Source organism: Quercus lobata, chromosome 11, assembly GCF_001633185.2.
Source record: "Quercus lobata isolate SW786 chromosome 11, ValleyOak3.0 Primary Assembly, whole genome shotgun sequence".
NCBI lineage: Eukaryota > Viridiplantae > Streptophyta > Magnoliopsida > Fagales > Fagaceae > Quercus > Quercus lobata.
Genome location: NC_044914.1, coordinates 46,303,778 through 46,374,688, shown reverse-complemented (window position 1 = coordinate 46,374,688; position 70,911 = coordinate 46,303,778). Strand labels below are relative to the sequence as shown.

Genomic DNA, 70,911 nt, shown 5'->3' with positions numbered 1-70,911 from the left:
AAAAGAAGAGTTCCAAAATTGATTTGTTGGGAATCAGAAATTCAAGTTAAAATTTATATGAACCATGTTAGTATAGGAGACAATATCTTGTACATTTGGTATATATATCATCTCTCTCAATATGTGAATCTGACAATTGTGTGAAACTCACATGTTATGAGAGAGACGATGCATATATCAGATGTATGAAATAATTAATAGTTAATGTAAACCTCTCATTCTCGGGGTTAATATATCACTTTTGTGCTTTTTTAAAGAGTGTGGTTTAATAGTTGAACTTGAGTCACATAAGAGCATTAGTGGAGCTCATGAGAATGGTCTTCTGATATGTGTAAGAGCATTAGTGGAGCTTATGAGAACAGTCTTCAAATATGTGTTAACTTACCTTTTTCCATTTTGTCAAAGATTAGTTGTAATTATGGGAGTTCAGATTGCTCCGAAAGAATCCAAATTCTATTTAAGTACAAGATCAACCAGTCAATATATAATAGTTCCTTATGTGATATCCTATCTTAAGAGTAAAGCTAGCAGCCACACTATTGATACTTGAATAAGATTAACCCTCACTATTCGTTCTTCGAGGAGGTTAATGGAGCCAAAATCTCAGAATACCGAGCTAGTAGCATTATACTATGATGAGCTAAACAGCTACACTAAGCTAGTCGTTTAAAATTTATGCATAGTGGAGTTGACTCTAGTGAGGGTTTCAACCGGATTTTAGGGATTAAAACACTACAAAGTTCAAGCATTTTAGCAAACGATGATGCATATTTTAGCACACACTACCTAATCTCATCATCAATAAGTTTATTAAGTGGCTAAAAGTACATGTAATCATTAACAAAAATAGTCTCCACGCTATAAAGCATTACACATTCCAGAGAAATTAGCATTCCTCCATCCATCCATCATCATCATCATTGTCCTCTGCTGCCTCTTCTTCTTCTACTTCATCATTATCATCTATATCTTTCGCGCGAGCAGCTTAGTAAACGTAACCCTTGACAAACATTCCCTTCTTGGCCTCTTCTGACTCTCCCTCACCAGTGTATTTTCCGAGCTGAGCAAGAGAGTTGGCCTTGGCACGGATAAGCAGTGCCTCCTGAGCTGCCTTGACGTTTTCAGGCCTGCCTCCCCATGTCTTAAGGCAGGTGTTCTGGAGGGCTCTGGCATATGAGAACGACACATGCCATGGGTTTGAAGATTGGTTCATGGCATTCAAGTTCAAGGTTGCTTCAACCTCGGATTGGCCACCAGACAAAAACTGCTCATTATGAACAAATTACACAATTAGTACATGAATCATCCTTGATTTAATATAAAGAATTATGGAACTTTATTATTTGTTATGACACTTGCCATGATTCCAGGGACAGCTGGGGGGATTCTTCTCTGGAGGAGCTTGAGGGTGTAATCGGCAATCTGCTGAGGGGTGTTCCTTTCCTTGCATTCAGCTCCAGGAGTTACCATGCTAGGCTTGAGAAGAATACCCTCAAACAAGACATTGTTCTCAGCAAGGTAGAAGAAAACCTCAGCCCACACCTTCTGTGCAACTTCAAAAGTCCTCTCAATGCCATGTTCACCATCAAGCAAGATTTCTGGCTCCACAATTGGGACCAACCCATTGTCCTGCAAGATCAACAGAATTGATCATTAGCATATTAAAATCACTTCCATTGCTTTTGAGTTTCATAAGACTTGATTTTTGCTCAATTTCAACCAGAAGCACTTCTCAAATGCTAACTGAATATATACAAATCTTTAGAATTAGTTTTCTTACTTGAGAAATGGCAGCGTAGCGGGCAAGACCCCAGGCTGCTTCCTTCACTGCCAATTCAGTTGGGCCATTGGGAATGCTGACAACGGTACGCCTAATTGATCAAATTGATATATGTTAGATTTCATTGTCATATAGGTATGAGCTAGTATCTGTCAAAAATGGGGGTTTAGATTGACACCATTTGGCGAAACGAGCTCCCTGCTGGTAGTAAGCAGCTGTGCGAGAAGCAAGGCCATCAAGACCTTGGCACCATGACTCATTGTTGGAACCAACTAAGGGCACCAAACCCTGTTGTTCTCATTGTTTAAACCGTACATTAATTAGTATTGTTATCCTTGGAAACAAAATATCTTAATACATGCATTTATATGAACTTATTCATGTTGACATATAAGAAGTCAAGTGCATCTTAGGTCATCAAAAATGCTCCAATTATCTTTTTTCATCACAACACACACACACAAATCCATGTAGAAATGCATCTAGTTATTAGTCAATGAACATAATTTTCATGATAGCTAAGATAGATTGAAGACCAAAAGGCAAAAGTTATATATAAACTGGAATGGAATACTTGAAAAACATTGTCAACAACCAAAAGTATCTAAAAATGCTAGGAGCAATTTATGGGTGGCGTACCTTGTCGACTTTGATACCGGGTACAATTTTTTGCTCAACAAGAACATCCACTATCTTTTTACCATCGGTGGTGGATTGGTAGAGGGTTTCCTCAAAGAGGATAGCACCAGAGATGTAATTGCCCAGGCCAGGAGCTGTGACAAGGAGGGTACGGTATGCTTGGCGGTTAGCCTCAGTGTTCTCTAACCCAATAGAAGCTAGACGTTTCCCACATGTAGCATTGGACTCATCCATGGCCAAAATTCCACGCCCTGGTGATGCAACAATTTTCTATACCCCAAAAAACACACATTATCAGTGGCTTACCATGTATGCTGTGTAGTAAGAGAATCAAAGAGGACTGTTTGAGCCTTTAGTAAGTTTATCTTCATACTTTCTACACAATAAAGTAGACTATATATGTTACTTTATGCGTTTGGACATGTTTGAAAGTAGTTGTATGTTACTAGTTCTTAATGAGTTTGTTTATTTAATTTGCTAAACACATACAAGTAGTAATAATACCTTATGTCTATTCGAAACTTAAGCTGAAACGTTGAATTTAATCGTTTAACCATTATTCTAACTCATAATAATATTAAAAGTTTTAAATTCTCATTATGGTTATGAAAATATTGTACACATACCGCGGTCTTGACAAGTTCATCAGCATAAGATCCAGCTCGGATAGTGAGGGGTGATGGGGCGTTGGGGAGGCACCGGACAACGGAGACTGAGGGTTGGCGAAGGGTTTGGCCCTTCACCCACTCAGACTTGTCGAGGACAGGAGATGACTTGAGAAGAGATGCTGAGGCCATTGTTTGCTTTGCTTGTTGTGAAGATAGCTAAGCCTTTAACAAGCACTATAATCTTATCTCCTCTAGCGAGCTTTCTTTGAGCCTCTTTACCACACATGCAATTCACTCATTGTATTTATAATTGCTTAAGTGTACTGTCACAAGATGTCCCATTTGAGGCTGTTGTGTGTCAACCTATGATGTTTTGCCGTGTGGATGATAACTTGCTGACTTGTCAAGCTGCATACGTGGTTGAGATAAATGGTTTTTTTCCCACCTCGTAAAAACATGAAATACTGACTGAAAAAAACAATGATATTTTTTTTCTTGCGTTAGAGTTACAAGACAAATACATCACATCACATTCACCATAAAACAAAACGGTATACAAATTAGCGTCAGCCAGATTCCTCTCGAAATTAAGTCTAAGGCTGTGATTTCTTCTATTGCTTTGTCTTTGTATTTTAGCTTTGTACTGACTATTGACTAATGGCCATGATTTAGTTTATGTGATTTGAAAGATTGTGATTTTCCTGCAACGGTGCATAGCATGCCAGGTTAGCTGCTTCAGATTCTCACCTCAGACTCAGTCACTCGGTCCTTCTCTCTCTCTGTAATGCATAGACCATGATTTTCCATGCCATGTAGACCACGGTTTATGCACATCATTGTGTAGGTCCATTACAAATTTACAATGGCCTACACCAATTTGCATATTGGTGGCGGAAGTAAAATGCCAATGATATGTGGTTAAGGTCCCTCCATATTGTTTTGCAACTATGAGAACCGCAATTCTGATTTTTTGTTTCCATGAAGAATTCATTAAGTCCAATAATACTAAAATTTGCACCATTGCTGAAATGACATGTTTTGATTGGTACATATTGAGTGATGTTAATGATAATTTCCTGTAAAAGTGATATTGCTGCAATTACAACTTTTACTAACTAAATTGTAAAAATAATTATGAAAAGAATTGTCCCTAAACATAATATGGGCTTTAAAATTGCAAAGAACTGCTAAATTTGTATATGAAAGACCCTCTTCCGAAAGTTAGAATCAATAGATATTCAAATCGTTTATTTTAAAATACTATAACCCTTCTTTTCTTTTCTTTTTTTGATGGGAAACCCTTCTAATTGGTTGAGTATGATACTTCTCAAAAATCGAAATGCTTGATCAAGGAGGAACAATAAAGAAGCTACCACAGGTCGGTAAATTATAGGGAATAACTGCTTTTTACAACGAAAAAAAAAAAAAAAGAAATAAATAACTTTAACTATATAAGGTGCTACTTGAAGAATCATCACAAAGTATAAAGAATGAAATGACCTTCAAATATTCACGAGCTCGAGGCAAAGAAAAGAATGAGAGAAGTTTGCAAGATATTCGACCATCCATAACTTCAAACCAACCATCATTTCACCAAGTTGGTACTGCAACAATAGAGACATCAGCAGAATCTCCTAAACTATTTCAGTTTGTTGAAGTACCTTAAAGGTTGGTCACATTCAGGGTTTGCCTCTAACTGTCAGCAGCACAGAGGAGGAAGAAAACAAAGACCATCTACACAAACATTTAACTAGAATTTCCATATAAAGATAGGTCTGAAATGCCAGCTATTAGGTTATCAACCGACTGTTCTTCCAGATCTTTCCATGCCCCTGAATCATTAAGAGTTGATGGTATCGATTCAAAGGAATTATCTGTTAGGGCCTTGTTCAATTGTTTAACAAGTTCACCATCCTCGGCTGGAATGTCCAAATCCCAGACCCTGAAGATATCCTCAGTTGAGGGTTCCACATCATAAGCTGAAGAACCCAAATCAAGCATGGATTCAGTTCTTCCACTCTCTTTGAGGCCTTCAGTGTAAGTTGGCAGAAATGGATTTCTCTCAAAAGTTGACGACTGCAAAGTGTTATTTTTCAACTTGATTGGAAGATTATCACCTTTTGTTTTTTCTTCTTCATTAGAAAGAACCATATCATCCACATTTGAAGGCTCCAACTCATTAGTTAAGGAGCCCAAATCAAGCTTTGATGCACTACTTCCACTCTCTTTTAGGCCTTCAGAGTGTGTTAGCAAAAATGAATTTCCCCCATATGTAAATGACTGCAAAGTGTTATTCCCCAACTTGATTGGAAGATCATCACCTTTTGTTTTTTCTTCTTCATTAGCAAGAAACATATCATCCACATTTGAAGGCTCCAACTCATAAGTTGGGGAGCCCAAATCAAGCTTTGACCCACTACTTCCACTCTCTTCCAGGCCTTCAGTGTGTGTTAGCAAAAATGAATTTCCCCCATATGTTAATGATGGCAAAGTGTTATTCTTCAAATTGATTGGAAGATCATCACCTTTTGTTTTGGTTTCTTTATTAATGAGAACAAGATCATCATCAGTTCTTCCTTGGAACTGCACAGTGTCTGCCTCCTCACTGGAAGGAAGTATTTCAACATCAGTTTCTTCAGGAGAACCATTGCTTACAGCAGCAGAGGAGTTAATTAATTCAGGTTGGGAAATGAAGATTTCTAATAAGGCGTCTTTCAAAGAATTCATATTAGTCTCTGAGCTTTCAGGGTCTTTGATCAGGCAGGAGTCAACCCAAGCAATATCTTCTGGGGAAAGCCCTTCTCCTCTCTCGTTAGACTCTATAGAATTCAGAATGGAAGAAAGAATAGAGCTTTCCATTGCACCTTCTTCTACATCCATGGCTGCAAATGTTTGAGAACAATGTCAATATGAAAATAAATAGAGCTTTGCATCATACCATCTTCAAGATACCAGGGATTCAACCCCAGAGGTATACCCACCAAAAGGGTGGTGTTGATAGGCTAAAGAGCCATTAAAGGCAAAAAATGTTAGAAGAAAACTGTTAGACAAAAATAAAATGCATGTGTAAAACAACGCCAACATTTCACTTGGGACTAACAGATGGAAGACATAAAACCAGTAAATGACCCCTCCTAGGTAAAATTGCCCAACTAATAGTTATTTCAGAACTAGTCATGTTATGGATTGGCTTTCCATGCATGCCGCTTTTTCCTGTCAGCTACCACTGAAAAAAAAAGAAACCTTGAAAATGCTCATCTATGCGTTCCATTTCAAATGCAAAATGTTCCTTAACCATATAAACTTTGACCAAGAAAATTATCAACGCAAAAGGATATAACCTAATTGCCACCAATGGCAACCAGAACATAGGTGCCAATCATTTCTATCACATGTCGGGATATCGGTTCACATGATACCAAAATCACCTTCAAGGTGTTAATCAACACCTCTATCGAGACTATTTTTAGAAAGTCCAAACTTTATTTTATTTTTAAAAAAAATACAAAAGAAATGTAATATGGTATAATCAAGGAAGGCAGGAACTTGATGTTGACAATGAAAAGAATGACCAGCAACAATCAGCAGAGGAATCATACAATGACCACACATATGAAAAGATGGTTTATACACACTTGGGGTGGCTAGGATATGTAGTTAGTACAAACTTCAAAAAAATACAAAAGAAAAGCAATATAATCAGGCAAGGAAGGAACTTGATGTCGACAATGATAACCAAGACCAGCAAAAATCAGCAGAAGAATTATATAATGATCACATACACAACAAGAAGGTAATACAATCATGGTCACTAGGCCAAATACAAGGCTTTTTCGTGTAACTAAATGAAAATTCCCATAAAGGAAACGGCATAAATGTGATAGAATAAGAGAATTAGGTAATGGTACTTTTCCAATCAAGAGCTAATTTCCCCGACCAAAAAAAAAAAAAAAAAAAAAACTTTATTGGTAATTACACACATACCCAGTAAGCTCTTAGCTCATGTTCCTAACAATTCAAAGAAATTTGCAACATCAACCATCAATTCATGGGGTTAAGACTTAAGAAGATGTCAGAATTAGGCCAGTCAAGATCCCTTTTTTTTTTTCATCAAGTTTAGTACTTTACACTTATAGAGTAAAAATTCTATAATCTCTCTTCAATTCAAGATAAATTCACTTTTCCCTTAAACCGTGACAACATTTTCAGTGGAAACAAACAGAGACCAAAGGCTGCGAATTGGTAACTTCCAAATTGTGTTGAGCCAAAGTTTTCAGTCAAAAGGATAACCAAAAATTGAGTCTTGGTAGCATAAAAAGAGGTTCTAGGGTTTGATGAAATAGAAAATAGCAAGCTTGAAGCTAAACCCTAAACCCTAAAATCTGTAAAAGAAGATTAATTTAATATCGGAGAGAGAGAGAGAAGGGATTGAAATTAGGGCAGGAGAATTGAGAAGCGTACCTTAGATATGGAATCGGAAAAGGATCGAATTGGGGAAAATTGAGATTCAAGCTGAGAAGGAATTGGAAAAGAAAATGAGAGGAATTGGAATTGTGGAAAGTTGAGGTTCAAGCTTTTAGGTTTGTAAGTCTAAGCTGAGAGAGGGAATTGGAAAAGATATCAAAAAAAAAAAAAAAAAAAAAAAAAAAAAAAAAAGGGGAAAAGGATTTCCGGGAATTGGAAAAGTAAAAAAAAGAGAGCAAAAAGGATTTCCGTTGCCGGGACTTGAACCCGGGTCTCTCGGGTGAGAGCCGAGTATCCTAACCAACTAGACTACAACGGATTTTTGCTTTCATTAGGGCTGGAAAACTATTTTCTACTTGACAAAGAAGAGTTATTCCCCACTTTCATATGCTAAAATGATCATAATAATAATTAAGATTTTCCCTTCTTATTTCAAATTAAATGGAGAAAAACTATTGTCAAGTAGAGATTTAGTATTTCATCAATTTAAAAGTGAATATATTGTCACATCATTTAAAAATATCATGTCATTTCATTCATCATGGTTTAGATTTCATTTGATTTTATTGGGATGATTCAGATTTTATTATTTCATGAATTTAAAGGCAAGTTTATTATCACATCATTTCAAAGCAATTATCATTTCTTATTTTGTGAAATATAGTATGATTTTTAAATGATGTGGTATCACGTACAGTATATTATTAGATTCATGAATAGGTAATTCTGTACCATGAAATGAGTAGACCAGCTAACGAAGATGATCATTCTCTAAATGAAAGAGCAAATTGCTATGGTAAGAACTGAGTTTAAATCCTTGACCAAAGGATGAACAGGCTCAGGCCCAAAAAGCCCAAAACAATAAATTTGTAGAAAGTGGGTTGGAAAACTGGGCTAGAATGAGTTGGATGGCAAACAAAGTGGATTCAAGTGACAAGAACAGAAAGATGAATGGATTTCAACTAAAGAAAGTCGTCCTTGGAGAGGTCCAATGAGATCAGTTCTTGTATCTTTATCTTAAGTATGACTACAAATTTATTTCCTAATTGCTACAATGTTTTTCTTTTGTTTTTTCCTTCTCCCATTCCATGGAGGGTCTCTTACATTATATAGTCCCCTTTGAACGATCTTGGTCCTCTACTTGTTGATCATCTAAGCCCCTACTTGAGTGCTTGTCCCATCGGACACCCCTTTAGGCCTTCTGTAAGTGGGGGTAGCCAAGGCAGTACTGTTCAGGGGTCTTCTCCACATTAATGCAGCTAGGAAGTTAGCTACAAAGCATTTAATGCGGTGGCAGCAGCCTTTCCCTAGACATTTCTGGGCTTCCACCCCTCTTGTACGTTTATAATGCACGTCCCTATTAGTGGAATTTCCTCAAAGGTCATCTTGAACGATAGGATGTACATTTGACCTGTGCTTGACTTATCCAAGGAGACAAACTTCCTCGGACCACCTTTCCCAACCTTTCCACTTGCACATTACTTATGGGACTCTGAACTTAACGCCCTCACTATTGCTTATTCGTCCTTGAACCCATCAACGTCCTCGGCCAAAGCCTAAGGCCTAATATACAATCCTAAACCCTTATCCCTACAACTATTAACTTTTTACCCCTTGGTTTTGTTTTACATATGAGATAGTTTTTATTATCTTTAATTACTCCTATATTTTGTAAGTATGTTATCCTTTTCTGTGACTTGTGAGTTTTGATACACGACACATTTTTTACAAGCCCGATTCAATCAAACCCGACTTTATTGTGGGTTCAATTCATGTATTATATCTTATTTATTCTTTTAAGTATGACCCAAGCCCATGCAACATATTGGGAAAACTAAGGAAATGTGGTTTAGAGGATATAAGTCAGTTTCTTTTAGACCTTTTGCATGAGCCCCGTATGCGTGCTATCAAGTGAGCAAACGACACCGGTAGCACCACTAGCTCACGGAGGAGGTCTTATACTTGAAATTTTCACACCAAAAAACTTTTATGCTCTGGCTAACTATGGCCCAACTTTTCTACTCTACACTTTTTTTTTTTTTTTTGCCTAAAACACATAGCTAACCCTAAGTGGCTAGCCTTGTCTACTACAGCAACCAAATACAGCCTCCAAGGACCTATCATGTCGCCATGTCTAGGAAACATCAACCCATGAATTTAGGCCACTTCATTTCTCAAATTATGCAAAAAGCAAGTCAACCCTCTTAAGCAATTAAAGCAAATCTGACCATAACCTCTTTGATCAATACCTTGGATTCAAAGCCTCTTCCATTAACAAAAAACCAGTCACTTAGAGCACCCCAAACTCAATACAAAAGGCCTCAATTAGATTCAAAAGGAACTAACCATGTTTTACCCACATAACTGAAACTTTGGAGCAAAAGCCCATTCAGCCAGCCAATGTTCTCACAATTCCGAAGCTTAGGGGTGGAAATATGGGTACATAGAAACCTTCCCTCTCTCCCACACAACCTCTCTCAATTTCCTCTTCTTGCTGACTATGGATTGAAGTTTCAGACTTGTTATGTTCTTATGCAATTTTTAGCATTTTTGTTATTGGCATTTTGATTTCTCTCTTGTTAAAGCACCATTAGCCTTTGTTCATTATACATTTAGAATTTTGGGCTTGATTTTCCACAAATAATCACTTCTAAAGAACCCAAGGGGAGATTTAAGCCATTCTTGCATTTTTTGCTTTTGTCGCAAAAACGTCCCCAACAATGAGCATCTTCAAAAATCATCAGGCCTTACAAGAAAATGTCATGCAAAGCGTCCAAGTGAAAAAAAAAAAAAAAATATATATATATATATATATATATCTTTTATAACAATTGAACCAAACCATTAATGTAATACTATAATGAGTGAATAACATTTGTAAAGTTGGTGGAACCTTGACCAAAAAAAAAAAAAAAAAAAAATTTGAATCATATAACACTAATTCTTTGAGTTGTTACGTAGATGATTTGGTATATCTATTACAATAGATTTTTCTTATTAATTTTTTTTTTCCCAAATTTCCAAGCCATGTTAGTGACCTTAACAATTGTTGTTGATATGTAACACTGTGCTTCATTAAATTTATGTACCATATCTTTTGATGCGTGTTTAAGTTATGTCATTTTGAGTATAAATGATCATGTCAATTTGGATATGTTGATGATAATTTTCATTACGTCTTGCTAACAAGTACCCTAAGAATGTGTACAAATTAAAAAAATATTAATTATTTAACTACAATAACAACTATGTACACTCTTTTTTATGATGCTAAATACATCAAAACCCAGATTGACAACAAGGTGCCAAATATTGAATGTTCAATATTTATTTATGATGCATGAATTGCATGTTTAAATAATAATTAATAAATAAAACTTAATATCTTATATATTTTATATCTATATTCGCTACCTCACTTTGAAGGATTCACAACATCATTATTTTATTTATTTGGTTTTTAAATCAATTTTTTTACCACTACAAACTTGTTTTGCTTATATTTTCGTTTTGTATTTCGGTCCATTTTGGTCCAATTCGGTCCCAATTTGGTCCATTATGAACACTTTGGTCCTAGTTGGTCCACTTCAGTGCACATTGATTCTATTCAGTCCGATTAGGTCCATTTTAGTCCTATTTGGTCCACTTCGGATCTATTCGGTCTTATTCAGTCCACTTTGGTTCTATTCGGTCAATTCCATCCACTTTTGTCTTATTCGGTCCATTCGGTCTTATTCAGTCCACTTTGGCTCTATTCGGTCCACATAGGTCCATTCTGTCAACTTTGGTTCTATTCGGTCCATTGGGTTTTATTTCGGTCCACTTTGGTCCTATGAGGACCATTCGGTGAACTTTTGGTCTTATTCAGTCCATTACGGTCCTATTTGGTCCACTTTAGTCAACTTTCGTATTATTCAGTCCGATTTAGTCCATCTTTGTTCTATTCGGTCCAATTTGGTCCAATTAGTCCACATTGGTCCTATTCGGTCCACTTTGGTTATATTTGGTCCAATTTGGTTCTATTCAATCAATTCTATCCACTTTTGTCTTATTCGATCCAGTTTGGTCCAACTCGGTCCACTATGTCTACTTCCGTCATTTTCGGTCTTATTCCATCCTATTCGGTCCACAGAGGTCCATTCGGTCTTATTTAAGTCCAATTTGGTTCTATGAGGTCCATTCGGTACACTTTGGTCTTATTCAGTCCATTCGGTCTTATTCAGTCCACTATGGTCCTATTTGGTCTACTTCAGTTAACTTTGGCCCTATTCGGTCCATTTGATTTATTTGTTCCCCTTTGGTCCCCTTCGGTCCTATTCTGCCCAATTCAGTCTTACTTTGTCTATTTTGGTCCATTTCATTATATTCGGTCCAACTTGGTTCACTTCGGTCACTAAACAATTTTTTTACCTTGGTTCAGCCCAATCTCATATAAAGTGGACGGAAGTTCAAGCCCAACATATCACCTCTTTGAACAGGCTTGAATTCATTTTCACTGGCCCAAATCCTAACCCAACCATCTCAAACAATGCATTTCAGCTGCAAATTCTAACTTGCAGCCACCAAGTTCAAAACGAAACCCCAGCCACAAGTGAAAATGAAGCCATGTGAGGTGAGTTTTGTTCACTACCACCCATTTCCAAAATGGGCTAATCTGTGTAGTCCTATATTTGTTTTTCTTGGGGGCTAGGTGGCCCCACACAGGCCCAGAGTAGTTAATGTTGTTGTATCTGTCCCACGATTCTTGTTTCTTGACAGTATTAATTTTCCTAAAAAGAAAGAGGGAAACATGATCAACAATGACCCATCACCTACAAAGATCTAAAGTCCACACTGACAAAATGGTACAAAACAATGGTGACAAAGGTAGGCTACAAAGCCTACAATTAGGCTACAATTTTAGCTGGTATTAACAACACCATCTGTCATTGATGGAGCTGTGATCTTAGATTGTGAAGACCACCCAAAAGTGAACACTAATTATGAACATGGCATGAATATGAAGATGAAGATGATCCATGGTGGCAGACTAGAGCTCACGAGACCAATCAATAAGGTAGGTGGCAAACAGAGCTGCTATCTGCCCCTAGATGCACTTAAATTTTGGTTGGTAACAAGCATGATTAAAGCCCAACCAACAGAGGAAATGTTGGTCCATCAGACTATCAGAGTCCTCACTCCTCAATTAATCATTTTTAATTTTTGCTTCTTTTGTGAAAGACCTCAACTGATAATCTAGTGTAGCCATTACTGTACCATAAATTATCATTCTTATAGCTCCTCTCAAAAAGAGAAAAAAAAAAAAAAAAATTCATGCTTAGCCTTTTTTTCCTTCTGGTTGTAATTGTAAAAAACTTGGTTTTATGGCTTAATCTCAATAATTGAAAATTGTGGATGAACTTACATGTGAGCAAATAACATAATAACATATAGCTTTATATATGCTTAATTAGTTTTGACTTATTCTTCAACTCAACGTAATCTCACAATATTTTCACAATAAAATAATGTATCAATTTATCATAAGTCAAAATAAAATTAATTTTAAAAGAAAATATTATACTAAGACCCAACCATAACTCAAAAACTCAATTGTAATTTAATATGTTGTGAAAATATTATGAAATTTTGTTGTTCCTTTAGACTTTTTTTTTTTTTTTTTTCTGTTTCTTTTATTTATATATATATATATATATATATTCAAATTATACCTATTCTTAGAATATTTGTATCTTTGAGGTAGGTGATAGAATAAATACATTGATAAAGAGATAATTTACAAAGCGTGTTTAAGAAAAAGAAATATCATCAGCCAAATTTGAATGGATGACGTATAATTTTTCACCTATGTTTTTTTTTGTTGTTGTTTTTAATGTAAGTATGTAACATATTGAAATATTAATTTCATCATTTCTTTTTTTTTTTTTTTTTTTTAAGTGATCATTTGTCCCCACTTATTACGGAAGGCTGTTTGAATAAGGGTTGGGCAATTGGGCCAAGTCCCCCAAATTTTATAAAATTGCTTAAAAATAAGGGATTCATTTCTTGTATTGGCCTGTGATTAAGGCTGTGTTTGGTTGCCGTAAAACGTTTTCCGGAAAATACATATTTTCCGGAAATGCTAATTTCCGGAAAATGAAAATATTTTTGTGTGTTTGGTTGTATTTCAAAAAATTTTCCGGAAAATATTTTCTAGTGTTTGGAAAAGAAGGAGGAAAACACAAACCCAGAAAACACACAAGCCACAACCCAGAAAAATCGCGGTCTCGCCGTCGCGAGATCGCGATCAACGTCGCGGTCTCGCCGTCGCGATCTCGCGGTCGACGCTTCGCGAGATCGCGCCGTCGATCGCGATCTCGATCCGGCGCGATCTCGCGAAGGCGAGATCGCGATCGCGCCGTCGATCGAGATCTCGATCCGACGCGATCTCGCGAAGGCGAGATCGCGATCGACGCTTCGCGAGATCGCGATCGACGGCGCGATCTCGCGAAGCGTCGATCGCCGTCGTCGGACTGGTCCGCGCGCGTGGACTGGAGCTCGGACTGGAGCTCGGACTGGTCTTCTCCTCTCGCGCGCGCGCTCTCTCTCTTTTTCCGGAAATCCATTGAAGTGAAAATGAAGGCAGATTTTCATTTCCGTGGTCAAGGCTTCAAATTTCGGTCAACAGGAAATCCATTTCCGGAAAATAATATTTTCCGTCACAGCCAAACGCTCCATTTTCCGGAAATTGATTTCCGAAATTCGTTTGAAGTCGATTCAAACGCACCCTAAGAAGCTCCCACCAACCTTAACTAAACAAGAACCATTTAAACATACATACATATAAATATATATATATATATATATATATATATATATATATATATATATCTGTATATATTAAGAGGATTCAAAAAGTTAGTTATTGTTTTTTTCTCTGTCAAAAATACCCCTAAATTAATAAACCAACAACTTAAAAATGGGGTTAAAATAGTAAATTGACAAAAGAAAGTTAATTTTTGCATTTTTAACTATCAAAAATACCCCAACCTAAAACTTAAAAATGGAGTTAAAATAGTAAATTAACAAAAATAATAAATTCCTACTTCTATGTCGAAATGTCTTCGTGCTTCTAATAAACTCTTACTTTTACGTTAATTTACATTGTCTTCGTGCAAATTATTAATCTTTATCCAAAAAATAAAAGAGCACGCGCGTGCTCAGAGGCTAGTATATATTATTAAAGTTGAAACATAGCCGAAATTCAAATTGAAACCAAATTAATTATAAATGTTCATCTAATTTTGTGTCATGCAAGTGTCCAATTTTATTTTATTTTAATACAAAGTGCCCTATTCATAATATTAAACAAGAAAGCTAAGACAATCACCCTACTCACTTAAATAAGATCACCTCATCATCGCTATTAATAAATATTTACATGCATAAGCATGACTTACAACCTAGTTATATCGTAAGACAAAAGATTTAGACTCCTTACAACTTAGTTATATCATATTAGTTTGAACCAATTATATTTTCTTTGTTTATTTTAATATACTTAGAAACAAATCAAATCTCTTCTTAAAAAAGAAAAAAGAAAAAAAAAAGCATCAAATCTCAATAAAAATAAAATAAAAAAGAAATTGAGAAGTATTGTCATTGTGCACTGAATTTTTCCTTTGATTTTAATGAAGGCAGTAGAAGAAATTTTTTGGATAATCTCATACAAACAGACATGGACAAAGCTCGTGTAATCACGAGGTTCAATAAATCAAATCATGTGCATGTAGCGGCCCAAAGCCTCGTGATCTAAAGAACAAACCGCTACAATTAATTAAAGAGAATTATCCTCCTATCCACATAATTGAATAGAATTATCCTACTGTATCACTCATCAATATCAGATTGCTAAACACTTAACAGGAAAACACAAACGAAAAAAAATAAAATAAAATCACGGGCAGCATAATTATTTTCTTTTAGGTTGCACATGTCACTAGCTGTTGCAAGATGACTAGGAATCCTGACTAAATATTAATAATAATAAAATTAGTAATAATCATAGTGATAAACTAATAATGTTTGGTTACCCTACCTTCATGCACTATGCGTGAAACTCATAAACATACCGTCAAAAGACAAAATATAGAGATTTGAATGGTTTTTCTCCGAACTAATTTGGTGGAGAGAAATCTTATCCTTTATTTATTTGCTGAAAATGAGTAAAATTATAAGTGTATATAGATAAAGTGAAAATTTAATTAAAAAGATAATTATAAGCAAATAAACTTCAAGAAAAAACTAAATCAAATGCATACTAAGGGTTAATGCATCTAAGTTTTCGATGCCATCTTGGCATAGGCATAGGTGGTTTAAATATTATAATGTCTTTAAAAAATGAAAAATTATGTCTTTAGAAAATTGAAATCTCACTTCTACCATAGAAAATTGCATATGAAGAAACAAAATGTAGACAATGTCATTGATCTCGAGAAGCCATTAAGCTTCTCACATTATCCTTATATAAAAGGTCACAACAAGCTTTTGTGACAAGAAAATCACACAACTCAAGAATCAAACAAATTATCAAGCCTCTTCCCTCTTCTTTGCCCAAGATGAGAGGCATCTTTTCCCCATTCTCAATTGCTGAGAGTTCCGAATTTATATACAAAAAATGACAGGTATTTTTCTTAACTAGGGTTGGGATTAGCAGCCAAGTATGCTAATGCCCCGACTAATGGTGCATTAATGTAAGTCGTGGGCTCCGACTTCTTAAAATCAACTCGATCATCCTCATAGATATCATCTTCTCCTGGTCCTCCCACAACAGCCCCAACCAAGACATTTGGATTAGGATTTGTTGAGTTGAAGTATATTGAACCATCCTTGCAAGCAATGAATTGGGGATAGTCCTTAATGGATGGTAAAGATGAGCCACGATGGTGAATACGCTGTGGATAGTAGTCACTAAATCCAACCATATATGATAAACCCTTAGGGTTATCACCTAGAATATAATCAACTTGCCTCTTAGCCTGTTGGCGTAGTGTGGTTGGAGTAACATATATGTTTCCACAATTAATAGCTTGTGATGTTCGAGCTAGGTAATTGGCATAGACTAATGAAATGAAAGCAATTGATGTTGAATGTTGCATGTTGCTACCTCCAGGCCTGTATAGGAGTCCACCAGGAGTGTAATCTATGTGCGAAGATGATGATTCGGGTATGAGAGTGCACATGAAGCTATCAGCAGAGGCTTTGTATGATTGGAGAGAGTACATATTTCCTTCTATGACTTCCTATAAAGAGTGAGAATTGTTTTTGTTAGAATTAAAGTGTGTTCAAAGATTTTGTGCTGAACATCTAATAAAATGTCTAGGAAATTTTATTAATCTGACCTTAGAGACTAAAACGTTAAGGCCAGCATGCTTGTTGTCCCACCCAAATTCATTGATATTCTCATCGGCACCAAGGGTTTTGCCATTGCTTTCTATGTAATTGAGGTAAGTATCATCCTGTGTAGCCTTCCTTAGCCATGCTGCTCCCCATAGCAACTCATCCTATCCAACCCCAGCAAAATTAAATTGCATCAGATTGAAGTATGATCATATATAACTATAAAAACCGATTAGTTGGAAAAAGAGTAATCTTACGGATACAACAATTTCATAGCAATTGAGTTGAAAAGTTATTACAAGTTCTAATTTGGACCTACTACTAACATTATTTTTTTTTTTACCTACCAATAACAATACTTGACTTGTAAATTTTTTTGTTACTCGAGTCTTATTGGTAGGAAAACCCACTAAACCCGGCCATGGCAGTTCACATGGGATAACAAGCAACATGACACGACATCCACAAAATAGGAATCTTTCAGAATTCATTCAATGGTGATCTGCTGCAAAATGCAAATAATTAAGACTCTCTTGTCATGCATGAATTGCCATTTTAGTTAACCCAAAAAAGGGATAGGTCTTATCTTGTTTGCTTGTTCTGGCATGGTTTGGACTCAACCCTCACACACATGTTTAATGTGATAAAGGCATAAAGCTGCTTGCAACTTCAGCATGTGCAACACTCGTCCTTTTTATAATTTAGAACTAGAATTGCTAATCAAATTGATAAAGAAATCCCTAGGCATAGATTTGCTCTTCACAATTAGGATCACTTAGTAAAGTCATTACTAACTAATATAGTGATTTTTTAATAATAAAAAAAAAAAAATTGAAATACTTGGCATTCGTTACATGATAATTATTCTTTATCAATAGGTCAATAGGTTAAGATACTAATAAACTAATGCGTTTCATTTTTGTGTAAGCCGAATTCAATTCTGAGTCCCTTATTCAACTATAAAATAATTGAGTAAAATGAATCAGCCACAATCAATTGAGTCATATTTAATTACTCACTTGATAACCATCAAAATCGCAATAAAATGGGCAGACACCATCTCTAATATTTGAATTATCACTGTAAGCTCCTCTATAATTATCTGCAAATTGAAAAGCTTTGATGGCATTTCGTAACAAGGTGTCAGAGTATCCGGGGTCCGATGATCGGAATGCTATTGATGAAGCTGCTAGAGCTGCTGCTGTCTCTCCAGCAACATCAGAAGCTGGATTTGGTGCATCAACGGCATAAACTGTCCTGGCTGTGTCCATATCTTCTGGTCTTTCCCAACAACTATGGTCTATGTTTGGATCCCCAACCTACACATTAAAAAGTTCCATCTCTCAATCCAAATTACAAAATTTTAATTCTCATTGACACAATTAAGATTGTTGTCACATTAATTAGTACCTAATAGTGTCATACTATACATCCATGATCATAGTTAGCGCGTGGAAACTATATATAATTGTGAGGACAATTTGTGTCTTATCTATAAGAAGCATAAAGCTTTGTGAGGACAATTTGTAGACCATCCAATTCACAAACTTTAAGGAGAAAAAGGGTTACATGATTAAAGGACCCAAAGGTAGATAACCGGTCCACACTTTGTTTAAATTTTGATCAATACTAGGCAACTTTAAGGGCTCAAGTTTTAACGAAGAATATCAGTCAAAGTTTTTAAAAGCAAGTAAAAAAGTTTAATATATGGAGGGCATTTGATCTTTCACTAATCTTTTTTTTCCATAAATTTCACTGCCTTAATCAAATAGATGATTTTCCCCCCCTGAATGAGAGACTTTATTACAAGCTAGAAACATAGCAAAAGAAACATTGCAGCAAAGGCCAGCTCATATTGTCCTTCAATTCGAACACCTTGCAGGGATAATTGAAATGACAATGACCCTTTTCTACATAACCAATAATTATCTTTTATTATGCACCCATATTGTGTCCTTCCTCTTTTACAATGTGTAACACCATTGTGGGATCCACAAGCTTTGCATAAGACACCTCATATATTACAAGACAATACCTACTAGGCCAAATTGTGAGCTAGAAAACTAAAACGCCTAGTAACATGAACAAAATCCCAACACAAGAATCTATCTACTTATCATGTTGGATGAATAGACCAAAAAGAATAGTGAATGATTGAATTCACATGATGGATCAGTTCATGCTTATCATCCATTTTACTAGTGTTCATATAGATGGATCACTTATTCATCAAAAAAAAAAAATATATATATATATATATATATAGATGGATCACTTCACTCAAATGTACTATCTAATGGTAGTACCATAATTCATTTGATTCAATTTCACTAATAACAAAGCTACCGAATCCAACTTAATTTTTTTAACAATTTTTTGAGCCCCAAGATTTCTTGGGATAACATGTGAGGACCAAAAGGTCAATAATCAATACACGACAACCTACTGACCCAAGTGGACTACAGGAGTCCACAGAAGAACCACATTCTTCCACCCATTTACAGATTAGTTCAACTAAAGTAATAAAATGTTGTCTCCCCCAACTGCAATTCCCCAAACTACCACCACTCTCTCACTCTCTCACTCATAATGCATAGTACAAACACTTACCTGCACAAAAATCCGGTTCGGCAGCTGAGACACAGACTTGAGCAAATAATCAGTGGCCCAACGAATTGCCACCATAGAATTCCTCAGCTCACTGTTTGGCATGGAATCACCGAACTCGATCACACTCCAAGCCAACAATGTTGTTGTGAAAGCCATAGGGAAACCAAACTTTACGTTGTCACCAGCATCATAGTACCCACCAGATAAGTCATAGTTGTACATCCAACCATCACTTAGGCCCGAGTTGGCACGCCAAGTGATTCTTTGGTCTTGTGGCAAATAACCAGAGCGTTGGCCCTCAAAGAACAAGATTGCCTTTGATAATGCGTCTTGGTAGTCATGTGAGCTTGTTGCAAAGCTTGGGAATTTGGTGAGGAGAAGAGCAAGGACGAGATGGGCAAGTGAAAGGTTCATTTTTTGTGGGTTTGAACTTTGATGGGGTGGTTTTTTTTGGGAGTGTCAAATGACTCAAACGTGTGTATGAGCGTGGGTTTTGGGTTGGTTTTATATGCTACGTGCTACGTTATGGGTGTCACGGGGAAGAGAGATTGGGAGGAGAAAGGGGGGGCTGCGTGTAAGAGCCGACACTGACAGGAGTGTTCGTGTCAGTGAGCTCACATGCAACCGCAAATGTGACTTTTGTGAGCGCACAAATACACTTGAAGATGAGTGACAAGCGTTTTTTTTTAAGTGGGGTGGTCTAATAGCAGTTTTGCTGATTAGAAAAGTGAAATTAATCAGTTTGTCTGTTTAAACTTTAAAGTGTTTTTTATCATTCTACCTGCTGCTCTGGGTAGTTAAGAACAGTCTCAATCACTCACCCTCGGCTGTGTTTGGCATCACAAAATTGAAGTTAATATAAAGTTCCCCCCACCCTCTTTTTTGGTTAAAAGTAAAACATTTCTCCTTTTTTTTTTTTCTTTTTTTTTTGGGAGGCTCGTATATATAGACAGTATAGTCTTCATCTCATGTCCTATATTACATTGCCACTATAGTACTCAATATTCAAATCCATGACCTTTTGGCAGTTGTAAGGACGCTATTTGGATCTCAAGCCCAAACAATAAGAGGAGTTAGGCTCAAAGAGCCCAATACAATGAATTTGTAGAAAGTGAGTTGGAAAACTAGGTTCTAATAAGTTTGATAACAGTTAGAATGGATTTAGAAGACAATAAAGTAAAAGTAGGCAGGATTTATCTAAGGAAATTCGTCCTCAGCACAGTCCGAGGAGATCAGTTCGTGTATATATTACTTGAAGTTGGTTACAAATACAGTTTTGATTGTTATAGTATTTCTTCTTTTTCTTCTCAGATTTTTTCTCTTAGGGTCTCTCTTCTATTTAAACTATCTCCCCTTTTCATTCCTACCATCCACGTGCAGATTAGATCGTTGGTTTTGGTCCTTGCCCTATCAGCACCTTCTTGAAGTTTTTGGGTAATAGTTGGAAGGCTAAAAACTACTGTTCAGGTATCACTTCCTCATTAATGCGACCAAAGAGTTAGTTGTAGAGCATTCAATGCTGTGGTAGCAATTTTTCCTTAGATATTTCATAGTTTTCCTCTGTACTGTTCCTTCCTGATACTTATCCTTATCCATGGAATGGTCTGGAATGTTACTCTTGATGGCAGACCACATCTTCTGACCTCAGCTTTGCTTAGCCGATGTGACATTCCTCCTCAAGCCCCATCTTGGGCGATCATGATCGGACATTACCTTTTTACCTACTAACATGAATCCTTATGACAGTGTTCATTCGTCCTCGGACTACTTAATATCCTCGGATTGGGCCCTTGACCCAATTCATATGTAAATACGTACTCCTGGGCCTTTCATTCCTACAATAGCCCATCAAAATTCTTCTTTCTAGATCCTCGGGAAGAAAGGAGGATTTCGATGTGACCATAATCGTTCTGTGATTGTCATATCTTACCTTCTGATCACGTAGATGCCTTTCTAATTGCCCAAGACACGCTCCTGACGCTTCGGCATCCGAGACATACCTTCATTAAATTTTTCGGCTCCATGTTCCCTACGTTCTACTGCGCGATGCGGATCCAACGGTTGAGGATTTCGTTGAAACCCGGGCAGGAATTTTCCTGCTCGTAAGTTTTTCTTTGATATAAATACTGCCCTAATTTTATCAATCCTCTCACTTTAGCATTCGTACACTGAACCTGCAAAATTCACTTAATCTACTCGAGTCCTTACAAACACCAAGAGCTAGTCCGAGGAGAGCTTTCTTCTTTCTGTAAGTCTTTATAAACCCTCTCTCTTTTTCATTTATTATATTTTTATTTTTTATTACTTCTTTCTCTTCCTTTGTTAAATGCTTCTCTCCTTGGCAGGCTATTCAAGCCACATACTGGGCCGAGGACCCATGGGCCCTAAGGTAGTCCTTCATGATTGTGCCCATAGGGATCCTCATCCCTCCTTCTATAAAGGCAATCATTGAGATTACCACCTCCCCCTCTTGCTTATCCTCATGCCACTGCCGTTCCTCACAGTATCTAATCCTAACTCCTAACGAGATCCTATACCGAGCTTTGAAGCTCTCTAAACCCTCCTCAAAGTCTACCAAATGGGCGAATCTACCCATTTCTAAGAGGGATTTGAGGGTACTGAGAAGATTGAGGGAAATAAGAGAAGCCGAGAAGGAAAAGATACCAAGAAAAGAAAAGTAGATGGAAAAAGTAATCGAGAGGGTTTATAAAGACTTACAGAAAGAAGAAAGCTCTCCTCGGATGGTGTGCTGTCGCAGGCAACCAAAAATAAAACCTATACTCCTAAAAATATATGTAGTAGTGCGAGTAAGGATCGTTCCCACAGAGAGTATCTAGCATAGTTTTATGCTACGTGAACAAGGAGGGGGGGTTTGAGTATAATGAAAATAATTTTAAGAAAAACAATTAAGGAACAATTCAAATTAAAATATCAAAATCAATCAAGAGAACAAACCTTGGTCCAAGTCAACATCCATCATCGGAATTTTACAACTGATCATTGATGCAAGTATATATCAATTCACACTTTGAATATTCACCGTTTGAACTATTTTCCTATCTCTCCTTAGTCGTAGTTAATTAGAAAACAAGCGATCTAATAAACCCTAACTACTAAACAACCCAAGACAAGCGCTAAAAGTTTAATCTAGTAGCAGCCTTAAGAATTAAAGAGATCGATGAAATTAAACAATACAAACACAAGCGGTTGCATTTAATTTAGTCGAGCATTCTTCCTAAGATCTAATAATTTCTGATGCAGCAAATCATTAAATCTTGATTGCTTCACAAGTTAGAGAGATCAAACAATTACGGATTTGATATCTAACCTAGCAATAGATTGCAACGAATAATAAACTAGTAGGCCTCCTAGTAATTAAATGAGACAATCATGAAAATAAGCACAGAAGAACATCCGATATTCAAAGCATAAATCGAACAATAAAAACAAATTAGATCTCACAGTTTTATTGATTCCTCTCACAGTTTTATTGATTCCGAGGCTTCAGTTTTCTTCGACCAAGTATAAAAGTTTCGCCACGCAAGGCCATGATGAAAACTTAAAGGAAAAAATCAGAGAAGAGGGGAGAGAGAGGCGTGAGTGTGTCTAATTCTGATTTCTCCTCCCCCTTTTACACGTTAATTCCTCATTTCCCAAGCCTACAAAATCTCCTAAAAATATTCTCAATAATAATATCCAAATCTAACTAATTAAGGAAAAATATTAAAAATAAAACAAAGTCCTAATACAACTAGGAAAGTGGTGTTTTTCAACTGGAAATTTCGTGCACCAAATCTGGAGGCTTCCAAAAATAAACCACATCAGATACGCGTATTAGAATTTCAGGCAAAAGAACATTCTAGAACGTCAGCAGAACAGGTGCAGCAACTTCAAGCCCAATTTCGACCTTGATGCAGCCCGTATCTCTCAAAACTCAAAACATGAAAGTTGTAGAGCTTTGTCTTGGCGTTCCATAGCATCTTGAATCATCTCAATCGAAGCTTGGATGAGAGAGTTATTCCCAAATTACGAAGCGATGTCAAAGCTGTCCAGAATCGCCCAATTAGCTACGTTTTGCACTTAACGCCTCCATTTGCATCCTAAATCAAAATATAAGAATAATAAGTACATTTAGGCACCAAATAAATATAAAAGACTAAATATTAAGGGAGAAAAATATGACAATTTGCATTCTCATCATCGAACTAGCTCTTGGTGTTTGTAAGGACACGAGTAGATTAAGTGAATTTTGCAGGTTTAGTGTACGAATGCTAAAGTGAGAGGATTGATAAATTAGGGCAGTATTTATATCAAAGAAAAACTTATCAGCGGAAAAATTCTTGCTCGGGTTCCAACGAAATCCTTAGCCGTTGGATCCACATCGTGCTGTAAAACATGGGGAACATAGAGCCATAAAAATTTAATGAAGGAGTGTCTCGGATGCTAAAGCATCAGGAGCGTGCCTTGGGCAGTTAGAAAGGCATCTGCACAATCACAAGATAAGATATGACAAGCACGGAATGATTATGGTGACATCGAAATCCTCCTTTCTTTCCGAGGAGCTAGAAAGAAGAATTTCGAGGGACTATTATGGGGATGAAAGGCCTAGGAGTACGTATTTACATATGTATTGGGCCAGGGGCCCAATCCAAAGATATTAAGTAGTCCGAGGATGAATGAACATTGTCATAAGAATTCGTGTTAGTAGGTAAAAAGGTAAGGTCCAATCATGATCGCCCAGGATGGGGTTTGAAGAGGAATGTCACATCGGCTGAGCAAAGCCGAGGTCAGAAGATGTGGTCTGCCATCAAGAGCAACATTCCGGACCATTCCATGGATAAGGATAAGTATTAGGAAGGAACAGTATAGAAGAAAGCTATGAAATATCTAAGGAAAAGCTGCTACCACCGCATTGAATGCTCTGCAACTAACTCTGTGGTTCCATTAATGAGGAAGTGATACTTGGACAATAGTTTTCAGCCTTCTAGCTATTTCCCAAAAATTTCAAGAAGGCGTTGATGGGACAGAGACCAAAACCAATGATCTGATCTACACGTGGATGATAGGGATGAAAGGGGGAGATAGTATAAAATAGAAGAGAGACCCTAAGAGAAAAGACTCGAGAAGAAAAAGAAGAAACACTGTAGCAATTAAAACTATATTTGTAACCAACTTCAAGTAATATATACACGAACTGATCTCCTCGGACTGTGCCAATGACGAATTTCCTTAGACAAATCCAGCCTATTTTTACTTTATTGTCTTCTAGATCCATTCTAACTGTTATCCAACTCATTAGAATCTAATTTTCCAACTCACTCTCTACAAATTCATTGTATTGAGCTCTTTGGGCCTAACTCCTTTTATTGGTCGGGCTTGGGATCCAAATAGCATCCTTACAGCAATTATTAGTGATAAGTCTTTTTAGGGCTTTCTACTGTTGCATCACACTCGCTAGTAGTGGATAACATTATTGATAAACATCGATACAAAATAGTATGGGATAATTAACAACCCATGCATAAGCTTCAAGTTAGTTTACAACCAAAAAAGGGAAAAAAAATGTTAAATGAGAAGGGAAAGTAATTGGATCCCATTAGTTGAGTAAATTAAGTACAACTTGAATATCAATCCAATTATCAAATTTTGTAACTGTAGAGTCAAATTCACTTGATTACAAATACTCACAACTCAATTGCCAAACTATGCACTATTCCTATGCTCCTAACAAAATTGAATTTTCACTTGGGGATCGCATCTTCGAATTTTGGGTTTGAATGTTTGGAGTAAAGAGAATTGTATTTTTAGTACAAATTAAGTAAAGTTTATAAAATACATAAAGATCACAATCATAAAAGAGAAATAAGTAATTTTCATCAAAGAAAATATAGATTTTTTATTGTAACATAATCACATGTTAAGTGAATTCTCGTACAATGTCTTATAATTTCAATTTTTTATATTTTAGTTTTTTTTTCCTGAATTAATTTAAAGTATGCTTTTATTTGGCCTATAAATTTTAGCAACATTATAAATCATACCTCACTACATCAATAAGAACCCAATTGAAGATCCAAATCCATTTTTCCTAAAATATTGCATTTGAACTACCCTTTCTTTCAAGGGCGGAGGGAGGGAGGGGGCACTTGACTTTCCCTAAATCCCTTTTCCTTCTTTTATTTTGGTAAAAATATAAAATTTTATATATAGATTAAAATAATGGCTCTAAAGTTTCAAAATTTGGAATTTACCTTCTGAAATTTGGGGGGTTTGGATTTTACATTGTGAACGTTTAAAATTTTGAATTTTCCTAAATTTGGAATTATTTAGATTTTACACCCTCAAATTTTGAAACTTTAGGGTTTAAAATCAAACACTCCCAAACTTTAAGGGTGTAAAATCCAAATATCCCTAAAATTTAAGGGATAGAATCCAAATTCTAAAACTTCAAGATGTAAAATTCAAACATTCTTAAATTTTAAGGGTGTAATTTGTAATTTTCCCAAGAAATTTATGGTTCTGCGACTGCTTTCTTCAATTTGTAGTTTCAAATTTTGCATCCATTGAGCTTGAAAGTTGATATCATTCTACAATATAAATATAGTTATATCATTCTATTAATTTTCCATTTTAGTTTCTCAATTCCTAGCGCAAACAAATATGGCCTTGTGGACATCTTTGCATGTTGCTCACGTTTCTAGGAGAGAGTGGGAAAAGTTTTTGTGAATAGTGATTCTGCACTATTGCAGGATTATGATAGGCTGTATTGGAATTTGGATTCCAAATAGTATTTAGAAGGCAGAGGACAAAAGATACAAAAATATTCTTATCTCCCTGCCGAAGGAAGATAATAAAGGCGGTGGCTACTGCCCATGCTCAAAGGTTTGTATTTTCCGAGAAAATTCATTTCTTATTTGCATTCAAAGTATAGAGCCAATATTTTAGTGAAGTTGAAAAGGCTCATATTTTGGTATTAGGTTCTTTACCTTTCCTTTCTCAAAAAAAAAAAAATAAATAAATAAATAAATAAAGAAGAAAGAGGTTCATTACCTTTTGGCTTTTGGTGTAGATAAGGAACTAAATACAAACACACCGAAAGTATTGACCTCTAAGGCTCTCTGACACATTTTTACTTCACTCTGACAAAGCAAGAGCAGGAAAAACTCATAGATGGAAATGATTGTGGATAAATAGTGAGAACCTATGAAGAAATTCTTGATGATGGCATGCCAAAATGTTTCCTCTTATATATGCTGCATTTACACAATGAATTTGGAGAGATGAAATTTCACTTTTCTTTTTTAATTTTTATTTATTTATTAACTATTTTTATGTATTGCACAAATTTCTGACTAGTATTGATTTTTTTATTACTGATTTTCTTTGTTTAGATTAACAATAAAGGTCATTTAAAAAATTCGCCAAGTGGGATTTTCAAATTTTCATCAAGTATTCACAAATCTTAAGTTGAAAATGAGTCATTTACAAATTCTATAAACAACTTTCATCGAGTAATGAGTATCCACACATCTTAAGTTGAAAATGTGTCATTTACAAATTCTATAAACATTACCATTGTCGTATCACCGATTATTACCATATTTTATGGTGTCCTTGCTACTACTTTGCCATTGACCATCCTTACCTAATACCAATACCACCCTAACACCATCAATACCATCACCACGACACCACCATAATCACCATACACAAAAATATTGCCATTGTTGTTGTTGTTGTCGTTATCATCATTGTCATCGTAATACCATTTGCAATTGCTACCACAATTATCATTGTTACTATCACTGTAGCCAATATTACCATTGTTGCCGCCACTACCATCGCACCGCAATTCCACCACCATTTATCATGAATTCATGATACTATATATATATAATCACTGTCACCACCATTATTTTAAGTACTATGGTACATTGGTACTCTGATTTTTTTTCCTATTTTCAGATATAATTATAATCAAAACAATAAAACTTTATAAATTTGTTGGGTTGAAAGCCCTATCAATTTAGATCTCATTATATATTTTGGAAATCTCGGAATTTTATACCATTTATTAAAATAATCTTTTAATTTTATTTCCATAAGTCGTATATTTACAACCGAACGTGGAATATCGCATATGTTCTTTATGGAATGAGTGGAGCAGAAGCAAGAATATTTTGGTGCCTCATTAGTCATTACTCATTAGATAACTGCGACCTTTACTACACTTTATATAGATAAATAATTCTATTAGGTTAATCCTAATCAAGGTTAAAGCGACAAAGCTAAACAACTAGAACTTTGGGGCTTTATATATATAAAGGTCATACAAGTGCCAAAAATAAAATAAAGAAACTTGCTAGAAATAAATGGATTTGATAGGAAGGAATAAACCTATGCAACTTGGTAAGTATTTTAATTTTGGCACCTTTAATTGTGGCGTGCTCTTCAAATAAAACATCTTGGAAGTTGATAAATTGCGAGTACTCGTGCATCAAATTGTTCGGTATCGAGCACAAGTTTGCATTTTTTTAATCATAGATGATCAAAATTTGAGGCAACATAAATAGCAATAAAACAATGCTCAGTATTATTATATGTTAATTCACTTCTATAAAATTATCTGCCACATTACTTGTCTATGTTTTTATTTCTCATGTTTCTCATAGAGATAAGATAACTAGATAAGATTTTTACCAAAAAAAAAAGAAGAAGATAACTACATAAGCAGAGGTTTTTTTTTTTGATAACGAGTCACTTACTGTTATCTTATCTGCAACTTTACAGCCCCAGTTGCCAATAATCAAATTTATTTTTGATAATGACCAGTCATAGGATTTATTGTATATCTATGCAATGATAATTATATTATGTTTCTTAGTTAATGTTATATCCATGTTTACCAAAAAAAAAAGATAATAATATTATTAATATATTAGGGTGTTCACTATTTGATGATTGTTTTTATCATTATTATGGTAAGATATCAATAAGTTTTTGGTGTATGTGAGTTCAAATCTCAAATCTTCCATAATAATTGCTACAATTTCAACTTAGAACGTTTACTCTGTAAAGATTGTTTTTATCATCATTACAGACTACAGTAAGATATCAATAAGTTTTTAGTATATGCGGGATTCAAACTCTAAGAGCATTAGCATTAGAGAATGCTAATGCCAAATGTAAGGGATATTTGACATTTCAAGTCCCAAAATGTATTACATCAGGAAATGCTATTGCTAAGTATTGCAAATTTTTTTGCAATAGTGCTATAGTGCAATTCTATGTTTAGAATTGCACTGTAGCACAATTCTAAAAAAAAAAAAACTAATATTTTATTGTGATGGTGATTGGGAGAAAGAAATAATAAATGATGGTGATTGGGGGAATTATTATTTTATTGTGTAAATATATTATTTTAATGATTAGAATAGGAAAATAAAAGTTTGAGATGCTGGAAGTATTGTAAAATGGGATGGTATAATTAATAAAGTAACTTTTTGGGATGGTAAAATAAAATAGAGTAACATTTCTTGATACTAATGCTTTAAATCTTTCATAATAATTGCTTTTATCGTTAAGATAAGACACTAATTAATTTTAGGTGTAAACAGAATTCAAATTTTAATTTCTTTTTAGATAAAATACTTTATTAGTTGAACTAACCAATAATGTCGGTTGTAAGCCCAACTGTTTGTAAGGCTGATGTTGGTTCCCTTATCTTTAAATGCATTGGCGGATACGTGGATAGGTAGCTTAACTTTGAGTCCTGAATAATTTTAATGGAAACTTTACGAAACTTTGCCAAAGTGCAGAGTTCGTTAGGGCATGGGTCATGGGTGACTTTGCTTATACAAGTAGAAGAATCAGCTCTCCCAATTTTTTTAGATGGGCTTTTCCTTGTTTATTCAAAACAAAAATGATGGGCTTTTTCGTGTAGTGTTTGATCAAGTTGGACCATACTGGGTTGCCTATTTTAGCAGAAACTGTACAACCCAAACCCCACTCCACTCTCTCTCACGCACACTCCATAATCTAAAACCTAACCCAAACAAAAATGTAGGGCCAGACTATTTTCGCTGATTTTTAAACCATAGATTAGGCATGGCTTGGGTCAGGGATAAAGCGGGAAGAGTAGTGCAAGCCCAGGCAATGACATTATATGAATCATTAGAAGAAATCTAGAACTTCAAAATACACTTCGTTCAATCATAAGTGATAAGACTTTCATTTTGCTTTATTATTAATATCAAGTTATATAAATTGACGATTTTAGTTACAATATAAACATAAAATTTAAATTCTTTTCTTATCAAATAGAAAAATAATTTATATTCCAAAAGTTTGGACTCTTTTATCTTTGTTTGATGTTTGTAATGGCTATCCATCCATGTAGGATGGGGGTGACCCATTAATCCCTATGGAGAGGGTGTTGGACTTCTCAATAATACTAACATAGGCCTGCCATATCCCAATTATTCTATTTTATTGAATTCTTACACAAATTCAACAACTTTAATGTTCCACTTAGTCACAAGCTTACGTTATCAGGCTCAGCGTCCAAACTCCTTTACTAAATATAACATAGTTATATGATCTTATGTTGAGTAGGTATGGCTTTTAAAGGTTGACTAATATTCAAAAGTTGCTATTAAAGAAGGAAAGTCCCCTTTTAATAACATAGATGAGTGCATGATTGAGGACCGTGGGGGTGTGGGATTGGATTTTTGGATAGTCACTATGGTTGATTCCTAACTTCCTTAAAACCTCTATAGTTGTCTAAACACCAGTGATTGAAATCTACTAGCGGATTGAGTGAGAATACTCCAATGGCAAACTCATGAGATAATACTTACAATAGAGAAATTAGTAGAGTAAGTTTATGTTGTGTAGTTTTTATACTTTTGCAAATGGAATTATTCACTATTTATAAGAGTTATTTTAGGGAGCATTGTGGGGGGAATCCCCTTCTTTCTCACAATTGTAGACAATGTTTTTAGAGATACTCAATAAGCTTCATGTCCCTTAATAACCCAAAAAGTAGGGCTAAACTTTTGCTAAACAACATTTAATAAGATTTGAGAGTAGTTGGAGAGTAATAAAATATGATGATAAATGGGTGATTAAAGCTATCTTGTTTAGTAAGGAACACTCTGGTGGGTTATGCGATCCTCTTCCAAAACCCTTGCCATAGATAGTAGTCATAGTACACATGTCAATAGTTGTAGTGGACTTTTCAGAGTAAATACTTTTAGGTCGGCTAACCAATTCTAAAAAAGGTCTTGACTTGGGCTTAGTTTGTGGACCTGGCAGCCCATCTAAGCTTAGACATGGGTTCGTGGACCTTAGACTTAATTCCCACACAAGATATCATACTTCTGATCCAATTACCAACTCCACTACAAGTCTACAATGCATGCAGAATCTGTTCATAGAGTCTTCCCTGAATATAAGGATCAGTTTAGAATGCATGATGGGAGGTTCTAAAAAATAAAAATAAAAAGTCTCATTTCTTTACGCTCCGTTTATTTAGAAAACCTTATTTGAAGATAGTTTTTCGTATTTTCAGTATTTGGTAGTATAAAAAAAATTGAGTCAAAGAAATTTTTTTCTTAACTCTCCTTATTTAGCTTGACACGAGATAAAGCTATTTTCCACTAAAATTTTTTGAAGAACAACTCTATTTCACTCGAAACTAAATAAGGAAATAACCTTATCTTACCTAAAACTAAATAAGGGAAGTCAAAAGATAGTTTTCCAACTTATTTTAAGCTTGCTACCAAATAAAGGGAAAATGAAAAAACTTAAATACAGTACTTATATGTTATTCTTTAAATTTATCTCTTAAAATTCAGCCATATGACTGTACTTAATAAAAAAATATACTTTCATTCATGAGAAAAAAGACTACATGATTGAATTTTAAGTGAAGAACCTAATTAACAAGATCTAAGGTACTATACCTAAGTTTTGTCCAAAAGAAAAATGATATAATTTTCTAGAAAATACTTTTTGAAAAATAATATAGTTTCCTAAAAATGATAATGTCGAAATAAACAAAGCCAAAATCCAAAATCTAAACTAGATCCGTTGAAAAAGGCCCATTAAGGGGATCCTGGCCCAATAAGGAAAATTATTGGACCTTTTAGGGGGTCGAGGCGGGCCTTAGCTAAAAAAACCCTTTTTCTTTTTTATAATTAGAGAGAGTCCGTAATTTTACACAAACGCTGTCTCTCTGTGTCTGTATCTCCCAATAGTCCCAAATCGCAGTCTCCGTTTTTCTGTTACCACTTTGGATCGTACATCAGAATTTTATCCATACTTCTCCTTCTCCAGCTCAAACAAACCACCAGGTTCGTTTCTTAATTCTACGCTCTCTTCAGATTCGAAGCTTTTAGGGTTACGGTTCATATTCCCCCATTTCTATTTGTATCTATGCATGCTTGTTTGGATTTTGATGAATTGGTTTCTGATTTTGATAATTAGGGTTTTGTTCATTGTTTTGATTTGGAATCTAGGGTTTTGTGATTTAATTTTATTGCAACATGGAGATTTGTTAGGTTTATTAATTGTTGTGACTTGTGTGAGCTAAGAGGACGAGTCTAGAAGTTTCAGAGTTTGGTTTGTTTGGAAAAATTGCAGAAAAGAAGTAAAAGGAATGGTTATGATTTATGAATAGTGGGTATGTTAAATGAGGGACTTGCTATTAAAGAAAACGGATTTTGGGAGAGACTTTTTTTGGGTCTACTTTTTGATATTTGATGGTATAATATGAATAATGTTGGTTTTTGCGCGAAACTATAACTATATTTGTCTATAGTTTTTAATTGGTGAGCTGCACACGCGCCCACTGTGTCTTGAATCCACGACTTTTATTCTCCATCCAATTATTATGGAAGGAGGAAGTACTGTTTGAGCTAGAGCTTATTGCCTGTTATATTTATATACATTTACACAATAGAAATTTTTGCATGATTCAAGGGGGCCTCTAAAGGCCCAAGTCCCAACGCTAATATGTTTGTCTGATTCTTGATAAATTCTTGAAATGTCCTCAAAGTTCTATATATTCATTGCTTGTAGTTGTATCTGTTTTTCGATAATGAATCATAGCAGTAAAAGATGGGGCGTTTTTGAAGTGGCGTTAGATTTGAATAATGCAATGTATACCCAGCTCACTATGGAAACATCTCATCCTATCTTTGTATATCCTTCATTGGAAACAGTCCTTTATAAATTCCCTGAATTATCAACTGATGTTTTCCTATCCCTTGTATTACTCTCCATACTAATGATAACTATGGCTGAAAAAGTTTCTCCCTTTGCTTCAAATGAAGAACTTGTCCCACTGTCTTCCCCTCTTCTCTTTCCGATTTCTCTCGTCTCTAAAGAACTTCAACTGGTTTAGATGATCTCATAAGAAGTTCGAGACTGAACCTCTATGTGTATTTAGATAGGCTTGGTGTTAAATTGGGAAGTTGACTGTTTGCAAGGGCTGCGTGAATGTTTATTGAAGGATGTGGTTGAGGAACTTGGTGTTGAGTGTAGTGATATTTTGTTGCTATGAGATGGTTGCTTGTTGAAATTTAATATTATTTGCTGTTGGGGTCTGGTGTTTTCTATTTTGAAGGGGAAAGTAAGGGGTTGGGTTTGGTTTGGACTCATGGATGTGATGTTGGGTGTGGTTGTAATGTGGACAGGGAGGAGGCAGCAGCTGTGTGGTGTTGTGGTGGTGGTAGGTGTTAAGGATATTTTTGAACATGAGCTCTGACAGCAGGAGCAGAAGCAGGAGCAGGAGCAGGAGCCCAATGGACCGTAAAATCCGTTCTGATCGCTTTTCCTATCGTGATGCACCTTACAGGAGAGATTCACGTCGGGGTTTCAGGTTTTCTGACTTTTGACCATTTATATATTATTTCTTTTGTCTACATAATATGAGGGCTAGGGAAGTAAAAGTACGCTCTTATGCTTCACTAGAGATTGTCTCCAAACGTAGTTATCATCCTAGCTGGGTTGAGTAAGACTTGAATTTGTCCTTGAGAACCTCTAAAGTCCATATTTTGTTATTTTGCTTCTGGATGATTATGTACTGCTTTGTTTCAAACTGTTGTTTTGAGATATTGCAATTTCCAAAGAGCAGTGCTAAGCCATTATTTCTGATGTTTAGTTGGATCAATCTCTATCTGGAGGGAGAAAACTATTCTCTTACTAAATATCAGTTTATCTTATCTGTGATGTTATTCCTTTTAAAGTTCCTTTGCTCTTCAGCTAGATTAAAAATAGGTGACAGAGAGAAATTTGATTATGGATGTAGATTTTACCATGCCATTATTTTCTTCTCAATGTTCAATGTTTTTGGTTTTGTTTCCAGCCGAGACAATCTATGTAAGAATTGCAAACGTCCAGGTCATTATGCTAGAGAATGCCCTAATGTGGCAATTTGCCACAATTGCGGCCTGCCAGGGTAAGTAAAATTAATTTGCACTGCTTTGTAATTGAAACATATATGTTCAGTGGAGTTAAAGCTTCTCTACTTTCTCAAAAACATTACTTACTTTATAGTCCCACTTAATTGTTCAAACATTTCAAGGAGTATTTATCATTGGGAAAATAGAGATTAGTCAGTTTATGCTTTTTTTCCTACTCTTTAAATCCTGATATATGTAAATTTGAGCACCTCTTTTTGTCACTTCATCAAACACTGCCACCTCCTCCTATACTTTAATTGCTTTACCACAGCTATGGTTACAGCTTACATATCTACCGAAACCCACCATCTTCATTTACCGCAAGCGCCACCAGCAAACATTATTTCTGCCCCACACTGTATTTGAGGTACTACCTCCACTTCCAAAAGCACCAACTCCATTACCATTATCAGCACACCATCTGCTTCCTCTTCACCTCCTCTGCCTTTTACCTTAAAGCAGTTGTATCAATCAACCCATAACACCATTATGGTGTTTCTTTATCATGGCACCATTACATTACTACTTCCATAACACCCATCACAAATTTGCCTTTTCCACTTCACTGCAACCTCTGCCTCTGCCTCTGCCTTATTGCATATCTGCCATCTTCAGCTTAATAAGCTATGCCTCTGCTTTTATTGCTAAACACTATCATCAATGGCAATCAACTCTACCGCCTCCATTGTGTGCCTTATTTTTATGTCTACTGCACCAATATTGTCTCCTGAGAGAGGGCTGGTCTTTGGCAATAACACTGGCTGCAGTGTATCAGAAAAGATTTTTATCTATTTATTTTTTAAGCTTTTGTTAGCTTTCTAATTTGCAGCAGCAATGGGATACCCAGTTTCCATAGGTTAAAACATATTGTAAGTATAGATCACTAGCTGTTAAAAATTATGTGATGGCCAAAATATGGGAACAAAACCTTGAATCTAATGAGCTCTAGTTCAAATGGTAGTTCTCGTAGTTCTCCCCCTTGTAAGCACTAAGTGTAGGGAGAGTTCATGGTAAACCCCCCACCCCAAAAAAAAGAAAAGAAGGAAGATGAGAACAAAAACCTTCAAGCCTTGGATCTTCAAGGAGAGGAGGTCCTTATGGGTGATGTGTATAGGGTATATCATACTTGTGTCATTTAACAACAGTAATCTGCCTTATACAACGGCATTGATATCCCCCCTAGTTTTATCTTTTAATGGGACATTTTATTCAATACTGACATATTCTTTTCTGTTCAGGCACATTGCTTCAGAATGCACAACAAAGTCGCTATGTTGGAACTGTCGAGAACCTGGCCACATGGCCAGCAACTGTCCAAATGAGGGCATCTGCCACACCTGTGGTAAGGCTGGTCATCGTGCTAGAGAGTGCACTGCTCCCCCACTACCTCCTGGGGACTTGAGGTTGTGCAACAACTGCTACAAGCAGGGTCATATTGCAGCTGACTGTACAAACGAAAAGGCATGCAACAATTGTAGGAAGACGGGCCACCTGGCACGTGATTGTCCAAATGATCCCATCTGCAACATGTGCAATGTAGCTGGGCATGTAGCTAGGCAGTGCCCAAAATCCAACATTATTGGAGAGCGGGGTGGTGGTGGTGGTGGTGGTGGTGGTGCTCGTGGTGGTGGTTACCGCGATGTTGTATGCAGGAACTGCCAGCAGCTGGGTCATATGAGCAGGGATTGCATGGGCCCTTTGATGATCTGTCACAACTGTGGTGGACGGGGACATCTGGCATATGAGTGTCCTTCTGGCAGGTTTATGGATCGCTATCCCAGGAGGTACTAATGAATGGCAGCTCATGTGCTTAGCAATCTATTTTCTTTGTTATGTTTTTACCTTAAAGCAGCGGTACCTTAGTTTTTGGATCAATTGAAAGTTGAAACTTGATGAATTTAGATGAGTGGATTTGAAACTTTATTTGGTGGGGATGTGCTGATATTGATGTGGAGCATTTATTTTTCTGTTAGGATTTGTGTGATTGTGCTTGAGTACGGAATAGATTTAGCTATTAATAAAAGCTGTATTCCAATTGTGTTACTATAAAACCGTCGAAGAATGCCTCTTAGTGCATTAGGTGGTTTATTTGCTATAATTTAGAAGCTTGCAAAATCATCATTGCAAACTTGAGATTCTCGGTGGTGAAATATTGGACTTCCCTTGAATAGGTTTTGATCACTGTATCTGTTGGAACTCTAGAATGTGAATCTTTCGCTAGGAGACAATGCAGGAAAATGTGCTCAACTTATGGAGTTGGAAAACAGCTTTTCCTCTAACCAGCCTGTCATTAACCTTCAAGTCTCTGGTTTCTGCATGATGGGTTTCAACTTTCAAGCATTCATGTAAGAGTGCTGAGGTCAAGCCTGACTGTTGCAGAAGCTCAAAGTGGAGCAAATCTCAAACGCAATACCATTTGTTGGTACACAGTGGTCATGGGTTGTGTCGGTTATTGGGCTTTGTTTTCAGGCTGGGCTTCTTGGGAGTTTCAATTATCAAAATGCCATGTTGTAGGTCACAACGTTGATTGGACTCTGTTGGGCCATTCATGGCTTCTGGGTTTTTTCATATCTCAATGTCGCTAATAATAGACTAATAGTAACCCTTAAAATTTTATATTCCGAAGAGCTGGGTGCAGAGCATACAAAATATGCCATTGCTAGTGTTACAAATGGTAGGGGCTAGAAATTCATTAAGGAATGCTATTTCCGCTTTCATCTAGCTTCTTCATGTTGTTTGTCAAGAGCTTATCACCAATCCTTTGCTCCTCAGTTCTCATAATGTAGTACATAAATTGTGCGTATCCAAAGTCTAAACATTGTTAATCTCAAATCAATAAATAAATTAGTCTAAACGTTGATCACAGCGTGGTTATTCTTTTGTGGCTTTTTCCTCTCAAGAAGATTGTAGAATGACTAAAACTGGTTAATCCGGCTATGATAATCGTAAACCAACGAAAAAAAAAATTCATTTGATGATTGAAGGTGCGAGGAGATTGAGGGTTGCATATATGGTCAGTGAAGCAGGACAGTAAATGAACCAAGAGTTTTTGAATAATTCGGACAAAGTTTGAAAAAAAAAATGATTATGCTCATTTATTTAGCCAAATGAGTCAAGTTTTGGCTCAAATATTAAATAAATCAAGTTCAAACATAATAATGTGTTTATGAATAAACTCATGAGTAATAAGGCTTGGTTTAAATAAATCCAATGTTATATGTCTGTTTATATGTGTGCATATATGCAAATATAGTTATATAGACTTGATATTGGATTGTGAATTTGAAAATAAATTCTTAAGATATCAAATTAGTATTTATAGTTTATTGATAATATAAATAGTTCATTTTATAGTAAAAAATATATAAAATTGTAAACAATGCAATATTGATAAATCAAATTTTTATAAGTTTACAAACAAATAATATAATATCAACTACAATTTATTTATCCAATATTAGCCTAGACTTGTGAAGGTATTAAAAACTTCATTTATAGTATCACTATACATGAGAAAATAATATGTTAATCAAGTAACTTGTAAACAAGTTCGAGCTTACTTAACCAAAAAAAAAAAAAAACCAAGGTTGAACATGTAATCAAGTTTTTTGATGAGTTCAAGCTAGACTCGTGTTCAAAATAAAACAAAATGAATAATTCTAAACTTTAATACTCAGTTTGGCTCGTTTATATCCCTACAACAGAGCATCTCATGGGTGAGGCGGGAGAGGGGGGGAAACCCAAGCAAATATTGTGGTTTAATTTATACTTTTGGGGATTTTTTTTGCTACTTATATTTCTTGTGGGTTGTTAACTCAATTGGTAACATATCTTATCATCAAATGAGAAACTTAGGTTCCAATTTTGCCTATACTAAAAACAAATCGATATCTTAAACTTATGTTACAAAAGAATCATTATGAAACAAATGCTATAAGTTCAAACCCTATTTTATTTACCAAAAAAATATTTCTAGTTGCCTATTTGAATTGAACTCTGCAACTTTGTAATATACTAGGAAATATATTCGTATAACCCATATTCTTTAATACTTATCTCATACATTCAGAATATGTAGTATGTCACTCATAACATGTGTGTTTCACTTCTATACAATGTATACTTGCTACGAAAAACATACAACTATATACGTTGAATGCAGTTTAAAATTTAATAATTAAAATGATAAATTATATATTTTCTTCGTTGTTGTACCATAAGTTCCTAGTCGTAACAGTTATTTGTTATTATAAAATATACTTTATAAATAAGGTAATATTTCCTGTCAATGGTAATATTAAGTAGGTATGGTACATACCAAATTTTTTTTAAAAAGTGTGTTGGGTCTAGTAATTTCATGTATTGGACCTATAGGATGCTAACACATAACCAATACTTATTACGTGTCCATATCCTATTGGTCCAGCGGACAAGAACTCTGAAACCAAGCTTTACTCATTATTATTTATCAAAAAAAAAAGAAAAAAAAAAGAGCTTTACCCATTGTTGAAAACCTATCTAAAATTCAATAAAGCCCAACAACAACACAGGCCTCATGGGCCCTTAAAATAGGTGAACACCACAAGGCCCAAGGAAAGGCTAGTCAATTTGACGAAAGATCTGGACATTTTGATATTTTCACAATCGGGAAACATACAAAAACCCCTCTCTCTCTCTCTTTGCAACTCTTTCCTTTTCCTCTGCGAAACTCTCTTCGCTCCTTATGCTTCGGTTTATTTTCAATTTCTGAGTAACGATAGGAAACGATAAATCCCTAGGGTTTCAATTTCTTTCTAGGGCTTTCAATCTCAATTTCAAGTTTCTCCGATGGAGACCGAGGAAGATGAGGCTTCGAACTTGAATCAATCCTCTCTTCCTCTTCAGGAAGATTCAGCAGCAATCGTATGTGACCCGCTAGAAGCAGAAGGACCAAAGAACTCCGACCCACAATGCGCACCCGAGCCTGAGAATGAGCCTGAGTCTGAGTCGGCTTCCGAGTCGCACATCGTCGGAGCCAGCGAGTCGCAACAATCGCCACCGCCGCAGGTCGCCGGGGAAGAGGCTTTGGAAGTGGCGGATACGGATTTAGGGACGGGGGAGAAGGTTTTGAGTGACGTGGCGGAGGAGGAAGTGGAGGAGGAGGAGGAGGAGGAGGACCAGGGTGAGTCTAATACTGTAGCTGAGGTGGTGGAGGAGAAGGATGAGGCTCAGGATGTTGCTGACGTGGCGGTGGAGGAGACGGAAGTGACGGACTTGGCGAAGGAAGCGACGAATTTGGCAAGCCCTGCGGCGGAAGATACAGACTTTTTGGGTCCTGTGGTGGCTGAGGAGACTGAGTCGGCAGAGCCAACGGTGGCGGAGGAGACGGACTTGGCAGAGACAGAGGTGGCTGTGGAGACGGATTTGAAGGAGACAGCGGCGGCCGAGGAGACGGATTTGGCTGAGCCAGTGGAGGCGGCAGATGATACAGGTTTGGAGGAGCCAGCAGCGGTTGAGGAGACGGCTTTAGTCGAGCCAACGATGGTAGAGGAGACGGATTTGGTGGAGCTAGCAGTGGCTGAGGAGGTAGATTTCGTCGAGCCAAAGGTGGAAGAGGAGAGGGATATGGTGGTTGCTGAGACGGATTTGGCAGAGCCATTGGTGGCAGAGAAGATGGATATAAAGGAACCTGCGGTGGCTGAGGAGACTGAGTTAGTTGCCCCAGTGGATGAGATGGAAGACGCAGAAGTAGAAGCAGAAGTAGTGGAGGAAGCAAATGTTGGGGCTGACTTGACAGAGGAGACGGTAGAGGCTGAGGAGCACTTGGTGGAGGAGGAAGAGGAGGAGGAGGCAATGGAGACAGAGGACAATGTGGCTGATGCGGCGGAGGAAACCACTGACGCAGAGGAGGCCGAAGCAGCGGAGGAGGAGGTGGAAATGGCGGAGGAGACTACAGAAGCAGAGGAGACAGAGGCAGCTGAGGAAATGGAAGTGGTGGAAGCAAGTAGGACCAGTGGAGGGAAGAGGAAGCGTGGCAAGAGTACTACTCGTGTCGCGACTAGAGCCTCGACGAGGAAGAGGGTGGAAGAGGACGTTTGTTTCATTTGCTTTGATGGGGGTGACCTTGTGCTTTGTGATCGAAGGTGTGAGATTTATCATTGCCATTTCTCTTTTGTGATATTTTGTTTATGTCCAATTTAATGAGATTTTTTTGCTATTTTGATTGTTGATTATTAGGGGATGTCCGAAGGCCTACCATCCTTCTTGTATTAATCGTGATGAGGCGTTCTTTCGAGCCAAGGGTCGATGGAATTGTGGTAGGTTGCTGTTTTGCTCTTTGAATACCCTTTTGTACTTTGAACATGTAATGCTAGATTTTTTGTGATCTTTGAACCCCAGGGCCTAGACTGGGACGAACGTTGGCTGTAATTGTAGTATTGATTGCTTTTTTATGTTTATTAAGTGGAAACCTCTTTCTGCCAAGAGCCTTGTAGCTAGTAGATGAGTGTTTCCAACAGAGACATCCACGGTTCAAATCCCCCTCCCACATTGTAACTATCGAATTATCAAAAAAGGAAACTTCTTTCTACTTGCAGTCTAGTTTCTGCACTGCATTTGATTTGTGCTAGTAGATGAGTGTTACACAACATTGTGGACATTCAACACTTCCTATGTTTAGTATACTTCTGAGTTATTTCCACAAATTAAAATGTATATATATGTATTGAAGTTGTTTTTTTCTTTTCCTTTTGCAAAAGGTTTGATGTACACAACAGCCGTGGACTGGTGTGATGGAACAGGGAGTTCAATGTATGATTGTTCACCAGCATGCTGTTTAAGTTTTGGAAGCTCGTCAAGTTGGTTATGTGATTGTGAAGTATAATCATTTCTGGTTATGAGTAGGGTTTATGCATCTTTCAAGGTTTGATGTAATTATTTCAACTGGCATTCCCAGGGTTGAAGGTGTGTAAAGGGAAAAGGAGAGGCCTAAAATCGAGATATAAGTAGTAAAGAAGGGTGCAACAAAAAAGAGAGAGAGAGAGTAGCCAGCCCAATTGGTTGGGGATGAGGCTTTTTAGATGTATTGAATTAGGATTTACAAGGTTTAGATTATGTGGTTGTCGTGCAATCATCTTTGGCTGACTGAATGTTGGGTCTACTTGATTTTTTCTAGCAAAGGTGGTGAGAAAGAGGGGGGGGGGGGTGGTGGTATTTGACCTACAATTGAGTGATGTCTTATATATGTGATGTAACAAACTAAAGACGTAAGAGGATTGTAATTATCAGTTGCAACAGTACCTGTTATGTATTCATCCACCTGAAATTGTATGACTTTGTCCTATGGGCCATAAAATTATAGGTCCTTGAATTTTAATGAACAAATGTTAACAACAACAAGAAGAAGAAAAAACAAAGCCGTAGTCCCAAATTTTTGGCGTCAACTATGGATCCTCAACATATTAGTTGGGGTAGGCCCTATGTATTCTTTGCCTCTATTCTACTCTATCTAAAGTCATGTTTTATGTTATTCCCGTAATTGGCATGTCATTTTTTTTATTACTTTCACTAATGTGCCTTTTGATTTTCCTCTACATTTTTTTGTTCCCTCAACTTGAATATACTCGCCCTTTCTTACTAGTTCATTAGTCGTTCTTCTTTGCACCTGACCAAACCATCTTAAGCGATTCTTTCTCATCTTTTTATCGATAGGCGGCTACCCCTATCTTTAGGTGAATTTTCTCATTTTGAATTATGTCTTTCTATGTATTTTCACTTATCCATCTTAGCATTCTTATTTAAGCTACACTCATTTTATGAATATGTTGCTTTTTAACAGCCCAACATTCGGTCCCATAAAACTTAGCTGGCCGTATAACTTTCTTATAAAATTTTCCCTTTTACTTAATTGGTATTCTACTATCACACAACACTCTTGATACGCTTCTCCACTTCATCCATCCTGCCCTTATCCTATGATTCACATCCTCTTCAATTTCTCCATCTTTATGAATTATCGACCCAAAATATCGAAAGCTGTTGTTCTTTTGTATCTCTTGACCATCGAGTCTTTCTGCTTCTTCGTTTCTATTTCTACTTTTACTGAACTTACATGTACTCCGTTTTAGTCCTACTTAATCAAAAGCCTCTAGGCTTTTTAACTTGACATTAACTCCACTTCTAGTTTCATCCCCTCACTTCTAGTTTCATCCCCTAAAACTGTATCATCTGCAAAAAGCATACACCACGGGACTTCCTCTTGGATTGATTTAGTGAGCTCATCCATCACTAGTGCAAAAAGATATGGACTTAAAGTTAATCCTTGATGCAAACCTATAGTGATAGGAAACTTGTTCTCACACTAGTTACAGCTCTGTTGTACATATCCTTAATCAACTTAATATATTTCATAGGAACTCATTTCTTTTCCAAAACCCATCACATAGCCTCTCTAGGGACCCTATCGTTTGCTTTATCTAGATCGATGAACAAATGTTCCCAAGTACAAAATATTTCTAATTTATACATCCTCTTACACCTAAAATTTCTGTTTAAGTTTATCATGGGTTTCCTTTTCACACCAAGAAAAGGATAAGAACCTGCAATTGGTGTCACATATAGTGCTCAACTAATTACAAGACTAAGGTGATGGGGAACATTACTGCCAGCCTCCTTTGCAGACTTATAAGCAGTGAGGAAGAGCTGGTTTTAATGCTCAAGCTTTGACTTGGGATGTTTCAGATGATGGAGAAAAGTTGGTTTCTAATGCATGGGGGTTTTCTGATTTGACATGCTTAGTCCCTTTGCTTAACATGTTCAATTTGGAGGGAAAGAAATAGTCGTGTTCTTGGTGGTGTGGAGCTGTTTATGGTTGAGTTGAAATCGATGTTGAGGTTGTTGTTTGAGTAGTCTCATGTGTTTAGAACTACTTTCTATGATTTCTTTTGTAGATTTATTGATTTTCCTTCCTTCAAATTTGACTTTTAAGTGAGAACTTTATATACATATTTTGTGTACATGAGGTTTCCTCTTTTATCGAAACAAATTCTTTTCACTTATCTATGATTCTTACTTTACTTATCCCAGAAAAAATTCTTATAAAATTTAAATAATTTAGTACAAGATATGATTCTTTTGAGGCACATTTGGTTGTCCCATAAGAAGTGATTTGTCCTATTTTCCTTTAGTTTTGGATTTTATATGTAAGTTCATCTTTTGAATGGAGCAATTTATGAAAATATGACCACTAACACACTTTATGGTGGAGGCTTGAAATGGTTCCATTTCACAAAATCATGCTAGTGATATCAAACCAATAATTTGTGTGGTTACATTTTTGTTGTCCTATATCTGCATCCAACTCAACAGATTCACACCTTAATGTTGTATGTAGATATCGATTTATTTGTATTCAATTTTAATGGGAATGTCATGAGACTTTTAGATCTCTTTTGGTGCCACTATTTTGTGGGAAAAAACATGAGATTTTGAATGATAATGCATACAATTTGGCATTTGCCTTTTTCAAAAAATTGCTTTTTTTTTTTTATTTTTTATTTTTTTATTTTTATTTTTATTTTTTGGATTTTGCTAATGTGTGCCCTAAGGGCACACAATAATTAATCATTTTTGGAAACATTTTCTCGAGAATTGAAAAAGTATTGATAGTTTTTTCAATTTCCGAGAAAATGTTTCCAAAACTGGATGGCTTATTTTTTTAAAAGGCAAAAATTGCATTTTGCAGCTCATGGGGTTCTTTTTCAAAAATGCCGTTTTGAAAAGCAAAACTCTGTTGTCATATTGCAGTTTTCCACTGCATCAAAACCTTTTACAAACTTTACCAAATGCTCAACTGCATTTTAAAAATCACATTTTCAAAACTCATGTTTTCAAACAACTGACCCAAATGGACACTTGGGCCCATTTGGTACATGTGTTTAAACACATGTTTTCAGTTTTTAAACAACATTACACATATTTCCAAAAAATACAAACAACGTTACTAGAACAACATTATCAAATGGCCCTGTGTAGTAGCTGTTCATTGTATCATTTTTGGTTGCTTAGCTCTATCTAATTGAAGTGTTACCATGTTCGTGGATTTTAGGTTGGCACCTGTGTAGTAGCTGTGGGAAGAATGCCAACTATATGTGTTATACATGCACATATTCCTTGTGCAAGGGGTGCATCAAAGATGCAGTTATCTTATGTGTGAGAGGAAACAAGGGCTTCTGTGAGACATGCATGAAAACAGTATTGTTAATTGAACACAATCTCCAAGGAAACAAGGATATGGTATGTGTTCTTTGCACTCTCTCTCTCTCTCTCTCTCTCTTAAATTATTTTTTGTTCTGCCATTTCCTTCAATGGATCATTCTCATTGTTAGGGCTGTGAAAAATTAATAATGTAGCTGTAGTTTAGTTTACTAATGTCTAGTCTTTGGAATTAAAGCATATTTGGCCTTTGTATTTATCCACATTAATGGTTCAATAGGAAGTATGAAGTATCTTCCTTTTTCCCCCCCTTTCCTATAGATTGATTGAGACCTTGCCTAAATATTTATTGTCATTTAATATTGATTTCTTCAAAGTGATGCAAAATATGTGCTCAATATGTTGGTGCCCCTTGGCTGTTTAATCTGTTTTATTTTGCAAGTTTGCCATGTACTTCAGTGTTTATGATGGTTTATTATTGACTGTCTTGTTTATTTTTGCTGTTGCCTTTTGTCACCGATTCTGCATTCACCTTGGGTAATGTTTCTCTAGCTGCACTGCATTTTTGTAACTTATTGGACTAGCACATAAGCGGACTAATTGCATTCTAACTTTTAAACTTGAATAGCATGACAAGTACATTGGACTGTTTCCTTAACTGATTATGGCTTTCTGTAATGGACTAGGCATGAAATTTTAGTCTATAGGTGCTATAGAATTTGCATCTTTTTCTCTTGGTGTTTCTCTGGTATGCTTCCTATGTTCTAGAGTTGTGCCCCTTTTTCCACTTTTTTTTAAATAAAAAAATTATTACTTTATTACCTAAATTATTTGTTGTTTTCTGAAAGTCTTAATTTTAGATGCGAAACTCATTATATATAATATATATGTGTGTACTGTATTGCTTTAAAGATCATAAGAGCATTTTAGTGTTCTTATTATTACTTTTGTTCTTTGTGTTCAGAATTTTTTGGATGTCAAATTTCTTACTGTCTTTCTTGTTCTTATGCAGGGTCAAGTAGATTTTGATGACAAAAGTAGCTGGGAGTATCTCTTCAAAGACTACTGGATAGATTTAAAAGAGAGGTTGTCTCTGACTTTGGACGAACTCAATCAAGCTAAAAATCCATGGAAAGGAGGATCCGATGTGCCTACTGGTAAACAGGAATCACCTGATGAACTTTATGATGCTAACAATGATGAGAGGTCAGATTCAGACAGTTCTTCTGATAATATAGAAATCAGTAACTCCAAAAGAAGAAGGGGCAAGAGACGGTTGAAGCCCCGTACCAAGGAATCTAATTCATCAGCCTCAGCTGCAACTGGTTCTGGAGGTCCATCCACGGTTGACAATGCTGAATGGGCATCAAAAGAGCTTTTGGAGTTTGTTATGCATATGAAGAATGGTGACAGATCTGTTTTATCTCAGTTTGATGTACAGGCTCTCTTGCTAGAGTATATAAAGAGAAACAAACTCCGTGATCCTCGGCGCAAAAGTCAGATAATTTGTGATGCAAGGCTTGAAAGTCTGTTTGGGAAACCACGTGTGGGGCATTTTGAAATGTTAAAGCTTCTTGAATCCCACTTTCTCATAAAAGAGGATTCTCAGGCTGATGATCTTCAAGGGAGTGTTGTTGATACTGAAACTAGTCAGCTGGAGACCGATGGGAACTCTGATTCCTTGGTAAAGGCTAGTAAAGATAAGAAACGTAAAACTCGTAAGAAAGGCGACGAGAGGGGACCTCAATCAAATCTTGAAGACTATGCAGCCATCGATATTCACAACATTAATTTAATTTACTTAAGACGTAATCTAGTGGAGGAACTAATTGAAGATATGGACAAGTTCCAGGACAAAGTTGTTGGTTCTTTTGTGAGAATAAGGATTTCTGGTAGTGGCCAGAAGCAAGATTTGTATAGGCTGGTCCAAGTTGCAGGTAATTATTTAGATAAATTCTATTGCATGCTATTTTTGATCTGAGCATACAAGGGGAAAAAAATCTGGTATATCATAAAGTTTCTTAATGATTTTGTGGACAGGTACATGCAAAGCTGCCGAGCCATATAAAGTTGGTAAAAGGATGACAGATACTTTGCTAGAAATATTAAATTTAAACAAGACAGAGATCATTTCAATTGACATAATCTCAAATCAAGAGTTTACTGAGGTGATTCAGCAAAGAACTTTTCAGCTGTTATTTGTATTTTCCACCTTAGTTTTTGTGATGAGAGAAAAGAGGGATATAGATTCCAATTTACCTTTCCAATGAAGATTTTTTAAATTCAACTTTGTGTGGTTCAGTGTCCGTTTGGCTAGCTTATTTTTTGTCAACTTATTTTACTATTCAGTTTATTTTTGCTACTATTTATGGGTCCCATTGCCCTTTTTGATATTATTCATGGGTTCCACTGTACTATTTCAACTAACATTTACTTTTATTTACAGTACTTTCAGCAAAAAGTTTTCAGTTTTAGCAAAATAAACGAATCTTAAACAGACCCTTAATACTGGCATACAATGGATATTAAAGGAATACATGATTTTTTTGGAATCTCCAAATTTGGATGTGGGAATATCCCTCCTCAAGTATGGCAGTGAAAATTTAAATAACCTATTAGTGAATAATACATGTTACAACAAGGGAAATGAGCAGTTTTGTTGGCATTCAATGGCTTGTTTAATTGGTTTTGTCCTTTAATTGAAAAAACTCGTGGAGTCCGAATTTCTAGCATATGCAGTCATTGGAAATTTTTAGGAGTGAAGATTTGATGTTTTATGTGAATGTTATACCTTTTGTTTAAAGAATCAATTCATTTCATCTTTTTGTCTCTAGGACGAATGCAAGCGTCTACGTCAGAGCATAAAATGTGGATTTATCAACCGGTTGACTGTGGTAATTCTATGCTCTATTTCCAAATTTATGTTTATTAAGCATCTAAACCCTGTGCTGAGAAAGTCAAATGGTTGATTTTAGGGAGACCTTCAGGAAAAAGCAATGGCACTCCAAGAGGCCAGGGTCAAAGATGTAAGTTTGCTTTCTTGTCAACTTTAATTCGCTATGTCTATGCTCAATGTTTTAAAACTAGATTAAATTTTCCCACCATATAAGATGTATTGGCATAGGAAAAAACCGGGTGAGAAACATTGTAGACACCCTAACCATTTGCTTAGAGATCACGTTTTTTTTACTTACACTCCATTTGTTTTGATGTAAAATATTTTAAAATGTAAAATATTTTACACCGAAAATATTTTACGGAAAATATTTTCATTTTACAGGGTTTGGTTTTGTACCTGAAAATTGATTTGCAAGTGTCTGTTTCATGGTTAAATGAAAAAAGAAAATCTTTAATTAGAAACAACCAAAACTCAAAATTCTCATCATCCTACGTTGAATTCTCAAATTTTAATAAGAAACACAGCCATGAATCAAACCACCCAAACTCAAATTAGCTATAAAAAAAATACAGATTTGCAACCAAAAAAAAATCAGATATGCAAAAAGCCAAAAAACACAGATTTGCATACCAAAAAAAAAAAAAAAAACTCAAATTTGCATGACACCGGTGAAGACCTACAGAATTTATGTATGACAGGGCCTAGCAGTAGAGATTTGTACAAAACAAACCCAGATCTACAGGGCTTAGGAAAAAAAAAAAAAAAAAAACAGATCAGCAAACACAAATTGCAATTTGCAGTGGAGAGACACTGATTCTTGCAACAGAGACAGGACCTACCGGTGAAGGAGAAGAGTGGCATCTGACAGAGGGTATTGAGCCTTGATTCTTGTGGTTTGTCGGTGGGCTGTTTGAGATCATCCACGTGTAGTGGTCGCCGGACTTGTCACCAGAGATGAGTGGAGGCGGGTGGCGTTGAAGGTTGTGTTGCTACCCGCTCCCCCTGTCAAGCTTGGGTGAGAGTTGGGAGTGGCTGGTCTGTGAATGTCATCTCTACGTGTGAGAGATTGTAAAATATAAAATATTTTACCAAAATTTCAAGCTTAAAATATTTTACTTCTTCTTGCCTTAATTTTACAGTTTGACCGGAAAATATTTTACAGTTGACCAGAGTTTACATCAACACAAACATGGTAAAATGTGTCCTGAAAGTATTTTACTTTGAAACAAATGGAGCATTAGTTGAAAAGGGATGAGCTCTAGCTCAAACATGTAAGTAAGAATAAGGTGGAGTGGGTGATGTTGAGGGTTCAAGACTAGATGCTCATGTAATTACCAATAAAAAAAGTAAAAAATGGATGGCAAAAAAAGTATTAAGAGTATATGTCTAAACTCCAAGAGATTAATGTTTTTAGAGTTCAGGCGTGCTCCATTTTTGATAAGGTACCCTTTCCCTGGCTGATTTGATTGATTGTTGTAATTTTCAAGCACTTTAGTTTTTTGGTTGTGTCATTAGCACACAGCCTGTGCACTTTGGTTTTTTGTGTTACTTTCCTCTTCAATTAATGAAGTATTACTTATTTATCAAAAAGAAAATTGTGTTTACACATGGTTGAGGTGCCCCCTAGGAGGAAGATTCTAGGGGGTGCACTCTCTCTCTCTCTCTCATAGGAAAATTGTGTGTACTTCCACCCCTACAAGTATGGTGTAGTGGATGAGATCATGGGTTTAAATTCAGGCAGGTGTTGAATTATAATTACTATGCAAAAAAAAAAGAAAAAGAAAGGTTTCTTTCATAGCTCTCTCTTGTTGCAATGGGTTGGAGTATAATGATATGGGTTTGGAACAGGTTTAACCAAACTTAATCAAGTTTAGATTTAAACATCTGATTAAGCCTATTGAAAAACATGTAGGAGGTGCATGCTAGGGTTTGGATATCCTTCTAGTTGGATTGGGGATAGGCGGGCTCCACTATCCAAATCCTGCCTTTTCCTAGGTTTATCTTTGGGAAGGTGAGAACCAAGACCTAGTGACTTGCACTCACCAAACTCTTCATCTTGTTAGTTATATTATGTCACAGAAATACAGCAAGACCTTGTAACATTTTCATGGTTTGGGATTTAGCAATTGGCGTTGGAATGGGTCTATCAACCCCTTTTTTAAGAGGGAAATAAGTAAATTCAACTTGTGCACTTCCAGGATTGAATCTATGATCTCACTTTCTACAACTTTTTTGTGGGCATGGAGATGCCATTCGATCCTAAGAGGTTTATCCAACCTTAGTTGTGTACTTGTGTTTGTATTTTAGCAACCCATCCTACTCAGACTGGACCTATTGGTGAGAGGTGTATGTCAGGTTACAGATATCCTTTAAATAGGACAGGGTGTGGCTTGGTGGGATTCACTTTCCTAAACCTTCCTTATCACCACCCTAGTTTTGCTTTTGACAAGGTCAGAACCAAAGGCCAGTGATTCACCTCCACCAAAATCTTCATCAGGATAGATATTATAGAACATACAATTTTTTTAATATACCGAGTGACATCTGCCAAGCTTACTTTGTAATTAATCCAGAGTGATTAGTTCTTCAAATGTGTCATTTACATCTTTAGAGACAATTTTAACTCATACTCTATTCACTGTTTGAATTGATTCTAGTGTGAATTGAATACATGGCTTTTACATCCCCAAATGATATTTCTTCATGGTTAATATTGCTTTATTGTGTTCATATTAGATAACTTAACATCTAGAACTTTTTCCTTCTGATGAATTATGCTCTCTATTTAATGCAGTGGCTGGAAACAGAGATAGTGCGACTCAGTCATCTTCGTGATCGAGCTAGTGAAAAAGGGCGTAGGAAGGAATATCCTTTACTCTTTAATGCTTTTTTGTTTTCACAGTTTATGCAGTTGGATTGCTTTGTATTACTTTCTATTTCCTAGTGTGCAGTTTCTAATTGCCAAACGAGCTCTAGCTCAAATGGTACCTCTTCTCCTTGAACAACCACCGTGGAGGGTGAGGTGGGTGTGTGTGTAACTTGCCAATCATAAAAGAAAAGTTCCTAACATGTAGTAAAATGACTTTAGCGTTGTGCATATTTTAGCCTTCTCAAGGAATGATTCAACTGACATTTGATTATTACTTGCCTATGTGATGAAACTGATCTACTATTTGTTTTAATTTGTTAATATGTAGATATGCTATGAACAAAGTGTAAACTAAAATTTGAAACATTTAATTGGAAAAAAATAAAAGTTTACATGTTTAAGTCTTTTCAATCATTGAGCTCCAGCTAAAATGTGACCTCCTCTCCCTCTAAGAACAAGGTGGAGGGTGAAGTTGTGGGTTCAAAGCTCACTGGGTGTGTGTATGGCTTGCTAATCAGGAGTAATTTGAGACTTCTGCTGTCTTTGTTGAGGATTCATAACCGATCCCAAATTTTTTGGACCAAGGCTTTGTTGTAGTTGTTGCTGCTGCTTATGCCTTTGTTGGGCTTATATATTTATGATCCTATAGGTATTTTCTGTTCTTTAGTGGGAGTTCGGAGCAGAATTTGTGATATACTCAGAGTTTAATTTTAAAAGAATTTTAGTATTTAAAATAAAAATAAAATAAAAGAATGCTAGATGAGCTGAATCCCTGGTCTGGCTATGTGGCTTGTCTCCTCTTTGATTGCAAAATTAAAATGGGTATTGTTGTAGCTTTACCCTTGGCCCTTGCCACATCCTTTGGAGTAGGGATGTCTGCCTCAGAATTCAAGGAAGATAAGTTCTACTATGTTGAAAATTTTCTTAGGATTTGAAGACTTGGATGGATTCAAATGGTACGAATTAGATTCATTTGAAAGACTAAACATTGTACATAAGCAACTTTTGCTTGGTGATGTTGCCATAGAATTATCTTCTAATTTCACATGTCTGCTCACTTTTTAGCTAGGTATACTTTGTTATTGGGAGTTTGGTATTAACTGATCTTAACTCTTCTGTCTTTTGTCATGTCCTTCATCCCTGAGGTAGAGAGCCCAAATCAGGTATGATGGTTGAAAGATTGGCAAAACCATTCAGAAACAAAAAAGGTCTCATAAAGCTATACAGCATCTTCATCATGCAATCTTTCTTTTTTTGTGTTATTATTTGTAATTTGACACTCCTTGTATGTTCCTTTGTAATGGAAATTGCCAATATATCTTAGAATACTTTAAGTTATCCTTGACATCTTTTCACGCTTAGAGAATGTGTAGAAAAATTGCAGCTCCTCAAGACACCTGAGGAGCGCCAGCGTAGGTTGGATGAAATTCCTGAAATACATGCTGACCCAAATATGGATCCAAGTTATGAGTCTGAAGAAGATGGAGGTGAAACAGATGATAAGAAACAAGGTCCTCTCATTTTTTAAGTCTTTAATTCAAGTCTTTTCCATTTTATTTATTTATTTCTACTTATATATATAAAAGGAAAATGCTAATGAGTACTCTTAGGGTATTGGTTAACAATCCATTTTAGGAAAGTTTTGACATTACTTTTATGGGAAATGAAAAAAATTGTTAAAACATTAATTGTTTTTTTTTTTGCTTTTCCCATAAAAACTTTCTTTAACTGGATTGTTAACAAATGCCCTTACTCGTTAGTATGACCCTATATAAAAAAAGTCTTTTCTATTGTTTTTCATTTTTATACGGCATTTACTAAATAGGATTTTGCTTCTGGTGCATGCAGAAACCTACATGAGACCAAGGGGTACTGGCTTTGGCAGGAGACCAAGGGAACCAGTTTCTCCACAAACAGGAGGTCCTGCATTTAGTGATTCCTGGAGTGGGACAAGGAATTATTCTACTGGGAATAGAGATTTAACCAGGAATATGTCTAATAAAGGGTTCTCTCATAAGGGAGATGATACTACTGGTGTTGGCGAGATATTGAATGAATGGAATCAAGGAAGAGATAGAGAAACTCAGCAAATTAACAGTTGGGAGAAACAAAAAATAGCTGCAAGCTTGGAAATTGATGCTAGTAAGACCCAATCTGCAGTAAAGTCTGAACCAACTTCTGCTGCTGCAGAAGCATCTCTCTCCACCACGGTGGCACAATCTGCCGTCACAATCAATGAAACAGAAAAAATGTGGCATTATAAGGATCCTTCTGGAAAAGTTCAGGGACCATTTTCGATGGTGCAGCTGCGTAAATGGAACAACACTGGATATTTTCCTGTTGATCTGAGGATTTGGAGAATTACTGAGAAGCAAGACAATTCTCTACTTTTGACTGATGCATTGGATGGAAAATTCCAGTTAGACCCACCCTTGGTGGATAACAGTTTTCTAAAGGCCCAAGGGGTGCACAATTTAAATCTTCCTTCCTCATATTCCAGTAAACCCCATGGAGCACCCTTACAGCATGGTATTGAAGGTCAAGTTGGTGAAAGATCAAACTTTGATCAGAATCGTGCTGCTCTGAGTTCACAATCTCCTGCAGGCATGCTGGCTACTTTGTCAGTTGAGGTCCCTAAGATTCCTATTGATGGGCGAAGTTCTAATTATCAAAATGATTCAACAAATCTTCCTTCTCCTACTCCCCAATCTACCACGAGTGCAACAAAGGGGCAACCTTATGAAAATAAGTGGTTCCAAAATCCTATTCAGCCTGCTGATTCTGTCATGGGAGCTGGTTCATTCTCAGCAGGAAATGGAGGATTGCATCCTCCTGTGGCAGTTATCCCCGAGAGTGTATTGCGAGTTTCTGAAAATAACGGTGCAAGCTCACATCTTGGAGTGACCCCAATACCAAAGCCAGAAAAGAGTATGCTAGCAGGCTCTACAGACACTCTTCAAATGCATCCTCAATCAATGAGTCCTGGTGCTGATATGAAGAATTCTGTCACTAATTTCCAAAATTTGGTTCAGTCTGTGGCTAATAATAATCATCCTGTTGAAACTCAAGGATGGGGGGGTGCTCCATCCCAGAAAGTAGAACCAAATAATCTTGCTAATATGCCTGCACAACCAGCTACTCATGGTCACTGGGGGAATTCTCAATCTGTCCACAATTCTGGAACATCATTCAGCACAGGAAATCTGGTGGGGAATTTCCCCTCAGCAGGCTTCTCAGGCTTGCCTCCATCCGATTCTTGGAGACATCCAGTTCCAGTGAATCAATCAAACATTCAGCCTCCAGCTCCACCCCCACAAACGTGGGGCATGGGTGTTGCTGAGAATCAAACAGCTGGAACAAGACCAGAGAATCAAAATACTAGTTGGGGTCCAATGGCAGGGAATCAGAATATGCCCTGGGGAGGACTAGTTCCAGCAAATGCAAACATGAATTGGGGAGCTTCTGGTCCGGGGCCAGTACCTGGAAATGCAACTGCGGGGTGGGTTGCACCCGTTCAAACACCTGGAAATGCAGGTCCTGGTTGGGTCCCGCCCAATCAAGTTCCACCACCAGTAAATGCGAATCCTGGTTGGGTTGCTCCTGGTCAGGGGCCACCACCTAGAAATGCAAACCCGGGTTGGGCGGCACCCACTGGGAATGCAGGCAACAATGGAGACAGGTTCACAAACCAAAGGGATAGGGTTTCTCATGGTGGAGACTCTGGTCATGGTGGCGGTAAACCTTGGAACAGACAGTCATCATTTGGTGGTGGAGGGGGAGGAGGTTCTAGGCCTTCTTTCAAAGGGCAAAGAGTGTGCAAGTTCCATGAGAGTGGGCACTGCAAGAAGGGAGCCTCATGCGATTATCTGCACCCATAAGTTCTAATTTCGATCACCAGAGCAGTCAATACTGTACAGTTATTTTTCATAAAGAGGTTTTTGACCTTGTATAACCTTTTGTTTCTTTTATGTGTAAAACTAGTTCAGTTTAGAATCTCACCCGATTTTGCTTTGTTCAGTCTCTTAATGGATGCTTTCCTTGCATTAGGTTAAAAAGTAATGTGAGGTGTTATTTATTTATGATGCAAGTCCTAGTAAAATAATAGGGAATATGGATGGAGGTGGTTCTAGATAGGTTATTTGGTTGTTTCCGGCATGTCAACGTGCCTCTCTGATCTTGATTTTAAGTTGATATTTGGATGGATGTGTGTGCGTCTGCTTGTGGGATTTCCTTGCAAAATTTTCGGTCTTGTTAAGCAAATGAAGTGGTTGAATAGGGGGCTCTGAATCAGGATTTTCTTTCCTATACTGTTTTTTTTTTGTTGGTCAAGTTGTTCTTTCCATCTATTGCCAACTACTTATAAATCTACCGTTATCTAATAAAATGACAGATGTATTGTATATGTGAAGAAGGTAGTATGTTATGAGTTTGGAGCAGGCCTCTCACAGGCTCGTTGGTGAGTGGTGACTATGATCTCACTTAAAACCCGAACAATGTTGGTGACACAATATCTAGGTAATATATTATATTTAACAATGAGGAGATTACAAATACAAATTTTGTCACATCGTTTATGTTCTATTTTATGCTCCATTACTTATGGTATGATATATGTTTGATTTTTTTTCTTTGTTAAACTTAATTTATATTATAAGTAAAGTAAAATAAATATATAGTAAATTGTGATTGGTAGAATATAAAATGAAACACAAAAATTAGACATGATTTGAATCCAACAAAGACTTATATAAGGTTGTTCATTCATCTGTCCAACTTAATTAACTGATTTGACCAAGTCCGGTTGGACGATGATTTCGAAAAAACACGTGGGTGTTAACAAAAAAAAAAAAAAAACTAAAATGCTTGGTTGGATATTGGGTTTGGTGGGGTTCACCCATCAAACTCAACCCGACTGAAAGACCTATACCCTTTTGACCCTCTCAATTAATAGCTTGAGCTACTAACTTTAATATGTTGTTGTCCTCTCTGATCCCCTTTCAGCTTGGTAAGTACGAGATCGTCTGCAAAAAGAAAAATGACCATTACGCAAGCCCCCGGTGGGTGTTTTGGCAAGCAACTTTAATATATATATATATATATATATATTTTTTTTTTTTTGGATACGCAAGCAACTTTAATATTACACATTTGTTGCTTTTTCGCTTGCACCATAAGGTCCATAACAAGGGGGTATCGTGTCTTGCTAGGGCCGGGTTTGGCATGCATTCAATGCACAATAAATCATTGGCTTTTTTAAAAAGCCCCCTTTTTTAACAATCAGTATTATATTGGCTTATTGATTATTTTTTTATTTCACATTTTTCTCAGTTTAAACGTTTTGTCTTTTTTTTTTTTCCCAACAAATAAAAATAAATAGTCTCTTTTCATGTAGGTTTAAAAAAAAGTTGTGGGAAACAAGATAGTTAAGTGGTAATGAAATCTTTTGCAATGTTCCGTGTTTATGATTTGAATTGAACCTTACTTTTTCCTCCCCACTATCTACCTATCTAAAAAAAAATGTTGGGCCACATTGTATATGTCTAGGTCTTGTATTTGTTTGTCACACATGTAGGCTAAAAAAATACGTCTATACTTGTCTATCTTCTTTATGAGACAAATGGTTTCTTATGTAAAAGTTTGTCAACTAAGTTTCAAGAAATTTAAAACTCTATTAGTTAAATTTGGTGAAATTTAAAATTCTACTCCAATTGAATTTTTATTTCAAAAAATTTGAAGAATTTTAAAATAAAATTGAAAATATATTTTAATTATTTTGACCATCTATTATAATGTTGTATTTTTATAGAATAAAATTTACACATTACATATTACCATCCTTATGCCAACTAGCTCAAAATATTTTTGTATTTTGATAGTTTGATTTAGATAAAACATTATTAAATTTCAAGCCACTCACTAAAGTTTTGATAGTATTTTTAAAATATATATTTCTTTTATATAAAAATTTTAATTAATTGATGCATTGTCTAGTACTGTATAATAAAAGTTGAGTCCTAGAAGTCGTTGTTTCACCACATATTGTAACTTTTACTATTATTGTAGTCCAAGCCAAAGTCTTGGTCTCCTCCATTTCAAAACTACTTCAAGGTGAAGTAAAAGATAAAATTAAACTCTTCAAAATAAAATAATAAAAACCTGTAATTCAGAACTAGATAATCTATTTGTAAGGAGTGAATAGTATTAGGGCTGCAGTGAGTTTTTCCTTGTAGGATTTTTGTGTGGTAATTACTTAATTATCTTTCAAAGAGCTTAAGTGTGTTTTATTTAAAAACCCACAACAAATACAAACGTTCATTTCTATAATGTTAAAATTTCCAATGTTCATTTCATTTTTTGTATGGGTCCAATGTTCATTTTTGTTTCTAATACTTTTTTTTAGAAAGTTTTTACTTATAACGTGTTCTCCTAATAATAGTTTTTAGGATATAAACATATGCTTTTTTGTTTACCTCACTAGTCTCATTCACAATTCTATATATTAAAAAAGAGAAAAAGATAGTCTTTGGATAATTGATACAGCATGTCACCTCTTTGTTTTAGTCAAATTTCTATCCCTCATTGATAAAATTTAGTCCTACAACTAAAAGACTTCTAAAAAAAACTATTTCTTAGTATTAATTAAGAAAAAATCATTAGATAATAGATACCTATAATACATATCCTTAAGTTACGTTTATCTCTTTCTTTTCATCAAATTTATAATGATACAGCCTCCTATTATAAATCTGACTTAGATCGGGATATAAGCAAATTGCTACTTTCTAGAAGAGAACTTCTATCTCATCACAGAAAATCAATCATCAAAATTGTCTTAATGATCACTAGTGACCATATTGATCATCTTATCAACAACATTCAACATGCAAATATCATCATTAGAACTATGAAGAAGTACTTTATCTTCCTTTATTTTGGCTTTTCTTACTCTCATCTTTTACTATAAGTTTGTCATTTTCTCTCCTATTCTATGCATATTTTTCCTACTCAAAAAATGTTCTCTCTCTCTCTCTCTCTCATTACTTTGGTTTATTTTTGTTTGAGTTAATATTTACTTATATTGGAAGAGTGATAATTTGTGTTTATATCAAAACACAATCTTGGCTATGCATTTGAATGTGCCTATCAATTAAGTAATATCAAGTGTAATTTTGTTATGAGTTTTGATTATAATAAAAATCTCCGTTAAGAGAATGAAGAATTTGAATAATTTATTTGAAATTTAAAAGTTTAGATGTACAGGAAAAAGAAAAAAGAAAAAATGGAAAACATAGCGCACTATAATATAATTTTGAAAAATAAGAACCACCTAAAAAATGAATAATATCAATCAAACACATCTAAAATAATATAATGATATATTGATAGAGATAAAAAGATGGAAAATAATTTTAGAAATTGTTTAATTTTTTGGTCGAACAAATTATCTTCAATAAATTTTATAGAACAAATTGCATACTATAATACAATTACCAAATAATTATTTATTCTTGCGCATGGCGTGAGTTTGGTTTTAGTATATATAAAAATAGAGATCATGTAAATTTGTCTAAACTTCATATAAAATCACATGGGGAGAAGGAATAGTACCTGAATTAGGGTGCATTTACCTCCTTGATTCTTGAAACGGAGTTAATGCCATCGCCGTTGTAGTTTGCTGCAAATTATTCTAATTTGAATTTAAAATAACCTTCATTTGACAGTAGAAGTTATGACAATGCAAGCCCTGGAAGCATATTCCAGGAATCCAAGATATTATAGTTTATTCGACGAAAGACATAAAGAAGACACTTTTAATACTTAAAGAGACATAAAGAAGGTACTCGCAAAAGCGAGTATTGTACAGAACTATATTGACGACCCTTTACTTGGGAGTTTGTTGGTGTTGAAACTTCCTTTGCAATTTGGCTACTCCAACTGCTACCTTGTACCATCCCAGAAATTTTTTCATTCATGTTGCCCAAGAGGCGGAAATAAGTGCGCCTCCAAGATCTGTTCATCAGTAAAGAGCACCAAAATCCACAATACCCTGCAATAAATCCAAGTCCCATGCTTAAATAAAATGAAGTTATTTCAAAGCCATACTGCTCTTCTTTTTGAATGCCTTGCTTTTCTTCATCTCCTTCTTCAATGCTACAATGTGGATCTCCGAATGATTCATTGCTTGAGCATATCTTTGAAAGTGGAGGCCCACAAAGTTGATGATTCCCTATATAGCTTGAGTCTGGAAATGTACTAAACTGGCCGGTATGTAAAATTTCCCCTGACAAGTTGTTATATGACACGTTGAAATCCATGAGGAAGGGAATATCTATCATGGCAGTGGGCATAGTGCCTGAAAGGTGGTTCCTTGATAAATTAAGAACTTCTAAATTTTCCATTTCACCGATGCTTGGTGGGATAGGTCCGACCAGATGATTTCTTGACAAATTCAAATATAGCAATCCGCCTAGGCTCATTACTTCTGTGGGAATCTTTCCAGACAAGTTATTAGATGAAAGGTCAAGCACATAGGAAAAATAGTTCAAAAAATAATAAAAACGATGGTTTCTAATAAACTCCCTAAAGTTGAATGCGAGTTTGACGCCATCAGAATAGGTCATATAAGGATAACTCATGTCAGGATATTGCATGGCTTCCAAGGAAGCCATGCCAGGAAAGACACATGGTGGAATAGTTCCAGATAAATTATTTGACGAAAGATTCAAATAATTCAAATATTTCAATTGGCACAACTGCATGGGAAATATTTCCACTGAATGAATTAGAACTTAATGAAAGAAATTCCAGGTTTTGTAAATTTTCACTAATCCATGCTGGTACGTTACCCAAGAGTGTTTTTTGCAAGATCCAAAACAGTCAAGTCAGTGCAAGTCTTCAATGATAAAGGCACTTCTCCCGATAGACTATTGTTCTCCAATTGCAATGTTTTAAGATGAATTAATTGGCCCATTGAGATGGGAATTTGTCTTGAAAGATTGTTATTAGCTAAGTTGAGAGTGACCAGATAGTATCCATATTTCCAACAATCTGGAATCTCTCCCGATAAATTATTTGAAGATAGATCCAAATAAGTGAGGGAGTTATTCATAGACAATATTCCACATAAGTTTGAAATATGTCCAAAAAATGAATTTCTAGCTAGAAACAATACCCTTAAGTTGGCGGAGAAGCGAGGCAGGGGACTCCAAAAGTTATTGCTAGTCAAATCAAGTTGTGAAAATTGGAGTTGGGATGAAAAATCAGGCACATGTCCTTTGAGCTCGTTGAAAGACAGATTCATATACATGATCCTGGAAAAACCAATCTGGCACGACATCTACAATTCCAGCATTAGAGATATCAATGGCAGAAAAACTCTTTTGTGATCGAAGCCACAGGGGAAATTTCGGGCCTAGTAGGCAAGACCTCAAACCTATGGTTTAAAGTTGAAAGGGTGGAATCCAGCTTGAACTCACTTCCAATGCCAACGAGTTTGAATAAAGATCTAACACCCGCAAGCTACTGAATTTTAGCAAGTGAGCTTCTTTGATGCTACCCTCCATGCAATTCATAGCCACATCCAGGACAACCAGTTGCGAAAACTCTGCAAGACTTCATGCCAAGGATCCATTCAATCCATTGCTAGAAAGATACAATTCTCTCAGTGATGAAGATTTGTTAAGCTCACCTTGTTCTTGAAGAAGGCCTAAAGTTAACGGAATTGGACCTTTGAGGCCATTCTTCGAGAGATCAAGAGAGATGAGAGAAGCCAGGTTCCCTAAAGCATCTAGAATCACACCTTGCAACTGACATCTTGAAAGATTAAGGTAAACAAGACCATGACCAATGTCAAACAACCAATTTGGTATTGTAGAACTGAAGTTATTAAACGAGAGATCGAGGAATTTAAGTGAAGTAAAATTCACATGATGCAAATTTTGAGAGAGCTTGGGAAGTTTGCAACAGAATAAACGCAACATTACCAGAGAAGGAAGCATATTTACTGCATCAAGCCAATCCTCTGCATTGCTAAGATCAACACCACCCAGATCAAGAACTTTCAAAGAGGAAAGACCATAAACCCAACTGAGGTTTTCAGCTCTTAAAGAAAAGCCATTTCCACTCAAATCCAGAGACTTCAAGTGCGAGAGGTTTCCAAGAGTACTTGGAATGGTTCCCCGATAATTGGCATTAGACAGGTTGAGATATTCAATATATTTAAGAGAACCAATCAACTCTGGAATTGGAATCTGCTGGAAATCGTTGAGGCTTAAGTCTAGGTATCTCAAATATGGTAAGTCAAACAGAGAAGGACTTACCAAATGAGCTTGCAATATGTTGTAAGGGTCTCGACCATGGAGATCAAGGATGGTGACATGACCAGTTGCGTTGTCACATCCAACTCCTCTCCAATTGCAACAATCTTCTTCTGCTGTCCATGAAGAGAAGGATTCTGAAGCACTCTTAAAGCCTTCTTTGAACTTGAGAAGAGCCTCTTGCTCCCTATCCATGCACGGTACCGCACCAGTCAAAGCCATTTCCATGCAGTGAAGCCCAATGAGATAAAACACTTAGTATATGAGTAAATTTACTTCCTCTGATCACCATGATCATGGTTGTGTTTGAGTTTGCAAGCTATTGGTACAAAAGGAAAGGTTTACAAAAGCAAGTCTTAAGTCTCAAGCGAGCCTGTGAATAGAGAATATATGACCAACTCTTTCTACAGTTGCCTTTAGGTAAACTAGTATGTAGCCCTGTGCTTTCGCACGGGAATGGATATATTATTAATCATGAGTTTATTCATGTTTAAAAGGCTCAGTTAAGTCTAAATTCATATTATTAACCAGAAAATTTCATTAACAAAACTTAGCAGTATATATATTTTACACAGAAAGATGAACCTTGGTGACATTGTTTATCCAAAAGATCGATTCATGCTTTTGAATCTTCAATCTCTATTGGTGATTGAAATTTTCGCAGCTTAAAAAATTTAAAATTAAAAAGAAAAAAAAACCCTCAGAGTTGTACTCATTTTGTAGTTTTACGATGGGTCATTTTGTAACATGATGGGCATTTGTGTGAAGAAAAAACCTCTGAAGTTCCATGGCTGATAAAAGAAATTCTCTCCAATCTCTTTTTATAGAGAGAGGGGTTTGTGCGTGTTTTTATACATCCTTCATAGTTGTTTTATCACGAAATAGGTCCAATGGATTTAGATTGATACTACCGATTCCCAAAGTATGAGTGTTTAATGTGTTATTAATTTCATCTCATTGGTTTCTGCACATGACAGCAAAATTAAAAATAATTAGATTGTACACGTGTATAGTAAAATTGGACTCCAATTTCAGATTCTAATTGAACAATTGGAATGATAATATATGATAGTAAAAACAATAGGAAAATTCAAATAAAATTTCAAATTAAATTGTAACAATCTGAATAAAAAATTCCAGTAGAAAGACAGGGTGGAGTGATCCACTCCAAGAAGGCGACCAAATTTGCGTAAATATAGAATAATAAATCTCTATCCGGAAAATTTACATTGTTCATAACCTTTCCCTTCACTGAACATTTTAAAAACATAGTGACTCACATCTACCATCTAGACATGTACAACCGGGTCTTCTCTAATTTGCGTGAGGTTCAATTGATCACTAAGTTCCTTTGCAGCCTGCAAAAAGTATCATCTATTGGTCCACAGCAGTGCTTTCTTCATTGTTATAGGTGCCAAACCTGAACAAAAAGCCAAATATAAGGCTAGTGAATTTTAGGTATAATGTGCATCTAATCACATATTAACAATTTATAACAAATGTAAAGATGCAAACTTTGTAAGTGAATAGTGAACAAAACTCAGTGTCAAAACCAAGAAGAAAGCACTTTAATCCGAAACTCAGTGCAAATGTAAAAATGCAAACTTTGTAAGCAATTTATAACAAAGATGCAAGCTCTAGCTTTGCTATCTTTTTGGAAATTATGCAATGTACCCAAACCAAGTTCTTATCACCGATATTAATCTTTTTGGTTTTCACGTTTGATTACAAAATCAAGAAAAAACTTAATTAGCACAGTAACTCACTTGACCCAATACATAGAAGTGGTTTTAATGAGAATGAGCCCACATACATTTAGCCACATGACGCAAAATTCAACTTCAATTTCAGATTCTAGACACATGGCACAAAATTAGAGTTCTAATTTGGAATTTAATTTCACATTCTCTCTACTTCACCTATTATTTTATATATAGATGAAGTCTTAATGTAACTGTGCTCTTTTATCTTTAAAAATAATTATTTTTCTTGTTTTATTTTATTTTTTTTATTTTATAAACAGTTATGGCAAAAGTTCTATCACGTATGGTGTGTAGAAACTTCCCTTTGGTAGAAAAATATGAAAAGTGAGTCTACAACGTGAAAGGAAAAAAAAAAAAAAAAAAAAAAATTTAACCATGTCAATTATAATCTTATATAAGTTATAACCTCTTAGTTTACAAAATTCTTATTTACAGGTGATGGAATTTTTCTTTGATATTTTTGTGGTAACATTATCACGGATGGATCATTGTCTAATTGTTCTAAATGTTATGACACATTTGGTATACTAAATGAAAGTTATGTTAAAAATATAAATTCATATAATCATATTATTGAAAATAAAAAGCATTGTAATAGAATAATTATTCCAATCATACGTTTAGTTATAGAATTTGAATAAAAGCCTGTAATTATACTCCACAAATTAAAATAAAAATATCTTATTTATACAATTATATTTACACTTTTTGTGGGGCTCAATTATTCTAAATTATGTTTGAATATTTTTAAGTTAACACCATTTGCTAATTTTCAAAGCAATAAGCATATCAAAAATTTAAAAAGAAAAAAAAAATCATTTAAAATCTGGATTGCATAGATATTTGGCAACTAAAATCATGGTAATGGAAATTATAAGGACTCAATTTGTAACAATCCCGAACTCGTATTGGATTCGAACGCTAAAAACCCAAACAATAAATTTGTAAAGCGTGGATATAGAAGAACTAGATTAACTTCAAAAGAAAAACGATTAAACTCAACGTTCTATATGGATTAATACAAATATTACGATCAATTTATCCTTGAAGCAAGCTAAGTTCTTTATTTCATAAGATTTTCTTCTAAGCATCCCCTGTTTAGAAGTTTCGATCCTTTTTTGGCGCATTCTTCCATGTTATATACTGCCCTCTTGGTGTCATCTTCACCACACATGTGTAGGTTGGATTTGGGGGATCCCTTCTTGTCCCATCTAACACCTCCTGGAAGCTCCAACTAGCAGCTGTAAGGCTGCTTCATCACTGTTCAGGCATCACCTCCACATTAATGTGGCCAAAGAGTTGGTTGAGAGACAATTAATGTGGAGGCAGCTGTTGTTAAAGATATTTGTTTATCTTTTCTTTCTTATCCTTGGTCCCATGTCCCTCCTTTAGTGGTAATGTAGTTTCGAAGTGTGTTTGTAATAATATGGCGTTCAGGTTTTCCTCGGACATATATTGCCGAGAAGGATTTTGTCATCGGACGAATACTGGATCTATCTCATGTGATATCTACTCCTCTTTTCATTTGGTTCCCCTTATACCCTTATATGGGCCTCCTCGGATGGTTTAACGTTCTCGGATGGGCAACAAGCCCAGTTAACACGGTTTTAATGATTATTGATTAACCGGCCCCCACAAAAATGTTTGTGCATTTAGGTATTGAAGATAGTGTGAAATTGGGTTTTTGATTTTCTTTAGAAAGGGTAATTATTTTTTAAGGATTTTTATTTTTTTATTTTTAAGTTTTAAACTTATTACATGCAGAGAATGAATTTATGTTTTTAAGATGTACGATTAACTTTTAAAGTTATTATGCACATTAAAAAATAATTAAAGGAGAGGAATGTGTAAATCTTAAATATTTCCATTCAAAACACTAAGAGTTCCGATTAAACTAAAAGGCTCTTAGCAAAAAATAATTGTTATAACTTTTCTAAAAACTCAGTTTAACGCCTATTCAAAAAAAAAAAAAAAAAACTCAGTTTAACGGAATAATTAGTTTTAAGGAATTACTAGTCACATAGTTGAAAATACAACTAATGATTGAATAGCTATCTACATAAATAACCATTTATTACTGGATTTATTTTTGTTTACAAAACATTGATGTCCATAAAAAATGAATTAATATTAAGCTAAAATTTACCGGAAATTATTTTCAAAGAACGAATGAACGATTGTTGAAAAGATGGAAGGTTCCTTCATCAGAAATTGAGAGGGTGTTTGGTAGGGGTGTTTAAACAACAGTTTTCAGTGTTTAAACATCTATACATGTATTTCCACAAAACTTTTTAACCCACACATATTTTCACAACACTTAAAAAACGATACTAAAAATTTCTAACCAAACGGGCCCTGAGTTATCATCAATCCTAGAAAGTCTAGTCGTGAATTCAAAGTCTTCTATGAATTGATAAGTTTCTTCGAAGAAACTTATCAATTATTAGTAGATGAAGTCTTTGCATAGAAATTTCTCCTAAATGTTACGTGGACTTGATGTTCATGCATGTTCACTAAGAAGTTATATATATTAGTATAAGGATAAAATTTAGCTACAGAATTAAATGTAGCCTAAGATTACAACCTTACTCAATATCATTAATATAACTACATATTTTGAAAATCTAATCATTGAATTGCATTTTCTTTATGCTATATAGATGTCAAATTTTGTGTTAATTGGTTATTATTTACTATATAATCTATAATATTATATTTTATATATATTAGTATAATACAATGAATAACAACTAGCAATTGTGGTGCAGCGGTGGGAATCTCTAAAAAAGAATCATCACTTTGATGATGAACCAAGTGCCAAGAAGTCGATTCTTAAAATTAAAAAAAAAAAAAAAAAAGTGCCAAGAAGTCAAATACTCAAATGATCGAGTCCCAACTTTCAACATTGCTTTTTTATTTTTATTTATTTCCTATAGATAGGTCATAGGTATTTGAAGAAGCAAGTGCCAAGAAGTCAAATGATCGAGTCCCAACTTTCAACACTGCATTTTTTCTTTTTACCTATAGATAGGTATCTATATTGCATACATTGCTTTTTTTCTTTTTACCTATAGATAGGTATCTACATTGCATATGGTTTATCATGAGTCATTAAAATTTCATATTCATTTCCACCGTCAACAAGAGGATTGCATTCAAAGTTTTGCTTTTTTACTTTTTTGCCAACAAAGGGATATTACGCATAATCAGGGGCGGATCCATGTTTAAGTCAATGACCACCATGACTTGCCAAACTAACATATATATTTTAATCACCCTGTCAAAGAATTATTTGAGTTCATAAAAAAATAAGAATAATACTATATTCACAATATTTTCTCCATAATTTCACTAAAAGGAGACTAAACAAAAGAACATCAAGTGAACAAATTTTCAACAAAAAACTATACAAAAACAAAAAATAAAAATCTCTAATCATTCAAATTTGCAACTCGTTCAACTTATTACTTAAAAATAATCTCTAATTTTCATTTTTCCTTAAAAAATGTATTGAGTAATACTGTAGTCGTGAGTTCTCCTTAGTAGTATCAGTAGTAATATATGGTCACTTTGGCTTTGCAGTTGTAATAATTTTGCTCTCCTTAGAAACTCGACTCGAAGTTGTACCAAATGTCACATCTCTCTCTCTCTCACCATTCTTAATTCCCATTTTATCTCTTTTCAACCCCTTTTTTCTTTTTCTTTTTGTTACTAGAAAGAAATTGTAATACTTTAAGTATTTGCGTTTTTTTTTTTTTTTGTGACGTTGATATATTCAAGTTATCTCTTTATTATATTTTGTATAATTTAAGTTTTTTAGTTACCACCCTTAAACAAATTCCTAAAACCATCACTGTGCATAAATTATAAAATCCAAACCGCCCTAATTGATCAGACTATATATAAACCAAGTGACCAATATGTAAGCGAGTTTGATTGATTAATAAGAATACTCATGCAATTAAATTGGTAAAACCCACTAAATCCCAACATCGTTTTTGTAACCTGTGCAACCTAGATGGGTTGTTTTCATCAAGCAGATTTACCCACTGAATTCCAACATTGTTTTTATAACCTGTGCAACCTAGATGGGTTGTTTTCATCAAGCAGATTTTGTAGTTAGGAAGAAAATTACATGCAAAGGTCCATGATAGTGTCTTTTTCTACTTCCTTGCTATTTAAAATGAGACAATTTCGTAAATTTGCTAGAGATACCAACTTAAAGGGAGTCAAAAGTGATTTGCATTTGTGAAATAATGATTTTGATTAGGTGGCTAATTAATTTCTAAACTTAATTTTAATTAGCTATTTAGGGATATGCATATTTTTCAATTTACATATTTATTTTATTTTATGTTTTATATATCAAAATTATTATTATAGCGATATAGTTATGTACTTTTTATTTGACCCTATGGTTCAATCGGTGACCCATTGATTGAACTAGAGAACTAATAACCCAACTCTAAGATTAGGTTCATGTCTAGTTCAAGTTTAATGACTATGCTATCACCTTTCTCTAGGGGTTTAGCTCGCGTTAAGTGCTCCTGTGGACTAAGTCACATGCTGATTTTGTATCCTGTATAATGTATAGAAGCATTTTGAAAGAATCCATTTTTTTTGGACGCATTGGGATATTGATACCGGGACACATGTTCAAAACTAGATACGTGTCCACATCCTAACATGTCTAGTGTAATTGATGCATGGGACACAAATGCACAATCCCAATCCCCTTTTTTTAAACATTAATATTCTTTTAAAAAAAAAATGTAAAAATCGTAATTTCATTCAAACGAGAACAGAAAAAGTATATCTTGATGCACTAGGTGCGCTCAACAATACAAGGAATTTAATCTGTCCAAGTGATAAATTCAGAAATAATGTCTCTAGCATGTTGGCCTAGAGCATGAGATATTTTATTCTCCATGCGTGGAACATTTAGAAACTGCACAGAGCGAAACTAGTGAATCTGAGACAAAGAGCCCGAAATGTTATTAGCAATTTGAACGGGCGGAACTGAATTGCTTATCAAGACATTAACAACCACCTGGGAGTCACCCTCAAATATAGCATCCCAGATCCCCATGTCCCAAGCAAAAGCAATTGTTTCTTCCATAGCCTTTGCTTCGCTTCCACTTCAAGGGCTATGGATCCGGGATGTTTAAACCACCAAAATTTATAACTAACGGATGAATTGAAAATGTAGGCAATTTCAATCCAGTGAGTTGGGCAAATTGTGTGAGTTAACAAGATCCACTCGTCCATCCGCTGGAAGTCTTACTTATGGGTTTTAAAGGAGGGCTGGCCCTTATCAGTAGCTTTAGAGATGAACCTTCTCAGGGTTTGCTTCAATCCCTCTTTGAGAGACCATAAAGGTCTCCTGGAGGTTGTCAAGATGGGACTTTGCCTCCCTGCTCTTTACGAGCATGTCGTCCACATAGACTTCTACGTTTCTGCCTATTTGCTTGCTGAACATGTGATTCACCAGCCTTTGGTATGTAGCTCCTACATTCTTCAGACTGAAAGACATGACTTTGTAACAGTACAAACTTTGACTGGTTACAAACGAGGTCTTCTCTTGGTTTTCCTCACTCATGAGTATCTGATTATAACCTGAAAAGGCATCCATAGACGTCAGTAGTTCATGTCCTGCTGTGGAATTGACGAGCTGATCAATCTTGGGGAGAGGAAACCTGTCCTTGGGACATGCTCTGTTCAGGTCTGTGAAATCCACACACACGCTCCATTTTCCATTGGATTTTTTAACCATGACGGCGTTTACAAGCCATTCTAAGTGGTAGGCTTTACGGATGAAACCTGTTGTGATGGATGAGGAGATGATGCCGGTTGGGTAGAATCGATCTCCATTGAAGCTTACCAGAGGAGACTTAAACGACTGGTGTCGTTTCGGATCCAGCTTCATCTGTTGGTAGGCCATCATATACATAATATCAGCAGAGCTTCCATTATCCACCAATATCGTTTTTGTATTGAATCCCTTGATGGCTAGCATGATGACAAGAGGATCGTTGTGTGGCTGCCTGATCCCTCTTGCATCTCGTTTAGAGAAGGTGACGTCGTCTGTACAATGACACTTCGCCACTGGCTGAGTCACATGGACGCTGTTGACTTGTCTCTAATAAGCTTTCTTTAGGGGTTGGTATGAACCTCTAGTAAATGGTCCTCCAGTAATCATTTGGATTTCTTCTACCGTTGGTTCTAGACGATGCCGTTCTTCTCCCTTTTGGTTGTCACTGGACACTTCATCTGTCTTTGGTCTAGACTAATAATCCTTTTTGACGAACTTTTGGAGTTTGCCTCCCTAGATGAAATCCTTAATTTGCTCCTTCAGTTCACGACATTCGTTAGTGTAATGACCATTACCTTTATGGAATCAGCAGTACTTCTGAGAGTTTTTGCCCTTTGGCCTTGAGCTTAAGGGCTTTGGCCACCTTAAGGTTGGGTCGTCCTTAATCCGCATGAGAATCTCATCAATAGGCATCGGTAGAGGAGTAAAGTTCAATCTCTTCTTTGCCATCTCTGGACTAGTTTTGCTAGCTCCGTTGTCTGAAGGGTTGAATTTAAGGTCCTTCTTTCTGTTCTGCAAATCAATCTTCTCGTCCTTCTTTCGTTTGCATCTCGTTCATTGGCCACCAACGAAGTGATGAACAAAAAAGCTGCTTAATTGCTCAAAATTAACAATTAAGGCTGTTGTTAGCTTGCTGAACCACACTTTTGTAGCCCCCCTGAGGGTAGCTGGGAAGGATCTGCATATCACCTCGTCTAGTGTTTACTGAAGGTTTAGGATCGACTTGAATGCACCAATGTGATCAAGAGGATCTTTTGTGCCATCATAGACCTCTAATTGTGGAAGTTTAAACTTGGGGGGAAGAGGACACTCGAGTACCTTGGCAATGAAAGGTGAGTTTGTCCTCTTGTGCATGCCATCAAGGTTTGCGGTAGTTTTCCCTTTCATGGCACTTTTGACCTCGTCCAACTCTTTTCTCTTGGCTTCTGTCATCTGATCTTTGTTGGGCGTGGTCTGCCCAGTTCGTTTAGAGGTGGCTCTATTGCTGCTTGGACTGTGGTCTTCGTCATTGTTCCGATTACATCGTACCAGAGGAGTGTTGTTGTTCTTAGGACATCCTCGGTTCTCGGGATGTCCTCGTTGCTTGAATTTTGCATTTTGTTTCATCAACTCTTGGATGCTGGTTGTCCGAGTTCAGATCTGCTCAGCCATCACAGTCAGATCCGTAGGAGGTGATGAAGTGGAAGTATCCACGTGTCTCGAGGAACTTTGTTGATAGAGATACGATGACTTGCCTGAGAGAATTGCAACTCAGTCGTTTCCCACAGATAGCGCCAAATTGATAAAGCAGAAAACTGCAGCTCGTCGGTATGCTCCTCGTCATTGGTATGGATGATCGTTAGTAACTATTTCAAAGAAACAATGTAAGAGGGCACCTGGGGTCTTGGGGGAGCCTCTGATGCTTAAGTCAGTTTATCTCTTTAAGAAACAGAGTAATGTAAGAGACAGTCTGAGTATAGTGTGTCAGTGTATGTGTAAATCCCCGCTTACTTGTTGTTGTTCGCCTTATATAGCATGTCTATGAATAAATGCTCGGGGCATTTATTGTGCTAGAAGTTGGAGGCTTTAAATAGCCTATTGAATGCCATTATATCCTTGTTTAAAGTCTTGTAACATTTTTACAACGGTCAGCTTAGCTGTCTGAGGTTGTCTGCTGAAGTCCGTAATGTTCAGACCTTATTAGGGAAAGGATTTAAGATCGGGTCATTAATGTGTGTAACGGTCTTCAGTATTATTGACGACCTATTTTACTGACGGTTTGCAATCTTACAGACGACCAAATTCACTGAAGGTCTGCTAATCAATTGTTGCTCTTCAATGTGTTCATGTTTTATTCCAAACAGCAAGTCTACTTCTTGGAGAAGATCATCTACTGACCAATGTGTGAGTTTAAGGATTTTCACTGTTGTAGTACACCCATCCTCCAAGTTTGCTTGGTACACCTTACTATGGGTGCCTTCTCCAATCACCATATCAGGGCTAAAATTGTTAGTCACACAACGTAGCTCTTTTGGTGTGTAATGCCTACAAGATCCCTCCTCTCCTAGTAGTCCCAATCTCTGAAATAGTTTCTTTGTGATGAACTCGAGAACTTGTGCTGTGTCCTTAACTTTATACAATCATGTTTTATTAATTTGTTGTGCTGATGATGACGTTGAGCAAGATGGTGCCGTCAATGACTTTCTCAAATGCCGGGTAGGAATCGATTGATCAAGCATGTGTGATGTAATGGAGATGACAAAGAAGTTTGAAGGACTACCCTTGAAGAGCCTTGTTGGGAAGTCCCCTTCATATGAATTAGGATTTTTCCTATGCCATCCAAGACCAAAAGAGAGCAAGTGGGAGGCAACCTTTTCAGACAATTAGTTTTCGAAAGGAAAAACTTGAATTTTTTGGTGTTATTTGAAAATTTTTTTATCATTGTTTTTTTTTTTTTTTTTTGAAATTTGAAATTCTCTTTGAAAAATGAAACGTTTTATTCTTGAACATTCTTGATTTTTTTTTTCCTTCCTTCAAAATTTGAAATTTTCTTGAAATTGATATCATCTATTGCCATGTTCTCATATTCAATGGCGGAGCTAGGAATTTATTTTTTTTGGGGGGGGGGGGCATATATAAATTTTTGTGTGTGTGTGTGAAATGTAAAATAGTAATATACAATACTTCATAACTCAATTTTTTCCCTTTTTATTTGTTGAGATAATTGTTAAAATACTTATGTGTTCATTTTAAAGATGATGAATGTTTAATTATTGTAATTTGTTGACATATGTATTTATGGATTGTATTTTATTTAAATGAAAATTAAGTTTATTTTTAGACTTTCTCAAATAT

General features: G+C 35.8%; 7 protein-coding genes and 1 non-coding gene across 9 annotated transcripts; 2 read left to right on the top strand and 6 right to left on the bottom strand.

The window, feature by feature from the left end:
- Window positions 1-748: 748 nt before the first annotated feature.
- Window positions 749-3,321, bottom strand: LOC115969500 (fructose-bisphosphate aldolase 1, chloroplastic). The gene is made up of 6 exons (XM_031089157.1): window positions 3,046-3,321; window positions 2,420-2,689; window positions 1,959-2,068; window positions 1,781-1,871; window positions 1,360-1,629; window positions 749-1,264 (listed from the first exon to the last, which is right to left on the bottom strand). Exons 1-6 carry the CDS (start codon window positions 3,214-3,216, stop codon window positions 986-988), a joined length of 1,191 nt encoding a protein of 396 aa, XP_030945017.1. The 5' UTR covers window positions 3,217-3,321; the 3' UTR covers window positions 749-985.
- A 1,030-nt stretch (window positions 3,322-4,351) lies between these two features.
- Window positions 4,352-7,665, bottom strand: LOC115969170. Its single transcript, XM_031088751.1, has 2 exons — window positions 7,489-7,665; window positions 4,352-5,909 (listed from the first exon to the last, which is right to left on the bottom strand). Exon 2 carries the CDS (start codon window positions 5,905-5,907, stop codon window positions 4,774-4,776), a length of 1,134 nt encoding a protein of 377 aa, XP_030944611.1. The 5' UTR covers window positions 5,908-5,909; window positions 7,489-7,665; the 3' UTR covers window positions 4,352-4,773.
- Window positions 7,666-7,737: 72 nt separating this feature from the next.
- Window positions 7,738-7,810, bottom strand: TRNAE-CUC. Its single transcript has one exon. It is a non-coding gene; the product is annotated as a tRNA-Glu (tRNA).
- An 8,118-nt stretch (window positions 7,811-15,928) lies between these two features.
- On the bottom strand, window positions 15,929-20,184 carry LOC115969445 (endoglucanase 24-like). The gene is made up of 4 exons (XM_031089105.1): window positions 19,480-20,184; window positions 17,889-18,188; window positions 16,872-17,033; window positions 15,929-16,772 (listed from the first exon to the last, which is right to left on the bottom strand). Exons 1-4 carry the CDS (start codon window positions 19,891-19,893, stop codon window positions 16,164-16,166), a joined length of 1,485 nt encoding a protein of 494 aa, XP_030944965.1. The 5' UTR covers window positions 19,894-20,184; the 3' UTR covers window positions 15,929-16,163.
- Window positions 20,185-31,653: 11,469 nt separating this feature from the next.
- LOC115968517 (zinc finger protein GIS2) lies at window positions 31,654-35,990 on the top strand. Of its 2 annotated transcripts, none has more exons than XM_031087925.1 (4): window positions 31,654-31,835; window positions 33,180-33,364; window positions 33,851-33,943; window positions 35,186-35,990. In XM_031087925.1, the coding sequence occupies exons 2-4, from the start codon at window positions 33,240-33,242 to the stop codon at window positions 35,736-35,738; spliced, it is 771 nt and encodes a 256-aa protein (XP_030943785.1). In that variant the 5' UTR covers window positions 31,654-31,835; window positions 33,180-33,239; the 3' UTR covers window positions 35,739-35,990. The 2 variants fall into 2 exon arrangements, with proteins under 2 accessions (XP_030943785.1, XP_030943786.1); XM_031087926.1 differs by having other exon boundaries at window positions 31,705-31,835; window positions 33,110-33,364.
- A 2,598-nt stretch (window positions 35,991-38,588) lies between these two features.
- LOC115968389 (zinc finger CCCH domain-containing protein 19) lies at window positions 38,589-54,109 on the top strand. Its single transcript, XM_031087778.1, has 10 exons — window positions 38,589-40,069; window positions 40,164-40,243; window positions 44,032-44,219; window positions 45,151-46,075; window positions 46,179-46,306; window positions 46,973-47,032; window positions 47,114-47,164; window positions 49,832-49,902; window positions 51,263-51,417; window positions 51,755-54,109. The coding sequence occupies exons 1-10, from the start codon at window positions 38,775-38,777 to the stop codon at window positions 53,782-53,784; spliced, it is 4,983 nt and encodes a 1,660-aa protein (XP_030943638.1). The 5' UTR covers window positions 38,589-38,774; the 3' UTR covers window positions 53,785-54,109.
- Window positions 54,110-57,717: 3,608 nt separating this feature from the next.
- Window positions 57,718-58,575, bottom strand: LOC115966985 (receptor-like protein EIX2). The gene has a single exon (XM_031086106.1). It carries the CDS (start codon window positions 58,573-58,575, stop codon window positions 57,718-57,720), a length of 858 nt encoding a protein of 285 aa, XP_030941966.1.
- A 173-nt stretch (window positions 58,576-58,748) lies between these two features.
- Window positions 58,749-60,444, bottom strand: LOC115966984 (receptor-like protein EIX1). Its single transcript, XM_031086105.1, has 3 exons — window positions 59,595-60,444; window positions 59,383-59,510; window positions 58,749-59,243 (listed from the first exon to the last, which is right to left on the bottom strand). Exons 1-3 carry the CDS (start codon window positions 60,442-60,444, stop codon window positions 58,749-58,751), a joined length of 1,473 nt encoding a protein of 490 aa, XP_030941965.1.
- Window positions 60,445-70,911: the final 10,467 nt, after the last annotated feature.

Coding starts and splice junctions, on each gene's coding strand:
- LOC115968389 (XM_031087778.1), top strand. CDS start 38,775: ATGGAGACCGAGGAAGATGAGGCTTCGAACTTGAATCAATCCTCTCTT. Junction 40,070..40,163: donor CTTGTGCTTTGTGATCGAAG/GTGTGAGATTTA, acceptor GTTGATTATTAG/GGGATGTCCGAAGGCCTACC. Junction 44,220..45,150: donor TCCAAGGAAACAAGGATATG/GTATGTGTTCTT, acceptor GTTCTTATGCAG/GGTCAAGTAGATTTTGATGA.
- LOC115969445 (XM_031089105.1), bottom strand. CDS start 19,893: ATGAACCTTTCACTTGCCCATCTCGTCCTTGCTCTTCTCCTCACCAAA. Junction 18,189..19,479: donor CGAACCGGATTTTTGTGCAG/GTAAGTGTTTGT, acceptor TTTAATGTGTAG/GTTGGGGATCCAAACATAGA. Junction 17,034..17,888: donor GCGATTTTGATGGTTATCAA/GTGAGTAATTAA, acceptor GGGGTTGGATAG/GATGAGTTGCTATGGGGAGC.
- LOC115966985 (XM_031086106.1), bottom strand. CDS start 58,575: ATGGCTTCCTTGGAAGCCATGCAATATCCTGACATGAGTTATCCTTAT.
- LOC115968517 (XM_031087925.1), top strand. CDS start 33,240: ATGAGCTCTGACAGCAGGAGCAGAAGCAGGAGCAGGAGCAGGAGCCCA. Junction 33,365..33,850: donor GATTCACGTCGGGGTTTCAG/GTTTTCTGACTT, acceptor TTTTGTTTCCAG/CCGAGACAATCTATGTAAGA. Junction 33,944..35,185: donor CACAATTGCGGCCTGCCAGG/GTAAGTAAAATT, acceptor TTTTCTGTTCAG/GCACATTGCTTCAGAATGCA.
- LOC115969500 (XM_031089157.1), bottom strand. CDS start 3,216: ATGGCCTCAGCATCTCTTCTCAAGTCATCTCCTGTCCTCGACAAGTCT. Junction 2,690..3,045: donor ATGAACTTGTCAAGACCGCG/GTATGTGTACAA, acceptor TTTGGGGTATAG/AAAATTGTTGCATCACCAGG. Junction 1,630..1,780: donor GCTACGCTGCCATTTCTCAA/GTAAGAAAACTA, acceptor TTGATCTTGCAG/GACAATGGGTTGGTCCCAAT.
- LOC115966984 (XM_031086105.1), bottom strand. CDS start 60,444: ATGGCTTTGACTGGTGCGGTACCGTGCATGGATAGGGAGCAAGAGGCT. Junction 59,511..59,594: donor AGGCCTTCTTCAAGAACAAG/GTGAGCTTAACA, acceptor GAAGTCTTGCAG/AGTTTTCGCAACTGGTTGTC. Junction 59,244..59,382: donor CAAACTCGTTGGCATTGGAA/GTGAGTTCAAGC, acceptor CTGGAATTGTAG/ATGTCGTGCCAGATTGGTTT.
- LOC115969170 (XM_031088751.1), bottom strand. CDS start 5,907: ATGGATGTAGAAGAAGGTGCAATGGAAAGCTCTATTCTTTCTTCCATT.